We start from the raw sequence: 70,974 nt of genomic DNA on the forward strand, positions 1-70,974 counted from the left end.
GGGTATAAAATGTTTGGATAGTATCCTGGCAGTTTCTTCAGGATATAGGGTTTGATGTGTCTTTATTTCATTTTTGGAAAAATTAAAAAAATGTATTGACTCCATTGGATCTGATGCATTATTGGTGGGCAAATGAGATTGAATAAAAACTGCAATGATTGAGGTGGAGAGATATTTATCTCTGGGCTGAAAATGTGATGTAAGTGAAGAAGTGATACTGGAAGTGTTTTATCTCTGGCTTGGATGGTATCTCTAAGGAGCCTCATCTGATTCTAAATTCACAGATCATTTTCAGTACCGTCTGCTTCAGGATAATAGCTGAGCCCATCGCCTCTGGATTCATCACCATCTAGATCCAGTGGACAGCTGTCTGCATCTCTGGCCCCTCTCTCTTGCATTAGGCACATCCTGCTGAGCTGTCACAGGTCTTGGAGGGTCACTGAGTCTAAAACTATACTCACTCTCTTCACCCTCTAAACACCTGCCTCCTAGTTTCACAACCAAGGCATGGCATCCAGCCTTACCATACTCTTTGGTTCTTCTACCTCCCCATACTTGCGCTTGACATCAACCACTCCTTCCATTTTCTCTGCTCTAAAATTTTCTCTTTGATAAGGCTTATAATTTCTGTTCCCATTGCCTCTACTTTTTTTTTTTTTTCCATTGCCTCTACTTTTGCTAGAACAGATCATCCAACTTTGAGATCCTAAATATTTTCCCTGCCCTCAGTCTGGGTATTTTTCAGTAATTCTCTACAAGGCAAGAGAGTTAAACTATTTTTAAAAATGTATTTATGGTTGTGCTGGGTCTTTGTTGCTGTGTGCAAGCTTTCTCTAGTTGCAGAGGGTGGGGGCTGCTCTCTAGATGCCGTGCACAGACTTCTCATTGTGGAGGCCTCTCCTGTTCCAGAGCACAGGCTGTAGGGCACACAGGCTTCAGGAGTTGCAGCACAGGGGCTCAGTAGTTGTGGCACTTGTTCTTTAGTTGCCTAGGGTATGTGGAGACTTCCCGGACCAGGGATCGAACCAGTGTTCTCGCATTGCAAGGGAGAGTCCTATCCACTGTACCACTAGGGAAGTCTGAGAGTAAACTATTTAAAATAGAAAGATGAACTGGTTACTCCCATACTAGAAACATTTCAGTTGTCCCCTATTGCCCTGAGACTAAAGTTCATAAACTGACACATATATAAATACAACATATTATATATAAATCATTATATACTGTATATGCTTGTTTGCTTGTTTAGTCACTAAGTCATGGGCAACTCTTTTGTGACCTCATGACCTGTAGCCTGCCAGACTCCTCTGTCCATGGGATTTTCAGGCAAAAATACTGGAGTGGGTACCCTCTTCTCCAGAGGATCTTTCCAACCCAGGGACTGAACCCACATCATCTTGCATTGGCTGGGAGATTCTTTACCATTGAGCCATCTGGGAGTCCCATATACCATATATACTTTACAAGCAATTTATTTAACCATTTTAAAATTGAAGTATAGTTGATTTGCGATATTATGTTAGTTTCAGGTGAGCAACAAAGTGGTTCAGATCAGAGAAGAGGCAGCCACTGCTTTTGTGGTCTGGTTGTCAGTCATGGCTTGGTGAATGGTCTTTACTTTGTCTTTAGCCCCTCCAAGACTGTAGGACAAAGAATGCCCTACAGGAGGGTTCTTGCTATTTAAACTATTTGGAGTGGATTCAATTAAAATCGTAAGGGTATAATCAATTTTAGATGTTATACATCTCTTCCCCTAGTGTTTTATCCCTTTTTTGAATTTGTTGTGTCCTTTGTTGAACAGAAGTACTTAATTTTGATATCATCAGATCTGTTTCTCATATGTGGTTTGCAGTATTTTCTTCTAAGAAACCGTTTCTTAGGCCAAGGTCACCAGCATTCTCTCATCCACAGCCTTCCACAGTGTTATCGTTTCATCATGTGCATTAAAACATCTGCTCTGTCCAGAGACCTATTGAGTATGTGGTATGACACACCTAGCAAGACAGTGTTCTCAACATCATCTGCTAAAGAGTTTTTACTCATTGGTTTTTAATGCTGACTTTATATCGTTCTTGTATGTCCATGTCCATGTCTGAGGGTCTGTTCTTTTCCTTTCATGTGTATTTTTACACTGAGGACTATTGTCATTTTAATAATATCCTCCAAGACAGTGGAAGACCTCTGTATTTATTCAGATCATCTTTTATGTCCTTTTAATGGAGTTTTACCCCTTTTTGTAGCTGGTTTGTGTTTTCTTTGCTGAGCTAGTTCCTGGGGTGCTTCCTATATTTCATTGCTAATGGGAATGGTATTTTACTTTTGTATTATTTCTAGTTATTGTTGGGGTAAAAAACATTTTCACTGTCTTTCTGTTGTAAGTTTTATGGGATCGCTCTTGTGAATATTTTTTAAACCTAAAGGTTAGTCAGTAATATCTATGGTTTATAGCTACGATTCTAACACTAACTCATATGTGTGCTTTTTTTCTTCCGCATCACGAAGCAGTCCTGCAGTTCAACTGAATTCTGACAGCATTGTTTACCTGCAGATGGTGTTGGGTCCTGCAGATTAAAGACTCAGTCCTGCAAGGCTGCTCACTCTTCACATGCTAGGCATGGGTCCACTTGGGCTTCTGACTGAGCAGCTTATAGGTTCCAGCAGCCCCCTTCTTGGGTTTCATTCATCTTTAGTGAAGCTCCTAGAACTCAGAGAAGCATTTCACTCAGCAGATTACCAGTGTATTATAAGAGGATATAACTCAGGACCAGTTAGATGGGAGTTGCACAGGGCAGGGTGCAGGGAAAGGGCAGGGAGCACCTGGCTACCGCTCTCCCCAAATCTCCATGTGTTCACCGACCCAGAAGCTCTCTGAACCCTGTCCTTTTGGGCTCGACTGGGCCACTGGTGACTCAATCAGTCTCCAGTTCTGTTTCCCTTTCCTCCCTGGAGGTCAGGGGCGAGACTGAAGGTCCCAACTCTAGTGACACAGTGGGTTCTCCTGACAACCAGCCCCCATCCTGAGGTTCTTCCAAAAGTCACTGCATTAACATAAAGTCAGGTGTAGTTGAAAAAGCTTGTTGTGAATATCAAGACACCTTTTTTTCCAGTCCAGTCACTTAGGAAGTTCCAAGGGTTTTATGAGCTCTGTGCCAGAAATCGGACAAAGACCAAATGCATATTTCTTATTATAAATTACAATAACACAAAAGTCATATGGGTTTTAAATGCAGCCCCCCCCTTTTTTTTTACAGCAAAATAGTTGAAACAGTCACAGAACATAGTATACATTGTTTAGGTTCTTTTGAAATTGTTGACTTTCTCTTTGACCTTATCATCAAATATCATCAATTTTCGCAAATCTATGCTCTTTGGGGGAAGCTATAATCCCAAACTTCAGAAACATTAATATTTTAATTTAGTATGTTGTGTTTTACAGCCAACATTAATGCCATCTCTCATTATTCAAAAATACTTCAAAAACATCATTTAAACAACTGTATATTTTATCCAAACAGAAAACCCTGCCTTTTTTTGGTTTCTGCTGCATGCTTCTCCTTGGTTTGCCTCCTACATTTTGGGCTGGCTTTTGCTCCCTTCTCCTGGTCCTGTTCTTCCCCTGAACCCTTCTTATTAAACGTTGCTTCCCCCAGCCTCAAGCTTAAGTCCACCCTAACACCCATCCTGGGCAGTCCTTTCCCAACATGTGGATGACTCCATATTCCAATTTCTGGCTCAGATCTCTCTATGAAGTCCAGATGTAAATTTCCTCGTCTTAAAAAAATCTCTGCATGACTGTGGGAGGAGATCCAAGCTGACGTTCTCTCTTCTCTAAATCCATTCTGCTCCCTTGTTCACTGCCTGCCTGGTGGGTGGTAATAGCATGTGCACAGCCCTTTACACAGTTTCTGAAGCCAGAGGTCTGGGAGGTGTGCAAGTTAGCAAGTTCCTCACATCCTCTCTTCAGGCCCACCAGTCACTGTCTCCCATTAAAACATACCTCTAAAATTAAACAAACCTCACTGCCTCCTTTCCAGCAGAGCTCTTAATGCTCTTCTCAGAAGTATTCTGTGGCTCTCCATTGACAGGGACAGTTGGTATTGAAGAAGATCGAATGTGTTCAGGATGGAGGAGCTGGGTTTGCTAATACTTTGTGTGGCTCACTCAGCATCAGAGAGACATCCCTCACAGAGGGTCCAGCCTGGCAAGGACTTGTCTTGGGAAGAGTGAGTTCACTGTTTAGAGACTGGTTGGAGATCTACTGATGCAACTACGACCCTGGAAAGGCTGAACTTGACCACTAACTTCCTCTTCTCCATCTTCTGAACAGAACATGAGAAAGGAGTCATGGTCCTGGTTCTGAGCTCAAGGCCCTGCCAGTAGCCCCCTGTCCCCCTCACACGTCCTCAGCCAAGGAGGCCCTGCAGGGCTCCAGGTCCAGGATCCACCTGTGCACACCTGCCTGGGGCCCAGGACCACCCGGCTGAAGGAAGCAGGTGCAGCGTGTACTGACGAGGCTGAGCCCTACCTGGACTGGGGGCTGCCCAGGCTGAAGACCACAGTCTAGGGGGCCTTCCTGCTGCCACAGGAGCAGCGCTGGGGCCCTTGCCGCCCCTAGCGTCCTCTTCCACCACCTCCTCGTGCTCTGGAGAGGCGAACCAGATAGTGAGCAGGCCTGGCACAGGGAGGTGTGGGGCCCAGTGACATCCAAGGTCCCAGTGAATGTTGGGGGACCTGTGTGGCTGACAGGGGCTGCTCTGTTCTTGGTTTAACCAGAAGCTGCAAACTGGGTCCCAATGGCCTGCAGACTGTTTCTAGAATGTTCCTGGAGTGGCAGCTTCAGCAGGACCAGGGGCCACAAAGCTTGGAACGCTCCGTGTTTGCTCCTTCAGGGGAAAGTCTGCTCAGGGTCCTGTCCTTTGAAACTTGCCTCTCTGGGGCTGGAGTCCCCTCTACACCCGGAAGTGCTGCCACGGTGAGGCTGCCTCTGGGCCCTGTGTCTGACTCAGCCTCCCTCCTGAGGTCGTTCTCTGATGTCACGGCGCAGGGTCAGGGTCCTATCCTAGACTCAGGCCCTGGAGCCTCTTCCTCAGTGTCTGGGACCAGAAAGGACCCGAGTGGGTGAGGGGCCGCCCAGCATCCGAGAAGGCCAGGGCCGGGGCTGGGGGCAGGGGGGTTCTATTTTCATCACTTGCTGGCAGGGTGTGGCCCCCAGCCCAGTCAGGTGGTGGAGCAGACACATGGCATGGCCTGGCACAGGACTCTGCCCACAGGAAGCCCGGGCTGGGTGTGTGGGGGGATTGCTCAACTGGGAGCAGGGAGTGGGGACAGGCGAGATGCTTACTGGGTGAACCCCCACCCGGTACCTTCCTCGGCTGCTTCTGCTCTGGGAGGAGGCATGAGCACAAGAGAGGAGAGAAGAGAGTCAGTTTCCAGCAAGGCTGTTCTTGCGCTCTGTGAGAGTTGGGGTGTGCTTGCCTTCCTGCTCCCTGGGGTGTGAGGGGAGACGCTGTCAGGAACACAGCACGGATGTCTACACACGTGTGCACACACCCCACGGCCTTTTCCTGGAGACATTTACCCCCCTGCTGGGTCCTGGAGTCTGCCCGTCCCCTACCCACAGCCCAGCCCAGCCCAGCTCCATTCAGCTGCTTCCCCCTGCAGGAAACCTGGCGAGTGCTGGTCCCTGGGCTCTGCACGCCCCCCTCCCCATCCACCTGGCCCAAGTCCATGGGCACAAGCCCTCCACCCAGCCCCCAGTTCTGCACCCTCGGTGCCCAGGAAGGGGTCTTCGGGGTCCAAACTACGCCTGCGGTCCTGTCTGCCCCGGGCACTGCCTCCTCCAGAGGTGACTGACTGATGGTTTCCAGTGTGCTCCCCCTCCCTGGCCCCTGGGACAGGGCAGAGGGCAGGGTCAGCAGCCCCTAGGGCCATGATGCCAGGTCTGGGGCAGGTTTATGGGCACGGTGGCTCTGTGGCCTCTGGGTCCTCAGGGAAACTCTCTGGTCTTTTCTCAGGAGGCCCAACCCTCAGCCCCCGGCCAGTCCATCCTCTAGCCCTGGGGTCTTCACAGCCAGCCCCCTGCCAGGGGCAGCCCGAGGCAAGGGGCTGGAAGCAAGGGTGTGGCTCTCCCCATACCTTCGACGGGCGCAGCCCCTGCCCAGCACCCCAGCACTCACTCATACTCATCCACCCTCTCTTCCACGTCCGACATGGCCTCCTCTTCCCTCTACAGAGAGAGAGAGAGAGAGAGAGAGAGAGACAGTCCAGGTGGGCAGAGGGCCAGCCGCTCATCTCTGTGGGAAGCCCTGAGCCTGCCATTCCCCAGCTGCACCAGGCCCTGTCATGCAGAGACGCCCTTTCAGCAGGGCCAGGCTGCAGGCTCCTGAGTCTTCTGCAGCCAGGCCTCTTCCCAGGGAGCACCTCAGCGACAGGGAGGAACCCTCAGGGTCAGCCAATGCCTGGGGCCAAACTCGGGGCCCACGGTCACGGGGAGAGGCTGCTGCATGAGGTTCTGCCTGTGAATCACTCAGAGCCACCGTGGGGCAAACACGGAGGACGGAGCATGGCTTCAGGGCCTGTGGAGGCTGGAGGGAAACCCGAGGGACACGCGGCTCCAGAGCCGCCCAGGGCCGCTGTGTTGGTGGCTGCACAGACACACACAGGTAAACGGCCAGGGGCTCACCCTCACATACAGTCACACACCCACAGCACACAGCAGACACACACCAACACACACAATATCAGACACACACCAGATACCAGACCCACAGAGGCTAAATGGAAGGGAGCTCACCCTCACACGTGTGCATACACACGCAGCACACAGCAGACACTGGTTACACCAGACCCCAGACACATGGGGACTTTGAGCTGAGCAGGGAATCAGGCGGATCACAGATGAGGGAATGCCCACGTCCCAGCCTGTGTGGTGGTTCCCGGGGGACCCTGGGCAGGTGTGGGGTCTGTTCATCTTTCACAGCTGCCGTCTCTACGAAAAGCCCAGCTCCGTGGAGCTTCTCCAGGGTGTCTTCCATGCGGCTCTGGGAACAGAAGCTGGGGTCCAAGCCCCACTCCCAAGGCCTGAGGCAGCCCAGGGCCCCACATGGGGAAGCGTCTTGCTGTCCCAGTCGCTGTGAGCACACGGAGAGGCCAGAGGGGTGGCTGGGAGGTGGGCATGGCTCAGGATACGAGCTCCACGCCCTGTGTGTGTGACCGTGGGAAGGCTGTTGGCCCCTGTGCCTCAGTTTCCTCTTCTCCAAGGGGAGGAAGGCTGGGGTGAAGGGAGGCTGTACCCAGTGCTGTGGCCACCAACCTGTGACTCAGGCTGCAGTGACGGCACCCTGGACGGGGTGCTGATGCCCACTCACCTGTCCCCCAGACCCCACCCTCATGGTTGAGACCCACCCAGGCACCTGTCTGCAGACGTGCGGTGAGCCCCAGCTCTGGCAGGTGGCATGGTGTCTGCCACAAGGCAGCCGCTTTGTGGCTCAGAGGTGCTGAAGGAGCCCTGCCCATAGCCCCCAGGGGAGACTGCCTCAGGCAGCAGCCTCAGGCTGGTGACTCTTCTGAACCTGCTCCCAGTCATCCAGTCCTGCTGGGTCGGGGCAAACAGACCTACAGTGGGGCAGGCAGGGTGGGGCTGGCAATAGGGTGCTTTGGATTGAAGCTGGCTCCCCTGGGTGGGGGTACTCATCCCAAAGAGTCTCCAAATGGGGAGTGGGGGAAGAGCGGCAGGGGGACAGCCCCCAGCCCAGGGTGGGTGAGGACTGGCAGGTCAGCACTGCTCCCAAGGGAGCAGTCAGGCCAGGGGCCTGAGCCCCGGGAGAAGTCCGTCACCCTGGGGTGCACGGAGGCCTCCAGGGAGGGGGTTGGCCAGCCTGAGGTGCAGCTCTCACGCTCTCTCTGTGGCCCTGCGAGTCCCCCTACTCCTGTAAGCACAGCTTCTAAAAATAGAGCCGCTCAAGAGGCAGGTCGGGGTGGGGGAGGGCTTCCAGCCCAGAAGAGGCATCTGAGATCACGTCCAGGCACTGGTGGCAGGAAGGAGGGGGGCCAGGGGGACCTCCAGTTGGAAGAGGGGCCAGAAGGCCCACGCCAAGCCCCCATCTGTCCTTTCTAGCAGGTCGCCATCACAGCCAAAAGGCCAGGGTCACCTTTCTTGGGGAATAAAACAGAAACACTGGCCATGCTGTCAAAGACCAAGGTTTAATACCCAGCTTTGCTGTGTGACCTTATCTGAGTCACTTAACCTCTCTGCGCCTCTGTTAACCTATCCATGAAACAGAAGAGCAGAGGCCTCACCCTCAGCCCTGTGCCCAACAGGCAGCTGGACTCGTCCTGACAGCAGCTGTTGGCCCACCTGCAGAGCTGGACCAGGGCAATGAGATCCTCCCAGGTTCCTGCCCGAAGACCCAGGGTAAAGAGGAATTCGGGAGGTCAGGTCTCCCAGCTGCACGAGGACAAGAATGAGCCTCAAACACCCATCTCCAGGTGCCCCCCCCCCAACCCCCAGCCATGTTCCTTCAGGAGGGAGCGGTTCTCCCTGCAGAGCTCCAGCAGGTGCTCTCCCCAGTAGGATGGGGGGCAGGGACCCTGGGGTGGGGGCACTGGACTCAGGGTTAACACCCTGACCCAGAGAGCCGGTCTCCCCACCCAGGAAACGGGTCTCTCCACGCTGCTCAGCCGTGGAGTGCCCTGTACATGTAGCCACGCATTCTGGGAAACAAACTCATTCAGAAGGACAATGCAGATAGTGGAGTGCAGTTTATTACACTGGCGGGCCCAAGGCAGAGTCTCCTCTTAGCCAAGGACCCTGACCAGCATTTGTGAAAATCTTTTATACCCCATGTGTACGTGTCTGAACCCACCACTCCAAATTCCTTGAGACTTACGTAAACCAAGGAAAATACAATCCCAATATCCCCATGATTCAGGTGCTATGTGCTCGAAAAGTCAAACAGTTAGCCAATAATCAATAAACCTGAGGTTACACTCTGATAGATACAGAAAAATTTATGGCCTGTCTGGAGGAAGGGGTGATTCATGTATGTTTTCTCTTAGGCGATGAGTAACCTAGATAGATCTTCAAGGTTCCCTGGTCTAGAGGGGGTCTTGTCCTTCTGTTGTTTTCATAGGCACTAAACACAGAGTTCAGAGTTCACTGGAAAGGTGGCTGAGCATGATCAGCATGAACAGGCCTAAGATGGAGTCCAGGCCCTATGAATTCCTTCATCTGGGGTGTGGCCCAGCCCTGCATCTGCCTGGAAGGGCCTCCAGGGTCCCTGGTCCCCTGGCTGCTTCTGGTGGGCAGGCTTTCTCAGCAGTTCTGACAGCTTCTGAACCCCATGGAGGAGAATGTGGCCACGAGGACTGTTCTGACTGGTGTGGGCACCCACGGCCCGGCTCTGCTCCCCGGTGAGGGGGGGAGGACCTGCCCAGGATGGGGTAGGGGCTCCCCGCCTAGAGGGAGGAGGTGCCAGGAAGGGGAGTCCCCGAGGGTCGGAACATCATTTCATTTAGAGGCCTGGCCTCTCCATCCTACAGAGGAGGAAAGAGACCCAGGGAGGGACAGCTATTCACCCAAGATCTTCCACCCACCCCAGGCCTTCAGTGGGACGTCTGTGATTCACACCGGAGTCTCCAGCCTCAGGCTAAGGGTCCGTTAAACTAGGTTCAGGGAGTTATCTCTGAGACTCCGCCCTCTAAAGCTCCCGAGGGAAGCGGGCCTCTCCCAGCTCTGACACCCAGTCAGAGTGGACACTGCGACTTCGGACAGAGGGCCCAGACTACAGGGCATGCCTCTGCTCTTAGAGCCTGCCCCAGTCTTACCCAGAACAGGAGCTGCCAATGGGTCTTGTGGTGTCTGCTCTGCCCTGTGGGGTCTGGGCGAGGGCAGGGGCTGGACAGGCTTTAAACAGGCCCGCGGCCTGGTGGTGGGAGAAATGTGTGCGGGAGTCAGGCTGAAGGTGGTGGGGGCAGGGGGGGAGGGGGTGTTGGCTGCTATTTTGGCAGGTGCCAGGGACAGGGCTAAGGGAACATGTACCCCAGGCCATATAAGCACATGTGGTCTTCCAGCTGCTCAGATAAACTATTTAAAACCAGGACAGCCATGCAGGGGACAGGAGAGAGCAGGCACATAACACAAGCCAGCTGTCTGTCCTGAAAACCCCAATAAAGCAGATGCCAGCAGTCAGGAAGGCAGGTTGGGGCAGAAGCTCAGCTGTGGTGATATGTGGACAAGGGTGCTTCCAGGCTACTGGCTCCTCTAGCAGGTGAACACCCTTAGTGGGGAGGCAGGCTCTGGCGGCCTCAGTGAGCACACCTACAGAGGGGTCTGCTTGCCCCCTAAGCCACGTGGCAAGCCCTCCCCCACTGGGCAGGGAGTAGACCCACTGCAGGGTATCAAATTCAAGGTCAAACTTCCAGCAAAGAGCAAGGGTTCTCTTCAAAGAGGCAGCTGGTTGAGTAGAGGGGTAGGGAAGATGGTTGAAATTCAAGACACGACAGCTTAAAATTACAATCTGCTAAACCCACTAGAATACAATGTCCACGCGGCCAGCACACGGGCCTTGCATTTGCTTGTACGCCTGTGTCTGCGGCCTCCAGCACAGCACCTGTGTCATGGAAGGGCTCGGGACAGGACAAAGAAGAGGAAGCAAACCTGGGATAGGCCTGCTCTCTGAATTCTCAGGGCCCCTGTCCTGCCCAACTCCTCCTGGGCCCTGAGCCCCGGCCCTGCCAAGGGCCGCCTGTGGTGATGCACGCTCCTCTCTGTGGGCAACGATAGCCTCTCCCCACTTTCCCCCTCGCCTGACCCACGTCCCACCCCTCCTCAACTTTGTTGCCTGGGGAGCCCCAGGCCCCATCCAACACGCGCTCCTCACCTGCTCTTCTATTGACCTGGCCCAGTCTCAGCTGAGGCTGTCCTTCCACGGTCCCCGGGGGCCTCTGAGCCCAGTGGCCCTTCCCGTACCAGTAGATCCGGGGCAAGACCGGCTGAAGCCAGGAGCCAGCAGCTGGCACCGGGGGACAGTGAGCAGCCAGGCTGCCACCCGCTCTCCTGGTCTGGCTCCCGGGAGCCCAGCCAGGCTTTGTGTCCTGCCCCGAAATCTGCAATTTAGGAACCGCTTTTCCTACACCTTCCCTTAACTCAAGCTACTTCAGTGGGTGCCTTGTAAGCTCAAAAGTCCTTCAAATGGGACAGAATTTGCTTCTGTGGATGCTTGGGAGAGGGCTCTGGCACCCGAGGCCCCACAGGAAAAGCCTGGCAGGTTCCAGGCATCCGTGGCCTGACTGTGTGTGGGATCCAGGGGCCATCCTAAGGCAGGATGGACTAACTCAGAGCACAGGCGGCCGTCACTGCAGCCGCCACAGCTGGCCTGCCCTGGACGCCCTGCCCTTGCCCACGAGGGGAAGTCACCTCTCAGAGCTAACAGCAGATGAGGGACAAGAACGCAGAGACCGTGCCCGCGGCCCTGGGGACCCACAGGAGGCCTGGCACAGGAGGCGGGCGTGGTCAGGCGGGTGCCCGGGCTGTGTGCTGTCCTCACACATCGCCCTGAGGTTGCCCTGGGCGTGCGTCCCCCCTCCCCCCCGGAAGGGTGAATGCAGGGCCTTCGTGTGTAGAGTGAGTGCAAGAGGGTGGGCAGTGTGGTGCTGCCCTCTGCACCCTTCCCAGGAAGCCCCAGTGGGCACTGAGGGCTCCCCCCGGGGGCAACAGCACCAGCCACACAGAGCACGCAGAGCTGACGGCACCAGGCTGGCTCTGGCTGCTTGGTCTACACACAGCTCAGCGTCCCCTCTGGCCCAGGAGGGCAGGGGAGAGGAGATCTAGGTGTGGGGGCAAGTGTGCTGGGCTGTGGCCACAGAGGCTGCCGTCAGACAAATACCTGCCCCGCTCGAGCCCCCACAGCCAGAACATCATCCCCACACTGTTTAGCCTCCACTGAAAAGCAAAGCTTCTGGAAAGAATGATTTTTAAGGAATTATTGGTCACACCTGAGAGTGAATGAGTTTATCAGCTCTTTCCTGAGTGTGGGGAGGGGCACAGGATGGGTTAGCCAGGACAGCAGGTGGGGTGTGAAGGGGAGCAAGGCAGGGCCTGGGAGAGGTCAGCATGGCTCCTCCAGCCTGGCAGGCAGCACAAGGACAGTGGGGGCCAGCCTGGGAGAGGTGCACGGAGACACTGGTGCGACCTGACGGACCCGGAGGAGGAGGAAGAGCAGGAGTCCACGTGGACAGGGTGGCGAGGCTCTGTGCAGACGCGCAGTGCCCGCAGCAGGACAGGCATGGGGCACACCTGCCCCAGAGGGGCGGGGAGGAAGCTGGCCAGCATCCTCCCAGGTCCAGTGTGGAAAGTGGGTGGGAGAGGCAGCCAGCGTGGCTGCTGGCCTGAGACTGGCTCCTCACACCTGCGGGACCAAGGGCGGTTAGGACAAGGGGGTTCATGGGACGGGGCAGGGACACCCCCTTTTCCCCAGTCCCCCCACGCTGGGCAGGGCCCAGGCCTGCTGTGGAGGAGTGGGCGCCTGCTGGCCCATATTCTCCAGGGATAGCTGCCCCAGCCCCTGGGACCCGACTCACCTTGGCACCCAGTGGGGGCTCTGGCTTCTTCCTACACTGGGGACTCTTGCCAGCTTCCGACTCCTACTGCGTCTCCTGGTTCTGGGCATCAGGACAGAGACCGGGCTCAGGCTGCTGCAGAGTCCCCTGGCCCGTCCCTTCCTGGGGGAGGACTCCAGGCCCTCCTTCCGCCCTCTGACCCACAGGCTTCCCCACAGCCATCCCGCATGCAGAGCTTATCCACTATGCTTGGGGCTGTCCCTTCCCTGACAGGTCATTCCACTACGAGAGGCCTGCAAGGGAGATGCGCAGTACCTGTGGGCCCTGCTGTGCTGACTCCTGGGCCCTGCTCATCCACAGGTTGAGCTGTGACTTCTCCACCCCTGAGAGCTGCAAGTTCTCCTGAGGAGAGAGCTCCCACCTTGGGGCCGGGCTGGCATCTCTAGAGGGCCCCCCTCCCCACATCTACACAGCCAGGCCATAGGACCCTCCCCCAGAGCTGTGTGAACAGCTGGGCTGGGGGCTCAGCAAGAAGCATGGCCGGGCCCTCGAGTCCGCCAGACAGACGCAGGAAAGCATGGAACTGTCCTGCAGTGCCCAGGCTTCAGCTCTGCAGACCCCAGGCTCAGCGGTCTGCAGACGCCTGGCAGGCCCAAGCCACTCACCTTGTCGCTGGAGGCTGGGCCCTCGGCTCTGGCCCACCAGTGAGGGGGACTTGGCCTCCGCCTCCGTGCTGGGGCTGCTCACCTGGACGGAGCAGGGGGCGAGTCATGCGGGAGGACAGGCAGCCCGGAGCCCCCGCAGGCCAGGCTCACACCATCAGCCATGGAGCAGTGGCAGCAGGCCGGTCCTCTGCCCCCGCCTGCTGCCTCGGCTGTGGGGGTACAGGCCTAGGGCCAGGCCAGTGGACAGGGCTTCCAGGGATGGGGGAGCTTCTAGAAGCATCTGAGGCTTCCCTGGAGTCTGGGCCTGGGGTGAGGGTGTGGTGTGGCTGCCAGGTGAGACCCCATCCCAGTCCCCTGTCCTGTGGGCAGCAGAGCAGGCAGGGAGGGGAGACAGAGCTGGGGCCGGCCTGGAGGGAGGAGGACAGGAGAAAGGGAGGAAGCCAGAGACACCGGGAGGACAGCAGATGGGAGGACAGGAGACAGGGAGGCCGCCAGAGATGCCAGGAGGACAGGGAGGCCACCAGAGATGCCGGGAGGACAGGGAGGTGGGGGGCACCGTGCACCTGCAGAGTGACAGGCGGGAGGCCACCAGCCCGGGGCAGAGGCCCCGCCGAAGATTCAGGCTCCTTCTCAGGCCCAGTGCCCTGCAGCCTCCTGGGGCTGGACGGGTACTCTGCTGAGGCTGAGTGCTCCCAGTCCTGAGGCCACACTGGGGCCATGGCCCTGCCTGGGGCCGGCTGCATCTCGGGGACTGGGGTCTTCTCGAAGACGGTGGCTTTCTCAGACACTGGTCTCTTCTCTGAGTCGCTGGCTTTGTCTGGAACTGCCCTCTTTCCTGAGACAGCTCTCTCCTCCAGCACAGAGATCTTCTGGAACATGGAGCATTTACTGGGGCTGGGAGTCTCAGGGTCCAGGCTTGCTTTTGGCTCAAGTGTCTTCTGTGCAGCAGATGGTTTCTAGGAGTCCGCATGTGCCCTGCCCGCCAGCACCCCCTGCCAGGCCTGCCGTGGAGGAGTGGGTGCCTGCTGGCCCACGATCTCCAGGGAGAGCTGCCCAAACCGCTGGGCCCCCACTCACCTCGGCTCCCAGCAGGGCCTCTGGCGTCTTCCTCCACTGGGGCTTGCTGCCAGCTTCCAACTCCCTCTGTGTCTCCTGGTTCTGGGCATCAGGTCAGAGACTGGGCACAGGCTGCTGCAGAGCCCCCTGGCCCGCCCCTTCTCAGGGGAGGACCCCAGGCCCAACTCCTTCCACCCTCTGACCCGCAGGCTTCCACATGGCCGTCCCGCGTGCAGAGCATCTCCACTGCACTCAGGGCTGTCCCTCCCCTGATGGGTCATCCCACTATAAGAGGCCTGCAGGGAGACCGGGGCCAGAGGGGCATATGTGGTACCTGTGGGCCCTGCTGTGCTGACTCCTGGGCCCTGCTCATCCACAGGTTGAGCCGTGACTTCACCCCTGAGAGCTGCAAGTTCTCCTGAGGAGAGAGCTCCCACCTTGGGGCCGGGCTGGCATCTCCAGAGGGGCCCCCTCACCACATCTACACGGCCAGGCCATAGGACCCTCCCCTGGAGCTGTGTGCACAGCTGGGCTGGGGCTCAGCAACAGGCATGGCCGGGCCCTCGAGTCCTCCAGACAGACGCAGGAAAGCATGGAGCTCTCCCACAGTGCCCAGGCTCCAGTTCTGCAGACCCCAGGCTCAGCGGTCTGCAGAGCCCTGGTGCGCCAGGGCCACTCACCTTGCAGCTAGAGGCTGGGTCCTCTTGGCTCTGGCCCACCTGCTCCTTTTCGAAAAGGTGGCGCTTGCTGGTGACATCCACGGGAGCCACGGGAAACTCAGTGTGGAATGGGTTTGCATACCTGATAGACTCTGATCTCTGGGAGCAGAGAGCACAGGCCGTTGACTCTGGAGGCTGAGGCCCCTGGCATGCCCAGCACACTCCAGGGCCCGGCCCTCTCACCTGTATGGCCGAGAGGTATTGCTCCACCTTCAGGCCTAATTTGACCGAGCTGGCCGGGAGCCTCATGCTGGTGCTGCAGGGCAGGAAGACAGGGCGAGACTAAGCAGGTGAGTCCTTCCCACCCATGGGACACTGGGCCTGCCCCTGTGCCCCACCTCACTCTGGCAAAGAGAATGTGGCCTCTGTACACAGACGGTGGGGGCTCCCTGTCCTCCCAAGACACGGTCCTTTTGGCAGGACCCCCAGGCCAGAAACAGCTGCTATCCCTGTGATGTGGAGTCAGTCCCGCCTCAGACGCTGCTCCCCTCTCTCCACCTTCCACCCTCCCGAACCCCAGGCTCCCCTTTCCAGATCAACCCCATCCTGCCCTCAGGCACAGGCAGCATGAAAGGCCCATGACCTGGGTCTGATGCCCTCCTGAACCTGGTGCCCCAACCCTGCTCCCCGTGCTGCCACGCAGGCTAGCTGGCCTCCATGTGGACTCTGTTCCAAGCCCCTCCACTTGCCGACCCTCCGTCCAGAGCTGCCTGCAGTGCTCTCCCCACTTCACATCCCCTGATGCCCTCCGCCCCCTGCCATCGCCCTGGTGTCTCATAGAATTCTCCCCACCTCATGCTCCCTGACGCTCGCCATATTCTGCCCTCACCCCACTCTCGCAGGCTGAGCTCCCTTGACTGCAAGGGGCTCCAGCCCTCGGTTCCTGTCCTGAACCCCTGGGACCTCTGAGCCCTGTGGTTCCTGCGTGTCTCACTCTGAAGCAAAGGCAGCAACTCCCTCATCCACTGTGTGCCCCACGTCCCCAAGCCTCGCCCAGGACTGCTGGTCTCAGAGACAGTCTTGGGGCAGATGGTGCAGCCTGCGTGCATGAATCCCCAGTGCTTGACTCAAACGACCCCAGCACACCCACTCGCCCCCACCCCGCCCCCGGCAACCCATGGCCCAGGACGTCCCCTCCCACCCGCCTTCTCCAGGCAGCTTGACCCTCCCCTTGCTGCACCTCATGCCTCAGCCCCACATCAGATAGAGCCCCAGGGCCCCCAGGCCCTGACCTGCGGGTTAAGGCCGCCTCTGAGCTATCTCTCCGGGGGCTCATCTGGAAAGAGAAGAAAGGTGCCAGTGAGCCGGGTCCGTGGCAGCCACAGCCTCCACAAGGGAGGACTTGCCTCTCAGAACACAGCCCACCCTGGGTTCTCGCCTGCACTCTTCTCTACACAGACCCCAGCCACACCCCCATGAAAGGCTTGCCTTGGGCCTGGGGCATGGCCCCTCCCATCAAGCCAGGTCAACAGCCCCTCCTTGATGCCCCCAGATCTTCTCAGGGTGCCTCCTGCCTGCCACCCCACTGCCCCGAGCCCTGCAGTGAGGGGCCCACAGCAGCCAGGCTCACCCTGAAGGAGATGGTGTGGGGGCTGGAATGCTGCAGGCTGCTGCTGAAGGTGGGCAAAGCCACTGTTGGCGAGGGGGACTTGGCCTCTGCCTCCGTGCTGGGGCTGCTCACCTGGACGGAGCAGGGAGCAAGTCATGCGGGAGAACAGGCAGCCTGGAGCCCCCACAGGCCCGGCTCACCCTAGCAGCAAGGGGCGGTGGCAGCAGGCTGGTCCTCTGCTCCCGCCTGCTGCCTCGTCTGTGGAGGTGCAGCCGCAGGCTCAGGGCCAGGCCAGTGGACAGGGTTTCCAGGGATGGGGGAGCTCCTAGAAGCATCTGAGGCTTCCCTGGAGTCTGGGCCTGGGATGAGGGTGTGGTGTGGCTGCCAGGTGAGACCCCATCCCAGTCCCCTGTCCTGTGGGCAGCAGAGCAGGCAGGGAGGGGAGACAGAGCTGGGGCCGGCCTGGAGGGAGGAGGACAGGAGAAAGGGAGGAAGCCAGAGACACCGGGAGGACAGCAGATGGGAGGACAGGAGACAGGGAGGCAGCCAGAGATGCCGGGAGGACAGGGAGGTGGGGGGGGCACCGTGCACCAGCAGAGTGACAGGTGGGAGGCTGTCAGCCTGGGGCAGAGGCCCCGCCGAAGATTCAGGCTCCTTCTCAGGCCCAGTGCCCCGCTGCCTCGTGGGGCTGGACGGGTACTCTGCTGAGGCTGAGTGCTCCCAGTCCTGGGGCCACACTGGGGCCATGGCACTGCCTGGGGCCAGCTGCATCTCGGGGACTGGGGTTTTCTCGAAGACGGTGGCTTTCTCAGACACTGGTCTCTTCTGAGTCGCTGGCTTTGCCTGGAACTGCCCTCTTTCCTGAGATAGCTCTCTCCTCCAGCACAGAGATTTTTGGAACATGGAGCATTTACTGGGGCTGGGAGTCTCAGGGTCTAGGCTTCCTTCTGGATCAAGTGTCTTCCGTGCAGCAGACGGCTTCTAGGAGCCTGCATGTGCCCTGCCTGCCAGGCCCCCATGCCAGGCCTGCCGTGGAGGAGTGGGTGCCTGCTGGCCAACGTTCTCCAGGGAGAGCTGCCCAAACCGCTGGGCCCCCACTCACCTCGGCACCCAGCGGGGCCTCTGGCGTCTTCCTCCACTGGGGCTTGCTGCCAGCTTCCAACTCCCTCTGTGTCTCCTGGTTCTGGGCATTGGGACAGAGACCGGGCTCAGGCTGCTGCAGAGCCCCTGGCCCAACTCCTTCCACCCTCTGACCCGCAGGCTTCCACATGGCCGTCCCGCGTGCAGAGCATCTCCACTGCACTCAGGGCTGTCCCTCCCCTGATGGGTCATCCCACTATGAGAGGCCTGCAGGGAGACTGGGGCCAGAGGGGCATATGTGGTACCTGTGGGCCCTGCTGTGCTGACTCCTGGGCCCTGCTCATCCACAGGTTGAGCCGTGACTTCACCCCTGAGAGCTGCAAGTTCTCCTGAGGAGAGAGCTCCCACCTTGGGGCTGGGCTGGCATCTCCAGAGGGGCCCCCTCACCACATCTACACGGCCAGGCCATAGGACCCTCCCCCGGACCTTTGTGCACAGCTGGGCTGGGGCTCAGCACAGGCATGGCCGAGCCCGTGAGTCCACCAGACAGACGCAGGAAAGCATGGAGCTGTCCCACAGTGCCCAGGCTCCAGTTCTGCAGACCCCAGGCTCAGTGGTCTGCAGATGCCTGGCGGGCCAGAGCCACTCACCTTGTGGCTGGAGGCTGGGTCCTCTTGGCTCTGGCCCAGCAGCTCCTTCTTGAAGAGGTGGCGCTTGCTGGTGACATCCACGGGAGCCACGGGAAACTCAGTGTGGAATGGGTTTGCATACATGACGGACTCTGATCTCTGGGAGCAGAGAGCACAGGCCGCTGATCCTGGAGGCTGAGGCCCCTGGCACGCCTAGCACACTCCAGGGCCCGGCCCTCTCACCTGTATGGCCGAGAGGTATTGCTCCACCTTCAGGCCTAATTTGACCGAGCTGGCCGGGAGCCTCATTCTGGTGCTGCAGGGCAGGAAGACAGGGCGAGACAAAGCAGGTGAGTCCTTCCCGCCCACGGGACACTGGGCCTGCCCCTGTGCCCCACCTCACTCTGGCAAAGAGAATGTGGCCTCTGTACACAGACGGTGGGGGCTCCCTGTCCTCCCGAGACATGGTCCATTTGGCAGAAACAGCTGCTGTCCCTGCCCCGTAGAATCAGTCCCGCCTCAGACACTGCTCCCCTCTCTCCACCTTCCACACCCTGGCCCCCAGGAACCCCATCCTGCCTTCAGGCACAGGCAGCGTGAAAGGCTCATGACCTGGGTCTGATGCCCTCCTGAACCTGCTGCTCCCCATGCTGCTCCGCTGGCTGGCTGGCCTCCATGTGGACTCCGCTCCAAGCCCCTCCACTTGCCAACCCTCCGTCCAGTGCTGCCTGCATAGCTCTCCCCACCTCACGCCTGTAGGGTGCAACCACTCCATTTTCAACAAATACCTCTTCTCTGTCAGGCCCTGCCATTTACAGATGAGGAGCAAAGACAGGCAAGGCGCTGGCCTGAGTCACATGGCAATGGGCACAGGAGCCAGGAGTGGTGCCCAGGCCTCCGTGCCCCCATGGCCACGTGGGTGCAGTGCAGGCCAAATGCCCTGTGCCCCCTCTCCAGGAGCCGGGGAGCCGCACAGGAGGCTGCCCCAAACCTGGGCTGCTACAGAAGGGCCCCTCCTGTGCCTCCACCTGCTCGCCCCAGCTCAGGTGAGTTCACTCGCTGGCTGAGCCTCCTGCCAGATCTGCGAACTGAGCTTGTTCAGAAGTGAGAGGAGATGCGTCCCCCGAGTGGGCCCTGTCCCCGCGGTGAGGCGTGTTGGGGAGCTCAGTCTCGGGGCTAGTGATCAGACCAGCAGCACCTCCTTCCCATCAGAATCCACGGGGGTCCACTAGCAGAAGGGGGCCGGGCTGAAGGGGCATGGTTGGCCCAGGGCCCGAAAACCCCCAGGTCGTGCCCCTGGTGCACGAGCTGTGCACCCACCTGAGAGGCGGGTTAGCACTCTCAGGAGCATGGAAGGATGAGCTAAGCTTATAAAATGCCCAGCAAGAGCGGCCCAGCTCACTCACACTGGTCCTGACTGCTGTCCTGACCAGCCTGGGGCCCACAGAAGGTCAGCCCACTCCCCAGGCAGGGGCAGCTGGTCCATCCTCACTGGGGTCCCACCTCCCACCCGCACCTCTCAGGGGCTGGCAGGTCCTCATCATCCGTGGTGAATCTCAGGTTCCAGAGTCGCCGCCGGCGTTCTCGCTCCTGTTCCTCCTTGTCCTCCAGGGCCCACTGCTGGGTCCGGCTGGTGGGAATGGAGGGTCAGCATAGCCTCAGGGTGACGTCCAGAGCGTCCCCGCTGCTGACATCATGGGTGAGGGGAGCGGCGTGCCGGACTTCACCCTGCACCCCCACTGGAATGGCGGTCCACCCTGCCTGGGCGCCCAGGGAAGTGGCAGGGTGGTCACTGCTCAGCCCGAAGGAGGCAGGTGAACCTGGCAGAGCCCGGCTTTGATCTGAGGCTCTCAGATGAACAGTGACTGAGAAACATCCCAGCTCCCCGGCTCCCCTGGGATGTCCCAGCCCCGCAGACAGAGATCCCAGATGAACCAGCCATCCCCAAAGGGGAACCCTGCATTGCTTCCCTCACTGTCTAGGTGCTCCAGCCTCCTTCACCTCCGAAAACCAGCCTTCCCGTGGGCGGGAGTGAGGGGCAGAGCCTGCCTCTGGCCCCTGGTCACTTAGTCACTCACAGTCACTCACACCGGTCACGCTCCCAGCCATAGTCACTCACAGTCATTCATAGTCATTCTCAGAGCCATAGTCACTCTCATACCGGTCCCCCTCATAGCCACCCCCCAGACCCCGCCTTCCACCATCCTGCCTCCAGCCCCATGTCCCTACAGCACCCTGCCCCAGCCTCCCACCAGTCATCCTCACCCACCTGCCCGCGCACCTACCTCCCCCCAGTGCCCCGCTCCCATTTAGCCAAAGAGCAAAGAATTTCTGAGGAACCAAGCTGGGCTAGCCTCCCACTGGGAACTACAGGGTCACAGATCCACCAACCAAATACTGAGAAAGGGAAGTGAGCCCCACTCTGCACCGGGAGGGAAAGGGCTGGACTGCAGATGGGGGGACAGGACGGCCTGGAGGCCAGAGGCTCGGCCTACTGGGAGGGAGGCCAGGGGCGGGGCCCGCGGGGAGGGAGGCCGAGATTCCCCAGGGGCCACAGGGGAAGCTCCAGGCCATGTGGGCCGGTGCTCCTCTCCAGCAGTCTGGGCCCCGATCAGAAGGGTCCGGGGAAGGCCACCCTCTCGCCTCCCAGCATCACTGCAGGGTAGTAAGGCTCCCGCCTGGTTAGCGCCCAAACCTGTTCCCCAGCCTCTCCGCTGCCGTATTCCTACCGTGGCCTCGCCTGCCTCTACAGAGCCTCACATGCAACCACGGAAGAAGTATCATAGGAGCAGCAGACATGTTACCTGGAGGAAACCCACAAGTTTTACCAACTGAATGACATACAAAACCTATCTAAGAAGCTTCCTAAAGGAAAGAGCCCCCGGACCCTGGGGAGACTTCTGTAGGGCCAGGTCAGACAGCCTGCTTAATCCTCCCACCTAAGGGGGGGTCACTTCCCTGCACCTCCCCAGTCCTCCTTCCTAAAAGGGGCAGGAGCCACACCACCACCCTGACCTCTTCGTTCAGGCCCAGCGTCATGTTCGCTGACCTGGTGTTTAGTAAACTCACGTTTTTTGAGCAGGGCTCCCCGCCTCGTGAACAAAAGGACAGGAGGGACAAAAGACAAGGGGCAGCAGCGCTGGAGGGGACAGAGCTCCAAGGAGCGGGTGTGCTGGTGGAGCCGGCATGTGGGGCAGTGGGGGCAGGGGATGCTGAACTCAGCAGAAGGGGCGCCAGAGCAGGTGCTTGGGGACCAAGGGAGACGCGGGTTCACTCCATGTGTGGGGAACCACTAGGAGACTTAAGTGATGGATTTGGGACACAATTTGAAGGCAGAGTCTACTGGGTTTGCTGGGGGGCTGGATGGGGATGGGGGGCCAGCGAGGCAATGAGAAAAATGAAGGAAAGTGGGCTTGAGCAGCTCCTGGTGGTGCTTTTAGAAGGCTGGGGGCCATCAGGGAGGAGGGTTTCAGTTGATGTCTGCAGCAGTGGTGGTTGGGGGGGGGCAGGAGGACGTGAAGGGTAAGGAGACACTCCCTCGATGGAGGACACAGGAGCCAGCCTGGTGGACCACAGGAAGGGGATGTGCTGAGACAGCAGGAAGGGGCCCACCAGGGCAATGCTGGGCAAAGAGGCTCCCAGACCCTTAGAAAAAGCCCGATTGGACAAGAGTCAACCAGGGGGCTCCAGAAGGTGGAGCTTGTAACGCCCAGCAGCTGAGAAGGTTTAACAAGCAGCAGTATCAGAGATTTGCAAACAAAGTGTGGAGAGCTTGTCCCATGGGGAGAGAAAAGGCCATGGGACAGGGTGCATCCACCACGGTGCCCAGAACATGCATGCCACCAAACGTGGTGCCAGGTACAGGGGGCAGGGTGCTCCTCCTCGTGGGGTCACCAGATCTCTGCCTGACATGTGGGAGCACAAAGGGGCAGCAACCCTAGGCCCCACACTGGTACCTGCCCACACCTGGCTGTCAGCCTCACTGGCGGTGCAGACCTCAGCACCCCTGCCTGTCAGGGCTCAACTCCCCCGAGTGGGTGGGAAGGGCTCCAGCCCAGGCACCACGGCCTTGATCATGGGATGGAAACTGGACCATTCCAGGCCTCTGCCATCACTGACTCCACGGGAATCCACGGCCCCTCCAACCAGACCCTGATGCCCTCGTCCAGGTGAGAAAGGACTCCTGTACGTGGCTTCCCCTGGGTCCACAAGGTCAGCCCTCCCCCTGTGGACCCTCCCTCGAGTCCAGAGTTTGGGGTCAGCCATGCACTGCAGAGATGAGAGTCTACCCCCATCAGGGTGACTGGCCCACAGAACTGGGACTCCCCTGCACACCTGTGGCCAGGTAGGGATGGAACGCCTAGGATTCCTTGGGCCTGAGCAAGCCTGTTCCCACTCAGGCCACTCAGCCCTCAGGGGAGCTGCTGGTTTGTAGGTGGAACCTGGGTCAGACAGCATGTGATCTGTCGGAGCCTAGTCTCAGGGAAGTGACTCACCCCAGACAGCTTCTTGCCCAGAGGGTGGCAGCCTAGGCATCCTGGAGTGACCCCTAGCTGTACACCAAGACCCCACCGCTCACCTCGGTGATGTGGTCACCCCTCAACCACACCCCCCAGCCCAACAGAAACGTTATCTCCACCAAACAAAGAGATACCCTCTTAAGACAAGGAAAGGGAGAGGACAGGAGGGGTGGAGGTCAGGCTTCCAGGGGGGCAGGTGAAGCCCCAGGAATGATTATAAGGTACCCAAAGGCCCAGGGCAGTGCCAAAGAATGTTCAAACTTTTGGACAATTGTATTCATTCCACATGCTGCTAAGGTTATGCTCAAAATCCTTCAAGTTAGGCTTCAACAGGACGTGAACTGTGAGCTTCCAGATTGTGAAACTGGGTTTAGAAAAGTCAGAGGAACCAGAGATCAAACTGCTAACATCTGCTGGATCATAGAGAAAGTAAGGGAATTCCAGAAAAACATCTACTTCTGCTTCATTGACAATGCTAAAGCCTTTGACTGTGTGGATCACAACAAACTGTGGAAAATTCTTTAAGAGATGGGAATACCAGGCCACATTACCTGCCTCCCGAGAAATCTGGATGCAGGTCAGGAAGCAACAGTTAGAACTGGACATTGAACAATGGACTGGTTCAAAATTGGGAAAGGAGTATAACAAGGCTGTATATTATCACCCTTATAACTTATATGCAGACTCTATTAACTTATATCTATAACTTATATGCAGACTATATCATGCAAAATGCAGCTGGATGAATCCCAAGCTGGAATCAAGATTGCCAGGAGAAATATCAACAACATCAGATATGCAGATGATACCATCCTTATGGCAGAAAGTGAAGAGGAACTAAAGAGCCTCTTGATGAGGATAAAAGAGGAGAGTGAAAAACTGGCTTAAAACTCACCATTCAAAAAACGAAACTCATGGCATACAGTCCCATCACTTCATGGCAAATAGATGAAGAAAAGTTGGAAGGAGTGACAGATTTTATTTTCTTGGGCTCCAAAATCACTGTGGAAGGTGACTGTAGCCAAGAAATGAAAAGATGCTTCCTCCTTAAAAGGAAGGCTATAACAGCCGTAGATAGTGCATTGAAAAAACAAAGACACTACTTTGCCAACGAAGGTCCACATAGTCAAAGTTATGATTTTTCCAGTAGTCATGTATGGATGTGAGAGTTAGACCCCAAAGAAGGCTGGGCACCCAAAATTGATGCCTTTGAAATATGGTGCTGGAGAAGACTCTTGAGAATCTCTTAGACAGCAAGGAAATCAAACCAGTCTATCCTGAAGGGAATCAACCCTGAATATTGGAAGGACCAATGTTGAAGCTGAAGCTCCAATACTTTGTCCACCTGTTGGGAAGAGCCAACTTATTGAAAAATATTCTGATGCTTGGAAAGATTGAAGGCAGGAGGAGAAGGGAATGAGAGGATGAGATGGTTGGATGGCATCACCGACTCAACGGACATGAGTTTGAGTAAGCTCTGGAGTTGGTGATGGACAGGGAAGCCTGGACTGCTGTGGTCCATGGGGTTGCAAAGACATGACTGAGGGACTGAACAACAACAAAGGGCCCAGAGCAGTGCTCAGCACTCAGAAGCACACGTGTTTGGTGAATACAGTGACCAGTAAACCAATAAACATAGGAAGCAGTGAGGGCTCTGACATGTGCCTAGACAGCACCGGGTGCTCACAAGCGCCACTGACAGGAGGCCCCCACAACCTTGAGGAATGCAGGGGGGGTCACCTCCTGCAGATGAGGCTTCCAAGGCTCACAGGATCAACAAGGTACCCACGGCAGGATGGCCAGTAAAAGAAGGAACCGAGGTTCCTGGCCAGGGCAGCCTGTTAACCACAGGCCCAGTGCCAGGAAGGATGCCCAGGGAGGCTCCACCTTCTCAGGAGCCCAGGAGCTGAGCAGTCAGAGGGAGTGGGGTGCCTGGGATTCCCCAGGTCAGCTTGAGCTCCGGTACAGACTGGGGAAGCGGGTTTGGGGAGACCCAGCGGCCAACAGCTTGTCCTTTAGAGCGCCAGGGTCAGTGCACGCCAACACCCGGGGGTTTCGAGCCATGGCCACCAACTGAAGCCCCAGCAGCCACCCCCGCTGCCCTCACCACCTAGCTGGCACTTGGACACGCAGCCCTCTCCACTCCAGGCAGGCCTGCCAGCACCCATGCTCCATCCTTAGAGAAAGGGATCTCCTGTTCCCTTCTGTGGTTCAGGAAACTCCCTGCCCCCTGTGCTGGGGAGAGTCAGTTTGGCTCCCTCCCCCAGGTCCTTCTTCCTGAGTCTGCCGTGCCCATGGTCAGCAGCTGAGGGCAGGGGTGTCCCTGCAGGCAGGTTGATCGGCAGAACCTTTCCTTCCTAAGGGAATTGGCACACAGAAATCTGCTGTGTGACAGGTCAAGGCTCAGCTGCCTGGGAAGGGTTAGCAGGGGAGGGCACAGAGGCTGCCCCAGGGCATTCCGTGGAGGCCCAGGTTCAAAGGGCAGGTCATGAAACCCTTGGGAGGGGAAGAGCGGGTGCAGGCCTGACACTAGGCCCTCTGACCCAGGGCTAGTGTGCTGCCCGAGTGGAGCCAGCCTCCCCATGCAAGGGGCCATTGTTGATGGTCAGTGAGGTCCCCTCCAGCCCTGATGGTTTAGGGAGAGGTGCCAGGGAGAACCAGGTGTCTTGGGAGGTGGCAGGGCTGCAGGAGGCCAGGTGGGGAAATGATTAACCCCTCGCTCTGTCCTGGGCACCCGACCCACCATCCAGGGCTGGGCATCTGCATTTTGATCTGGCGCCAAGGATAGGGGGCCCACTGCCCCTCGGCTGCCCACGTGGGCCCTGCCTGGAGCCATGCTCCTCACCCTCTCCTCAATGACCCCATCGTCTCCTGGGAATCTCATTTGACAGTGACTCACAGCCCTTCCCTCTGCCAGCTGGGGCTTGTTCCCGGGAGCGGGGCGGAGGGTCCTGGCTCCAGCTGCCTCCTGGGCAAGCATTGGCAACAGCTGCGGCAGCCCAGAGCCCTGGGGAGGCAGGGCAGCTTCCCCAGGGCACTCGAGCCCATCCCTGCAGCCACAGGAGCCCAGGGCCTCTGAGCAGAGGGCCAGCAAAGACCAGCCCTGCACCATCAGCCTCAATGTACATCTGAGAGGACGCGAACGCCCAAGGCCCAAATGGCGACGTCAGAATCTCCCACCCACCCAGAGTTCTCCGCACTACGCATGACCCACACACACCCGAACACAGACAGTCCCCGCTTGGAAACACAGACACTCACGCATCAGTCCCACACAGAGTCCAAGACCTTGACTACCAGCCCCACCCTCTGCACAGACCTTCCCTAGGTGTGACTGGGCTCTGAGATGCTGGGCCCCCATCCAGAGCACCAAGCACCTCCTTTCTCGGGGCATATCCTCCCCTCTCCAGACCCCACAGGCCTCTCCAGACCCCACAGGCCTCTGCTGTAGAGAAGTGAGGACAGAGAGTCCAGGGGGACCCCAGCCCTGGTAGAGGAGGTGCTGCCATGCCGGTTCCCTGGAGCTTGGGGTCCTTGTAGGGTTGGGGGGAGGGGAGGGTCAAGATCCGGATGGGAGGGTCTGCCCACACCTGCAGAGGCAGCCTGGCCTCACCACCCAAACGCCTGCCTGGGGCCAATTTCTATCAGCGAGAGCCTTCGGGTCAAGGAGTAGGGGCCCACGCAGCTGCTGCCCATCCACTACATGGGCCTCAGTCTTCTGGGGGTGGTGTCAGGGGGTCAGGAGATGCTCTTGGGGGGGGCCTCAAGCGGAGTTCAGGAGTCACCAATTACATGAGGGTGCTGCTTCCTGGACACCCACCCCCCAGGCTTCTCTGACCCTGACTAGATGTTCAGCAGACAACGATGAGACACCCAGTCCCTGGACCCTTTGAAGGCCCCACTCGTGAGTGAAGACTGAAGCACAGAGAGGGAGAGCGCCAAGCGTGAAGTTCCCCAGCGCTGACAGCACCCCGAAACACTGTGCCCAGAGCCTGAGCCCATCCCTGGGAGGGCACCTGCCGGCTCGGCCTACTCACTGACCCTGCGAGGCAGTGTGGCCGCCTCTTCCCGGGAGGGGCCTCTCAGACTTTTCAGAGAAAGACAAGCAGTCAGGGGCGGCTCAGAAGCTGAGAATTGACCGTTTACCTCCTGAACGCCTCCCCAGCGCCCAGAGCGGCCTCTCTGGGCTAGACATGCAGCCTGCTCGGGCCAGCGTCCACAAGGAGTAAGGAGAGCCGGGACCCCGGGGGCTGCACGGTGCGACCCCGAGCCTGTGGCCCCCGGAGCAGTCAGGACCCCGGCTCACCTGGACAGAGGGGCCGAGCTCTTCCTTCTATCTGACATGCCGCCAGACCGCCGCGCGTCCGGTCCGCTCCGCGCCGCCCCGCGTCCCGCCGGCGGCGCAGGTAGGCTCACCTGGCCTCTTATCTTGGGCCGCGCGCGCGCGCAGCCGCCCCGCCTGCCGCCTCAGATTGGCCTGCGGGTGCGGGCGTCGCGGACGGAGCCTCCCCGGTCCCCACCCTGGCTTCCCGGGGGTCGCCGCACCGAGGGACAGACGGATGGTTCGACGGGCTGACATGTGCCCAGGCCGCGTGGGGTGGGTCGGCAGCCCAGGGTGGGGACCAAGACTTCCTGCTTGGATCCTGTCTAATCAGCCCGCCGGGCCGCCCCCTCCCGCGTGTGCCCAACCGGGAGTGGCGTGCCCCGGGTCAAGCCTGCTCTCGGCCCGCCGACAGGCTGGATTGGACAACGGGAAATTCAGCTGGGAAACGGGCGGGCAGGCGGGCATCTTGCATGGAGGCTCCTGGGTCCGGAGCCACAGCTCTCCTCAGGAGCTTGCGGGGCGCGGAAAACTGCGGGCACGCCCGGTGCAAAGCCCGCCCCTCCAGAAAGAAGAGCCGGGATCCCTTCTGCACACGCAGCGCTCATTGCTCCGAAGAAACCAAGGCTTCAGAGGCGCGCTTGGACTTAGGGCTGGCGGGGCAGGGGGTTGAACCCGGCCGGCTTCCCCACGGGGAACAGCGAACAGGGGAGTAGCGCGGGAACTCTGGAGCGAGTGAGGTACCACCTGGTTCCCTTTAGGTGCACGTGCGACTGCGAGCGCCTCCCATCCAGCAGGACCTCAGGGGACCAGGGAGGGTCAGTGCCTACCAGAGGAATCTTGTCTTCCCTGCGCACCAGAGCTGTTGCCGCTCCCAGAGGAAGGAGGTGCAACCCCCGACACCAGTAGAAGACAGGTGCAGGAGGGCTGGAAATGACACGGTCTGCTGGGTCTCGCTGGCCAGCCTGGCCGCCTTGGGGCGCTGATCCAGAGCTAGTGGTCTCTACAGTGCCTCCCAGTGAAGGGCTAGCCTGCTGCTGAGCAAAAAGCCTGGGCACACAAGGCAGCCCCTTCCCCAAACACCCCCTCATCCAGGGAGTCCTCCTTCATGGCTAGAGAAGCTGAACGACTTTCAAGGAATGAGAGCTGGAGACCAGGCTTTGGGCGCTGGCATGAATGGGCCATGTGACCTGGGGCCAGTCACCTGTTTCCTCTTTTGGGTAGTAGAAATGACACTTTACCCAGCTTCCTTCCAGGTTGTGGAGGTCAAATGAGTGTGAGCCTGGTGTGAGCAGTGAGAGCTACCCAAGGCCATGCAGAGGCCAAGGCAGGCCGGGCCACTGACTCCTCCAGGGGGAGAGGAAGAGGGGGTAGCAGCAGCCCGGCCCCTGCATGCTGGGACTCGGGGCCACCCCTCCTGGAGTGCCTGCTGTCCCCAGGGACCCAGAAAATGTCCTTTCCTTGGTTTGTCAACTGAGAAAGAAAAATATCCCTTGTCATTGGAAGCCCAGCCCTTCCAGGGACACTCCGTGAAGCCAGCAGTTGGGAGTGTCTCAAAAAGTTCAAACTTCAACACTGGTACTATGGACACAAAACCGAAAGACACAGAAGGCTGGTGTGCAGACCCCTCTGGAGGTGCAGGAAAGTAAGCTTTGTGCGTGTGTGTACAGGTCTATTCCAAATTCCCTAACTATCCCTTCCCCTGACACATCCCCTGTGATAACCTTAAGTTCATTCTCTAAGGCTGTGAGTCTCTTTCTGTTTCATGAATAAGTTCATTTGTTTCAATTCTTTTTAAATTTAGCATATAAATGATATTTCTTTCTCTGTCTGACTTATTTCACGCAGAATGATAATCTCTAGCTCCATCTATGTTGCTGCAAATGGGATAGTATCTTAATGTGAGGACTCAGGCAGAAGGCACCAACCAATAGTCAGGAAGAAGAGGGCTCTCACCAGATAAGGAGCCCATGCTGGCACCTTGATCTTGGACTTTTAGTCTCCAGAACTGAAAAACAGTCTTTGTTTCTAAGACATATTTTGTAAGAACACCAATATAACTACTGATTGCTAAGTCACTTCAGTTGTGTCCAACTCTGTGCGACCCCATAGACGGCAGCCCACCAGGCTCCCCCGTCCCTGGGATTCTCCAGGCAAGAACACTGGAGTGGGTTACCATTTCCTTCTCCAAGGCAGGAAAGTGAAAAGTGAAAGTGAAGTCACTCAGTCATGTCCGACTCTTATCATCCCCATGGGCTGCAGCCTACCAGGCTGCTCCATCCGTGGGATTTTCCAGGCAAGAGTACTGGAGTGGGGTGCCATTGCCTTCTCTGAACTACTCATTACCTCTTCTAATTTATTAATTTTTTATTGAGATATAATTGATATATAATATTTTATTGATTCCAAGTGTACAACATAGTGGTGGATGGTTTTTAAAGGTTATATTCCATTTATAGTTATTATAAAGTATTGGCTATATGCCTTGTGTTGAACATTATACCCTTGTAGCTTATTTATTTAATACATGGATCCTCTTCATTTAGGTCAGGGTCTTGATATATAACTAGGACGTCCATTTGTTTTTTCAGCTTCTCCTTTTTCTCTTCCCCCATCTCTAGTTATCAGGGACACACAGAGTAAAAGAAAGCCTCTATTCTCAACTGACTTGAACTGACTTAAATAAAACATAGAAACAAACTATTAGAGCTTAGTGGTTGAAGTGGCTGCTAATCAGACTGCCCTAGAGTTAAGCCCTGAATTTTCCACTTAACTATGTAGACTTTGTTGTGTAAATGGCTCAATTTCTCACAGTTTGTTCCTTCTGTAAAATGAGGAGTAAAATCGTATTCTGAGCAAGAAGAAAGCATGAAAACAAGTAAACTATTTTGCACAATATGTAAATATTCGATATATGCCATTGTTGTATATGGGATCCCCATGGAGGCATGCACAGTGTGGGGAGCAAGAGGGAGAGTTGACTGAGTCTCCTTGTAGCTCAGGAGATAGTACTCGGGTCTGGACCTGAGGGTCCCCAAGGAGTTGACCACAGGGACTGTCTAAAAGGAGAAGTGTGTGGATGCTCTGCATGGAGATGCAGGTTGACCATGCATCCAGAACAGGTGGTTCTGGACTGTAGCTGGGGGACTGATGGGTAGGAAGGAGTTCAGATGTGTAAACAAGGACATTTGTGTAATCCTGCTGATGCTTTTAAATAATTTTGAGTAGTTAACCCATAAACGGATTGGCATTTATTTAAAAAAAAATATTCTGATGGCAGAATGGAGAATGGATTGAAGAAATTTAAAATCAGTGCCTGTCCAGGTTTGATGCATGATACAGGATGCTTGGGGCTGGTGCACTGGGATGACCCAGAGGGATGGTACAGGGAGGGAGGTGGGAGGGGGGTTCAGGATGGGGAACACGTGTACACCCGTGGCGGATTCATGTTGATGTATCGCAAAACCAATACAATACTGTAATGTAAAGAAAATAAATCCTAAAAATAAATAATTCAATAAATAAATAAAATAATTGCCTGGGTGGTAACAGTCCTGAACTGAAACAGGGCCCATGGGGAAGAAAAAGATAGATGTGGGGAATTTTCAGGATTCACAGTTCTCAGAACTTGAAGTTTGTTTGGATGATTTCCTTGGCTTCTGACTCACATCTGTGGTGGGTGGTGATTCTCTATGAAGTGTCAGAATAAGAAAGCAAGAACAGGTTTCATGCAGGATGACCTCTTTTTTTTTTATGACACCTAGCATTTGTGATTCTTTGGGACATGGTAGAATTGGACAGTTCCTGGAGGACAGAGGAACTGGGGTTACTAGCTTAGGTGATTGGTTATATGCTGAAAAGGTGGGCATATCCATCTCAATCCTAAAGGAAATCAACCCCGAATATTCATTGGAAGGACTGATGCTGAAGCTGAAGCTCCAATACTTTGGTCACCTGATGTGAAGAGCTGACTCTTTGGAAAAGACCCTGATGCTGGGAAGGATCGAGGGCAGGAGGAGAAGCAGGGGGATAGAAGATGAAATGGTTGGATAGGCTCAATGGACATGAGTTTGAGCAAACTCCGGAGGATAGTAAAGGACAGGGAAGCCTGGCATGCAGCAGTCTGTGGGATTGAAAATTGTCAGACACAACTGAGCAGCTGAACAACAACAATCCATCTCATAAGTGAAGACAAAGTGGAGAGTATAGTGAGGAGCAGGTGTAGAAGGAGTTGAGGGAATGGTTCCTTGGAGGCTTGGCTGGAGGATATTGTTTAAGATCTGAGGGGTAGAGCTGGCCTCTTGATCCTGAAGTCCAGTCCATGCAGTGATTGGAACTGAGGGGCTCAGGTGTCAGCTGAGATTGAATGCCCCTAGGATGGAGAAATATGTACTGAGAAGCAGACACAGGGCTGGGGGGCAGAGAGTGGAAGGCTCTGCTGAGGAAGTCAGCAGGGGTCCACAATGAGGTGAGTCAGTGATGACACTGGTGGGTGATGTGGGTTTGAGAGGTGGAGAGAAGTTTGCACAAGGTGCGCTTGGAGCATTCTGTGTGGAAATGGATGCCTAGGTTGTGCAGCCACATTGCATGAGAGAAATCAGGAAGAATCACCTTTCAGCTCAGCTGTCACTCGCTTACTTATCACATCCACCTTGTCGATTATAGTCTTGGGTCCTCAGCCCTGGCTCCTGAACTGTGGTTCTCAGTTCAGTGTATGACTGGCAGTGTCTGAGGACACATTTGGTCACCACATTGTGGGGAGGGGTGCAGCTGGCATCTGGTGAGTGGAGACAGTCAAGCACTTCACGGGGCCCCTCCCCCAACAGAGTATCCAGTACCAGTGCCAGCAGTTGAGAGACCCGTGATGTGCATTTGACTGTATCATTTTCCTACATAAAACTTCTCAGTGATTTTTCTGTCAGAGTGAAAACCAGATTGCTTGGACCTCCCTGACCTGCCTCCTGTTTCAACACGCTCATGCTTCTCCCTTTCTGTTCCTCCATATCCCATTCTTCACATGCAGAAGTGCTTCTCCATTTCTCTGACGGTCCCTGGGGCTGAGTGAGTGCTCCTGCTTCTGCTCCTGAACTGTTACTTCCTAGTTCGTTTACTCTCTTCCGGAATAAGATGTCACTCCTCAGAAACCTTCCTTTACCATCAGTGTCTGCATTTTCTCTCTCAGAGGACTTAATCTGTATCATAATAGGCTGCTCACTTTGCATGCCCCCAATGCACATTAAACCTTCCATGGATGTGCCCTCCTGATGTTGCAGTACTGTGCCCCTGTGTTTATGACGAATGCAGGAATCCTGTCTCCGTGAGTGGTCAGAGCAGACTCTAGTCCTAGACTGTGGATTCCGGTCCATCTCCTCCACTAACTGGAGGTTGGGACTCTTACCCTGGCTCACAGGTTAAGATTTCTCATGTAGGATAGTAGTATCTATCTTTGATGGCTATGCGCATTGGCTCATGAAGGTGAGTCCATCATGCCCACTTGCTGTTGAGTTCATGGCCACTTCATAGTGCCTACATGCATCCCTGGGAAAGTATGCAGATATTGGCACATCTCTTACTTATTTGTAGTGTCAACCTAATAAAGGAAGTAAACTGAGGCAAGCTCAAATGACCAGAAATTGAATTTATTGGGGAATAGCAGAAGACTTGCAATTCAGGAAGTCAGTTGAGGATTTGGGGAGGTTCTATTTATGGACAGAGAGTAGGAAGAGGGGGCATCGAGTCAGCTTCCAGGCAGTGAGTTCATTGGCCATCTGGTAAAGCAGGCATTTAGGGAAGCAGCCTCTCGGCACCTCAGCTTACTTCCTGGGGGCATGTGTGCAAGAGTCTCCATTCCCTCCCCCAGTTCCATTTCAGGCTGAAACTTCTGTGGTCACTTTCCCATGCTCTGTGGCATGTGCGTCCAGCTCACTTTGTAGGTAATATGGCCTGAATGAATGAAAGTGCTGCTATCTATAAGGACCTCTGCTTTACTCAGAATTCCTGAGGCAGAGGAACCCAAGGGCTGGAGTCTGTTTTTACTCTTCTCTCTCAAGGGCTGTACCACATGGATATGCCTAGTTTTCCTGGCTGGATAATCCTTATAGGGTAAAATTTTTGAAGGGAACGGTCAATAAATATTAACAGGAAGAAATCTGCTTACTATTCTTAGTTTTCTTCAAAGGCCTTTTTTGGGGTCCAGTTTCAGTTTTAGTTAAAAAATAGGTATTTCCTAAAAGATGTAATAGGTGGATATATGTCAAGAGGTTCTAATTTGGTTTCTTTCCTTGCTCGCTGTACTCTTGCATATTTTCTTTAATTTATACTCCTTTTTAATTTTTTAATTGTGAAAATATAATACACTTACAGGAGACTCGGAAAATACAGAACAAAGTTATATATAGTTCTACTGTATATTGCAATTATTCTTTTTAAGGGGACTTCCCTGTGGCTCAGATGGCAAGGGTGCAGGCAGATCCAGCTTTGATCCTGGGTCCAGAAGACCCTCTGGAGAAGGAATTTCTTTTTAAGTAGATAAATTAAGATTTTTAGTTGACTTTCAATATCATGCTCTCAAAAATTAATAGAATGAGTATATAGAGAAGAGAAAGATACAGTATACCTGAAAAGCACTATGAACCAATTCAACACAATTAGTGTAAGAGTTACACAATTTTCAAACAACAGTAGGATACACATTCTACTCAAGACCCCATAAGTAGGAGACACTGGAATATGTCCAGGGAGATAGGACAGTCCAGAAACTTCCTGGTGTAAAGGTATTGAAATCGCACAGAGTCTTTGCTCTTATCATTGTGGAATTATGTTAGGGATCAATATCAAAAGATATTTGAAAATAACACACATTATTTTCAAGTGACTGTGACATTTACCAAGAAAGACCTTTGACTTAGCCATTGAAAGCCTTGATAAAGTTAGAAGACTGAAAAAGCACAGAGGGTGTTTGCAGAGAAGAGAGCATTTAAATGAGAAATTAATATAAATGAGAGATTAGTATCAAAGATATTTTAAAAATCCCATGTATTTGGAAATTAAATGTGCACTTTTAAATGATGGGTGTATCTAAGAAGCCATAACAAGGAAATAGAAAATATTTGTAATAGGATAAAAGTGAACAGTTTATCAGAATTTCTTCCATGCAGCTGAAACTTCTCTATGCAATTCAATAAAATGTAGAGGCAAATAAGGTATGAAAAAATATTGAATATAGCATAACACTTTGTAAAATTGGAACAAAATCTGCACCTTTGTTAACAATATTGTATCACATGTTAATACCTTTTTTTTTTTTTAACAGGATGGTATTTATATACTCGGAATTGGATTAGAAGTTTTAAACCTCATGCAATTTTTTTAAATTACTAAGATAATTGATTTTCTAGATTTTAGCAGTAATACTAGATGTCAACATACGTGGAACTATATCAAAGTTTTGACTGAATATAAATTAGAAATCTAGCATCCTATTCATACTAAGTCAAGGAAGTGGAATCAAAACATCATAAATTTTTTAGCTTGGCAAAAATTTATGTATTTTATTATATATATATATATGTATATATATATATATAATACATTCTATATATAAATGTATGCAAAAGCTTTTCTACTATGCCTGATAGTGTAAGAAAGAACAACAACAAGAAAAGAGATGTAGAAATTGGAAAATGTAAACTAAATGAAACGAGGACACTGAATATGAAATAGAAAAGGTGAAACTAACTAGGTAAAGGTGAAAGATGATCATATAGTCCAGTTGTTTTTAAACATGGCTGCTCATTAGAAACATATCTGGAGCTTTGGAGAAAAAAGAGCAATTCCTGGGCATTTGTGTTTTTCAAAAAATTCCAAGATAATTCTGATATGCATCTGGATTTTAAGTAGTGATTACAAATTTTCCTATTAAATGGTAGTTTTCAGTTCAGTTCAGTCACTCAGTCATGTCTGACTCTTTGCGACCCCATGGACTACAGCAAACCAGGCCTCCCTGTCCATCACCAACTCTAGGAGTTTACTCAAACGCGTGGCCATTGAGTCAATGATGCCATCCAACTATCTCATCCTCTGTCTTCCCCTTCTCCTCCTGCCTTCAAATCTTTCCCAGCATCAGAGTCTTTTCAAATGAGTCAGTTCTTTGCATAAAGTGGCCAAAGTAGTGGAGTTTCAGCTTCAAAATCAGTCCTTCCAATGAACACCCAGGACTGATCTCCTTTAGGATGGACTGGTTGGATCTCCTTGCAGCCCAGTGGACTCTCAAGCATTTTCTCCAATGCCACAGTTCAAAAGCATCAATTCTTCGGTGCTCAGCTTTCTTTATAGTCCAAATCTCACATCCATACGTGACCATTGGAAAAACCATGGCTTTGACTAGATGGACTTTTGTTGGTAAAGTAATGTCTCTGCCTCTTAATATGCTGTCTAGGTTGGTCACAGCTTTTCTTCCAAGGAGCAAGCATCTTTTCATTTCATGGCTGCAGTCACCATCTGCAGTGATTTTGGAGCCCAAAAATATAAAATCTGACACTGTTTCCACTTTCTCGCTATCTATTTGCCATGAAGTGATGGGACCAGAAGTTTTCTGAATGTTGAGTTTTAAGTCAACTTTTTCACTCTCCTCTTTCACTTTCATCAAGAAGCTCTTCAGTTCTTCTTCACTTTCTGCCATCAAGGTGGTGTCATCTGCACATCTGTGGTTATTGATATTTCTCCTGGCAATCTTGATTCCAGCTTGTGCTTCGTCCAGCCCAGCGTTTCTCATGCTGCACTCCGCATATAAGTTAAATAAGCAGGGTGACAATATACAGCCTTGACGTGCTCCTTTCCCTATTTGGAACCAGTCTGTTGTTCTATGTCCTGTTCTAACTGTTATTTCCTGACCTGCATACAGATTTCTCAAGAGGCAAGTAAGCTGGTTTGGTATTCCCATCTCTTTAAGAATTGTCCAGAGTTGTTGAGTTCCACTCAGACAGAGGCTTTGGCATAGTCAATAAAGCAGAAGTAGATGTTTTTCTGGAACTCTCTTGCTTTTTTGATGATCCAATGGATCATCCATTGGAACATCTGTTGGATCATTGAAATGGTAGTTTTAGTGATACAGAGTTCGTTTATTTTTTGTTGACCAATCATGATACAATGGTATTAAGCAAATAGTAGCTACATAATCACAATAGTAAAAGATGTTCATCAGTTTTCACAATCAATAGCCAGACAAAAAAATAAATGAGAATTACCACTGCAAGTCATGATGGAAACATGATTAATCTAACAATATAAAATAATTACATACAGTTTGGGTGGTTAAGTAGGGTGATGCGTTAAGTTGAAGTACATACAGGCACATGTTTCCATCTGCCCAGCCAGTCTATGTCTTTTGGTTAATCCATTTACATTTGAGGTAATTTTTCGATATGTATGACCCTATTCCCATTTTGTTAATTGTTTTGGGTTTATTTTTTTTTTTTTGTAGGTCTTTTCCTTCTCTTGTGTTTCCTGCCTAGAGAAGTTATTTTAGCATTTGTTGTAAAACTGGGTTGGTGGTGCCACATTCTCTTAACTTTTGCTTGTCTGAAAAGCTTTTGATTTCTCTGTCAAATCTGAATGAGAGTCTTACTGGGTAGAGTATTCTTGGTTGTAAGTTCCTCCCTTTTATCACTTTGAATTTATTCCCTATTGCCTTGCAGAGTTTCTATTGATATATCAGCTGATAACCTTATGGGAGTTCCTTGTATGTTGTTTTTCCCTTGTTGCTTTTAAGATTTTATCTTTGCCTTTAATTTTAGTCAGTTTGATTACTATGTGTCTCTGTGTGTTCCTCCTTAGGTTTATCCTGCCTGGGACTCTTTTTGCTTCCTGAACTTGACTGACTATTTCCTTTCCCATGCTGGGGAAATTTTCAGCTATTATCTCTTCAAATAATTTTTCGGGTCCTTTCTCTCCCTCTTCTCCTTCTGGGATCCCTATAATGTGAACGTTGGTGTGTTTAATGTTGTCCCAGAGGTGTCTCAGGCTGTCTTCGTTTTTTTCTATATTCTGTTCTGAGGCAGTGATTTCCACCATTCTGTTCTCCAGCTCACTTATCCATTCTTCTGCCTCAGTTATTCTGCTATTAATTCCTTCTAATGTGTTGTTCATCTGTTTGTTTGTTCTTTAATTATTCTAGTGTTTTGGTAAACATTTCTTGCATCTTCTCCATTCATTTTCCGAGATCCTGGATCATCTTCACTATCATTATTCTGAATTCTTTTTCCGGAAAGTTACCTATCTCCACTTCATTTAGTTGTTTTTCTGGGGTTTTGTCTTGTCCCTTCATCTGAGACATAACTTTCTGCTTTTTCATCCTGACTGATTTTCTAGAATGTGATTTTCACTCTAGCTGCTGTGTGATTGTGTTTCTTCTTACTTCGTCTACCTGCCCTCTGGTGGATGAGGCTAGAGGCTCAGGTGTAGGTTTCCTGATGGGAAGGACTAGCTGTGGGGAAAACTGGGTCTTGCTCTGGTGGGCAGGGCTGTGCTCAGTAAAGTTTTAATCCAGTTGCCTGCTAATGGGAGGGGTTGCCCTCCCACCTGTTGGTCTGAGGTGATCCAGCCGTGGAGTCTACTGGCTCTGTGGTAGGGTTAATGGTGACCTCCAAGAGGACTTATACCAAAGGACACCTTCCAGGATTCCTGCCGTCAGTGCCCTCATCCCTGTGGCAGCCACTGCTGACCCACGCCTTCACAGGAGCCCTCCAACATTAGCAGGTAGGTCTGGTTCAGTCTCCAGTGGGGGCACTGCTCCTTTCTGCTGGGTCTTGGTGCACACAAGTTTTGTTTGTGCCCTTGAAGAGTGGATCTCTGTTTCCCTCAGTCTTGTGGAAGTCCTGTCATCAAATCCTGCTGGCCTTCAGGGTCAGGTTTCTTGGGGATTCCCAGTCCCTTTCCTGGATCCTCAGGCTGGAAAGCCTGATGTGGGGCTCAGAATCTTCACAACAGTGGGAGAACTTCGTTGGTATCATTGTTCTTTAGTTTGTGAGTCATCCTCCCAATGGGTATGGGATTTGATTTTATCATGATTGCACCCTTGCAATGATTGCCATATCATTGCAGTTTCTTTTTCTTTGGATGTGTGCTATCATTTCTTGGTGAGTTCCAGTGTCCTTCTGTCGATGGCTGTTCAACAGCTAGTTGTGATTTTGGTGCTCTTGCAGGTGGAGATGGGCACACATCCTTCTTTTCTGCCATATTGAACCAGAATCCCACAAGGTTTTTATTTTTATTTTATTTTTAAATTATTTTCACTACTTGCTTTTTTATTTGATTGAAATAGTTTCAAGTTAGTAACAATTTTACTACTCACCCAGGTTTTATTTTTTAATTTATTTTTAAAATTAACTTATTAACTTTAATTGGAGGCTAATTACTTTACAATATTGTAGTGGTTTTTGCCACACACTGACATGAATCAGCCATGGGTGTACATGTGGCCCACATCCTGAACACCTCTGCCACCTCCCTCCCCATCCCATCCCTCAGGGTTGTCCCAGTGCACTGGCTTTGAGTGCCATGTCTCATGCATCAAACTTGGATTGGTCATCTTTTTCACATATGGTAATATACATGTTTCAATGCTATTCTTTCAAACCATCCCACCCTTGCCTTCTCCCACATAGTCCAAAAGTCTGCTCTTTACATCTGTGTCTCTTTCGCTGTCTGTAATATAGGGTCATGATTACCATCTTTCTAAATTCCATATATATGCGTTAATATACTGTATTGGTGTTTTTCTTTCTGGCTTACTTCACTCTGTATAATGGGCTCGAGTTTCATCCACCTCATTTGAACTGATTCAAATGTGTTCTTTTTAATAGCTTAGTAATGTATCATCGTGTATAGGTACCACAGTTTTCTTATCCATTCGTCTGCTGATGGACATCTAGGTTGCTTCCATGCCCTCTCTATTGTAAACAGTGCTGCGATGAGCATTGGGGTACACATGTCTCTTTCAATTCTGGTTTCCTCAGTGTGTATCCCCAGCAGTGGAATGACTAGGTCATGTTGGAGAAGACTCTTGAGAGTCCCTTGGACTGCAAGGAGATCCAACCAGTCCATTCTGAAGGAGATCAACCCTGGGATTTCTTTGGAAGGAATGATGCTAAAGCTGAAACTCCAGTACTTTGGCCACCTCATGCGAAGAGTTGACTCATTGGAAAAGACTCTGATGCTGGGATGGATTGGGGGCAGGAGGAGAAGGGGATGACCGAGGATGAGATGGCTGGATGGCATCACTGACTCGATGGACGTGAGTCTGAGTGAACTCTGGGAGTTGGTGATGGACAGGGAGGCCTGGCATGCTGCGATTCATGGGGTCGCAAAGAGTCGGACACGACTGAGCAACTGAACTAAACTGAACTGAACTGATGGCAGATCTATATTGTTTTTTTAAGGAATCTCCACACTGTTCTGCATAGTGGCTATGCTAGTTTGCATTCCCATCGACAGTGTAAGAGGGATCCCTTTTCTCCACACCCTCTCCAGCATTTATTGTTTGTAGACTTTTGAATAGCAGCCATTCTGATCGGCATGAGATGTACCTCATTGTGGTTTTGATTTGCATTTCTCTGATAATGAGTGATGTTGAGCATCTTTTCATGTGTTTGTTAGCCATCTATATGTTTTCTTTGGAGAAATGTCTTTCTAGTTCTTTGGCCCATCTTTTAATTTGGTCCTTTAATTTCTGGTATTGGCTTGCATGAACCGTTTGCATATTTTTGAGACTAATTCTTTGTCAGTTGCTTCATTTGCTATTATTGTCTCCCATTCTGAAGGCTATCTTCACCTTGCTTATACTTTCCTTTGTTGTGCAAAAGCTTTTAAGTTTAATTAGGTCCCATTTGTTTATTTTTGCTTTTATTTACATTACTCTTGGAGGTGGGTCATAGAGGATCCTGGTATGATTTATATCAGAGAGTGTTTTGCCTCTGTTTTCCTCTAGGAGTTTTATAGTTTCTGGTCTTACATTTAAATCTTTAATCCATTTTGAGTTTATTTTTGGGTATGGTGTTAGAAAGTGTTCTAGTTTCATTCTTTTACAGTTGGTTGACAAGTTTTCCCAGCATCACTTGTTAAAGAGATTTTCTTTTCTCCATTGTATAGTCTTGCCTCCTTTGTCAAATATAAGGTGTCCACAGGTGTGTGGATTTATCTCTGGGCTTTCTATTTTGTTCTATTGATCTATACTTCTGTCTTTGTGCTGGTACCATACAGTCTTGATGATTGTAGCTTTGTAGTATAGTCTGAAGGCAAGCAGGTCGATTCGTCCAGTTCCATTCTTCTTTCTCAAGATTGCTTTGGCTATTCAAGGGTTTTTGTACTTCCATACAAATTGTGAAATTATTTTTTCTAGTTCTGTGAAAAATACTGTTGGTAGCTTGATAGGGATTGCATTGAATCTATAGATTGCTTTGGGTAGCAGACTCATCTTCACTATATTGATTCTTCTGATCCATGAATATGGTATATTTCTCCATCTATTTGTGTCCTCTTTGATTTCTTTCATCAGTGTTTTATAGTTTTCTATATATAGGTCTTTTGTTTCCTCAGGCAGATTTATTCCTATGTATTTTATTCTTTTCATCACAATGATGAATGGAATTGTTTCCTTAATTTCTCTTTCTGTTTTCTCAATGTTAGTGTGTAGGAAAGCAAGGGATTTCTCTGTGTTAAATCATGCAACTTTACTATATTCAATGATTAGCTCTAGTAATTTTCTGGTGGTGTCTTTAGGGTTTTCTATGTAGAGAATCATGTCATCTGCAAACAGTGAGAGTTTTACTTCTTTTCCAATCTGGATTCCTCTTATTTCTTTCTCTTCTCTGATTGCTGTGGCTAAAATGTGAAAACTATGTTGAATAGTAGTGGTGAGTGTGGGCACCCTTATCTTGTTCCTGAATTTAGGGGAAATGGTTTCAATTTTTGCCATTGAGGATAATGTTTGCTGTGGGTTTATCATATATGGCTTTCATTCTGTTGAGGTATGGTCCTTCTATGCCTGCTTTCTGGAGGTGTTTTTTTTTTTTTTTTTCCCATAAACGGATGTTGAATTTTGTCAAAGGCTTTCTCTGCATCTATTTAGATAATCATATGGTTTTTATCTTTCAATTTGTTAATGTGGTATGTCACATTGATTGATTTGTGGATATTGAAGAATCCTTGAATCCCTGCGATAAAGCCCACTTGATCATGATGTACGATATTTTAAATATGTTGTTGGATTCTGTTTGCTAGAATTTTGCTGAGGATTTTTGTATGTATGTTCGTTAGTGATATTGGCCTGTAGTTCTCTTTTTCTGTGGCATCTTTGTCTGGTTTTGGTATTAGGGTGATCATGGCCTCATAGAATGAGTTTGGCAGTTTACCTTTCTCTGCAATTTTGTGGAGGAGTTTGGGTATGATAGGTATTAGCTCTTCTCTAAATTTTTGGTAGAATTAACCCATGAAGCCATCATGTTCTGGGCTTTTGTTTGTTGGGAGATTTTTGGCTACAGCTTTGATTTCTAAGCTTGTGATGGGTCTGTGGAGATTTTCTATTTTTTTCTGGTTCAGTTTTGAAAGGTTATGCTCTCCTAAGAATTCATCCCTTTCTTCCAAGTTGTCCATTTTATTGGCGTATAGTTGCTGATAGTAGTCCCTTATGATCCTTTGTATTTCTGTGTTGTCTGTTGTGATTTCTTCATTTTCATTTCTAATTTTGTTGATTTGATTCTTCTCTCTCTCTCTCTCTCTCTCTCTCTCTCTTTTTCTTAATGAGTCTGGCTAATGGCTTGTCTATTTTATTTAATCTTCTCAAAGAACTAGCTGTTAGTTTTGTTGAATTTTGCTATAGCCTCCTTTGCTTCTTTTTCATTTATTTCTGCCCTAATTTTTATGATTTCTTTCCTTCTACTAACCCTGGGGTTCTTCATTTCTTCTTTTTTCTAGTTTCTTTAGATGTCAAGTTAGGTTATTTATTTATTTTTTCTCTTGTTTCTTGAGGTAAGCTTATATTTCTGCAAACATTTCCCTTAGCACTGCTTTTACGGAATCCTGTAAGTTTTAGGTTGTCATGTTTTCATTTTCATTTGTTTCTATGCATACTTTGATTTCTATTTTTTTAAATCTCTTCTGTGATTTGTTGGTTATTCAGAGCATGTTGTTTAGCTTCCGTATGTTTGCATTTTTAATTTTTTTTCCAGTACTGACATCTAATCTTACTGCATTGTGATCAGAAAAGATGCTTGAAATGATTTCAATTTTTTTGAATTTACCAAGGCTAGATTTATGACCCAGGATGTGATCCATCCTGAAGAATGTTCCACATGCACTTGAGAAAAAGGTGAAATTCATTGTTTTGGGGTGAAATGTCCTATAGATATCAATTAGGTCTAACTGCCCCATTGTATCATTTAAAGTTTATGTTTCCTTGCTGATTTTCTGTTTGGTTGATCTTTCCATGAGTGTGAGTGGGGTATTAAAGTCTCCCACTATTATTGTGTTACTGTTAATTTCCCCTTCCATACTTGTTAGCATTTGCCTTACATATTACACTGCTCCTATGTTGGGTGCACATATATTCATAATTGTTATATCTTCTTGGATTGATCCTTTGATCAGTATGTACTGTTTTTCTTTGTCAGTTTTCACAGCCTTTATTTCAAAGTCTATTTTATCTGATATGAGTATTGCTACTCCTGCTTTCTTTTCATCTCCATTTGCATAAAATATCTTTTTACAGCCTTTCACTTTCATTCTGTATATGTCTCTCGACTTGAGACGGTCTCTTGTAGACAGCATATACAGGGATCTTGTTTTGGTATCCATTCAGCCAGCCATTGTCTTTTGGTTGTGGTATTCAACCCATTTACATTTAAGGTAATTATTGATAAGTGTGATCCCATTGCCACTTACTTTGCTGTTTTGGGTTCAGGTTTATAAGCCTTTACTGTGTTCCCTGTCTAGAGAAGATCCTTTAGCATTTGTTGAGCTGGTTTGCTGGTGCTGAATTCTCTCAGCTTTTGCTTGTCTGTGAAGCTTTTGATTTCTCCTTCATATTTGAATGAGATCCTTGCTGGGTACAGTAATCTGGGTAGTAGGTTTTCCTCTTTCATCACTTTAAGTATGTCCTGCCATTCCCTTCTGGCTTGAAGAATTTCTATTCAACGATCAGCTATTATGCTTATGTGGATCCCCTTGTGTGTTGTTTGTTGCTTTTCCCTTGCTGCTTTAAAAATTTGTTCTTTGTGTTTGGGCTTCATTAATTTGGTTAATATATGTCTTAGGATGTTTTTGTCTTGGGTTTATCCTGTTTTGGGACTATCTGGGTTTCTTGGACTTTAGTGGCTATTTCCTTCCCTATTTTAGGGAAATTTTCAACTATTATCTCCTCACATATTTTCTCATGCCCTTTCCTTTTGTCTTCTTCTGCTGGGACTCCTATGATTCAAATGTTTGGGCATTTAACATTGTCGCAGAGGTCTCTGAGATTGTCCTCATTTGTTTTAATTCTTTCTTCTTTTTTTCCTCTCTGCTCCATTTATTTCCACCATTCTTTCACCTCACTTATCCTCTCTTCTGCCTCAGCTGTTCTACTGTTGTTTCCCTCCAGAGTGCTTTTGATCTGAGTTATTGCATTATTCATTATTGGTCAACTTTGCTTTACTTCTTCTAGGTACTTGTTAAACACTTCTTGCATCTTCTCAGTCCTTGTCTCAAGACCATTTATCTGTAACTCTATTTGGTTTTCAAGATTTTGGATCATCTTTACTATCATTATTCTGAATTATTTTTCAGGTAGACTCCCTATCTTCTCTTCTTTTGATTGGTTTGGCGGGCATTTATCATGTTCCTTTACCTGCTGAATATTTCTCTGCCTTTGCATTTTGTTTAGATTGCTGTATTTGGGGTGATCTTTCTGTAGGCTGGAAATCTGTAGTTCCTTTTTTTTTGTGGAGGTTGCTCCCTGTGGGTTAGTTTGGACTAGTGGGTTGTCAAGCTTTCCTGGTTAGGGAAGCTTACATCTGTATTCTGGTCAGTGGAGCTGGGTCTCTTCTCTCTGGAGTGCAATGAAGTGTCCAGGAGTGAGTTTTGGGGTGTCTATGGGTTTGACATGACTTTGGTCAGTCTGTATTTTAGTGTTCAGGGCTGTGTTCCTATGTTGGAGAATTAACATGGTATGTCTTGGTCTGGAACTTGTTGGCTCTTGGATGGGGCTTGGTTTCCATGCAGGTAGGGAGGCCTTTGGATGAGCTCTTGTCGGTTAATGTTTCTGGAGTCAGGAGTTTCCTGGTGTTCTCAAGTTTTGGATTTAATCCTCCTGTCGCTGGCTTTCAGTCTTATTCTACAGTAGCCTTAAGACTTCTCCATCCATACAGCACAGATCATAAAAGATCTAGGTTAATGGTGAAACAATTCTCCACAGTAAGGGACAGCCAGAGAGGTTCACAGAGTTACATGGAAATGGGAAGAAGGATGAGGGAGATAGAGGTGACCAGGAGGAGAGGAGGAGCAGTCAAAAGGGTAGACAGCAATCTAGCCAGTAATCACTTCCTTATGTGCTCACCACAGTCTGGAACACCCTTAGAGGTTAACGGAGTTACACAGAGAGGAGAAGAGGGAGGAGGGAGATAGAGGTGACCAGGAGGAGAAGAGGGGCAGTCAAAAGGGGAGAGACTGATCTAGCTGATAATCAGTTCTCTAAGTGTTCTCCACAGCCCAGAACGCCTAGAGAGATTCACCGAGTGAAGTAGAGAAGAGAAGGGGGAGGGAGGATATAGAGGTGACCAGGGGGAGAAAAGGGAGATTCAAAAGTAGAGAGAGCAATCAAGCCAGTAATCACACCCCTAAGAGAAAATGGATACTGAAGATTATATTCGTAAAGGTACAAAATTGATAACAAATAGCAAAATTAAAGATTAAAAATCTACAGTAGAAGTTACACTTTCAAAAATACAGTATTAAAAATAGAAAATAAAATCATCCATAAAACTTACCAAAAAAATGAAATTTGCTTTAAAAATAGGGTCTTTTTTTTTTGGCAAGGCAATAGTAGGTTATAAAAATGAAAATTAAAGGGCTAAGAAATAACTTAAAAATGTAAAAAATTTAAAAGTGATAATAGTAAAAATATATCTAGGAATTTCTCCTGAGCTGTTGCGGGCACTGTGGGGTCAGTTCAGTTTCAGATAGTTCCTTGTTCCACCTTGAGAAGCCTCAAGGTCTATCAGTTCAGTTGAGTTCAGTTGCACAGTCGTGTCCGACTCTTTTTGACCCCATGAATCACAGCACGCCAGGCCTCCCTGTCCATCACCCACTCCCGGAGTTCACTCAGATTCACGTCCATCGAGTCAGTGATGCCATCCAGCCATCTCATCCTCGGTCGTCCCCTTCTCCTCCTGCCCCCAATCCATCCCAGCATCAGAGTCTTTTCCAATGAGTCAACTCTTCGCATGAGGTGGCCAAAGTACTGGAGTTTCAGCTTTAGCATCATTCCTTCCAGAGAAATCCCAGGGTTGATCTCCTTCAGAATGGACTGGTTGGATCTCCTTGCAGTCCAAGGGACTCTCAGGAGTTTTCTCCGACACCACAGTTCAAAAGCATCAATTCTTCGGTGCTCAGCCTTCTTCGCAGTCCAACTCTCACATCCATACATGACTACTGGAAAAACCATAGCCTTGACTAGAGGACCTTAGTTGGCAAAATAATGTCTCTGCTTTTGAATATGCTATCTAGGTTGATCATAGCTTTCCTTCCAAGGATTAAGCGTCTTTTAATTTCATGGCTGCAGTCACCATCTCCAGTGATTTTGGAGCCCCCCAAAATAAGGTCTGACACTATTTCCACTGTTTCCCCATCTATTTCCCATGAAGTGATGAGACCGGATGCCATGATCTTTATTTTCTGAATGTTGAGCTTTAAGCCAACTATAGGCCTCTTCCAATACTTAGTCAGTGTTAACTACAGGGTTTTAATCTGTTGCATCTGTCACTTCCAGAGTGGTTTCCTCTTCTTTATTTATTTTGGCTTCCTCTCTTTCCAAGTCTCTTCAGTGTCTAATTTCCACCCTGACACAAGGGGGCAACGATGGCACTTAGTTAGGTTCACTTGTTAAATTGTGTTGTGGGGAGGGAGGAACACAGCAAACAAATATCGCTGGTGTGTTTGGGGAGTGCTCGCAGTTCATGGACTACACTGGGTCTGCCCCAGCTCAAGGCAGCATGTGCTTTCTTGGTCTACACTGCTCAGGTTTCAGGTTGATCAGCAGCGGCATTTTCCCAAGCGGACACTGTGTTTTGGACACTTCCCAGGTCTGAGTTGCTCAGGTTCAGGTTCTCGGGTACTCCACAGGAGCACAGACTTGGTTGGGTATGACTTTTGTGCCCTTCCCAGGTCCGAGCAGCTCAGGCAAGCAGCTGCTTGGTGAGCACACTGTCCCAGGTGGGCTGTGCATCGTAATCACCTTCCTGGTCCCAGCCGCTTGGTTTCCCGGGTGCGCTGTGAGAGCACTCTCTCCGGTGTGCCATGTGTCCCCTCTGGGTAGTTGATCTCAGGCTGTGACCCTCCTGCAGATGTCAACCGTTCAGGATCCCAGGAAGACTTATATAGCACCTGGGAGCCTGCTCTCAGTTTGTTGGAGGATGCTGGTCTCTGGGGCTGAGAATGGAATAGCCCTTGGTCTTCCAGCTCTGGCCGTCACCTGCCTGCCTCTCTGCCTCCTGTGGTGGGGGAGGGACCTGTGTGCATCTGGCTAGCTCTCCGTTGGTATCACTCAGTCCTTTGTTCTGTGAGAGGGCCAGGCTCTGCATTAGGTTAGAGCCTTTTGCAGGAAGGTTTTTTTTTTTTTTTTTCTCTCCCTGGCTATCTTACAGTTTGGATTGCTATCTCAGGTAAGCTCCCTCAGATTGTTCTCAAGGCATTCAGGCCCGGTCCTTACCCTAAGCATTCAAGCCGTTCCTTCCTGTTCAGCCCCTGCTCACTAGTGGCCAACGCGAGCATCTGGGCTACTTCTCTGCTGGTAGTTGCAGTTAGCTGTGTATTCTGAGGTTATTTTATTTGCTTGTTTGTTTCTTTTTTCCTGCCGGTTATGTTGCCCTCTGAGATTCCAAAACTCTCCACAGACATGCCAGTGAGAGGGTTTCCTACTGATTTGAAACTTCTTCACAACTCCCTCCCCACAGCGGGTCTCTGTCCCTAACTCGTTAAACTCTCTTTTTGTCTTTTATATTTTGTCCTACCTCCTTTCAAAAAGCATGGGCTGCCTTTCTGGGTGCCTGGTGTCTTCCACCAGCGTTCAGAAGTTGTTTTGTGGAAGTTGCTCAGCATTCAAATGATCTTTTGATGAATTTGTAGGGGAGAAAGTGGTCTCCTTGTCCTATTCCTCCACCGTCTTGCTTTTTAAACTTTTGTATTTACCACAGGATTGACTGTGTGGTGGTTTATGTCATAACCTCCATGTTTGTAGTCATATGGTTCACTATGAAGGAGAAGGGTTTTAATACATATTTTGTTAAATACCTTTCTCAAAAATTATTTCTCTGGACTCCATCATTTTAAAGAACACTCTGTCACTTTTATTTTCATTCTTATAATTTTTTGTAATTTGTCCCTGGTTACTTCAGTGAGTGGTTGAACTATGACTAGCTCTTGTAGGGATCAGTATTGTAACTTCCATACTTCTGAATTGAAGCACATATGTTTGGAGGTTATTTTATTTTTTCAACTTGGTGTTTAGTAAATTTCTAATATGTGCTGCTTTTTGTGTATTCTATTTTAGAAGGCAAAACAGTTGATTCCCCCACCCCCTCAACCCTCCAACTATGCTTAATTCAAGAGTATTGTGAAAGTAGCAAAGGCACTGACGTTACTACCCCCTCACAGCATTCTGGGTTTAGAAGAGATGCTGCCAGGACATCTATAGATTTCACAATAATCCCCAGACGTGAAGCTCATTGAGGTCTAGAAAAATCAACTTTTCAAAGCTCATTTGCGCCAGTCACACTTTTGAAGTCAATGACATACTTTATTCTCTGCAGTTTCTTCTTGCTCATTTAAGGATCTTGCTGTATCAGGGCCTGCTTTACTTTGACAACTAGTGCTTCTTCTCACGCCTTTGGAAAACAGGGTGGGTGATGAAGAATTGGTTGAGAATGTTTGTGATGGACTTCTACTAAAATGGATGATTTAGCCCAGCCTTTTTTGTCATGGTTTTCTTCTCTTTCTTGTGGATTTGTCCTGAGTAGTAATCAGTTCTGTGGATATAACTCACATTTTTGTGGCCCCCCTTTTGAATCTTGAGAGCCAGGAGAAGTGTGGAACCTGAGGACCCAGAGGACAGAAGCCAACAGGGACTGAGAGGGATTTTCCTCCAGATTTGTAGTGCACAAAGTTGTTTCATTCTGACTCGTTGTGACCCCATGGACTGTAGTCCACCAGGCTCTTCTGTCCTTGGGATTCTCCAGGCAAGAATACTAGAGTGTGTTGCCATATCCTCCTCCAGGGGATCTTCCTGACCCAGGGATCAAACCAATGCTTTTTCGTCCACATGCATCGGCAGGTGGGTTCTTTACCACTAGCACCTCCTGGGAGGCCCCCAGATTTGCACTAAGTCTTTGGAAATCTGAAAGGGGATTTATTTCCTTTCTATTATCTTTATTGACTAGCTGAGGGATTGTCCAGAGAGAAGGCCTTAGTAAGTGCTTTTCAGCCTCTGTCACTGAACCCAGGTATGCTGCCACATACCTGTTGTCTGTGCACCACAGACAACATTCAGGGGATAGATTTGGCTGTTATTTCTTAACAAGAGTTCATTTACAAACACTGGCTGCAGTTAGGCAGCCCCAGGTCTATACTTAGGTAATACATAACAGGTATTTATTGTGTCAGTTTGACTTTCTTTCCATCTCTAACCATGTGTGGTCATCAGCCAGTCATATAATATAGTACTGATATATGATAAAAACTGAATCACTCTCCTGAAAAATACAGGTCCTCTCCCTATGCTGTGTTGCTCACTGTCCAAGGGGCTGCCAGTTGGGCGGGTACAGTGGCACAGTATTTCATGGGGGACCGATAATTGAGTGGTCTATGTGACTGGAGCATACTGTCCAGTGTGAGGGCTAGGGGTGGGAGAGGCATCTGTAAAGAGTGTGGTTGGTACCCAGAGCCGTTGGTGGAGTCTTCTGGTAGATGGATTTAGGAATTGGAACTCAATCACAGTGGGGAACCGCTGGAGGGTTTTAAGCAGAGGAGAGAGCATTCCAGGTGCTTGTGGAATCTTGACCTAGGGTTGTTCTGTGGGTCTGACTTGGAGGCTGGAAGATTCTGTGGAAGATGGTGTGGGAATCCAAGAGTGTGGAGGTGCTGTTCTTAGCTATGGGAGCAGTGCTGGGGATGATGAAGGGGCAGATGATACTGGTAGACTAGTGGTGCTCAAGTGTGAGCAAGCATTAGAATCACCTGGAGGACTTGGGAGCATACTTGTTGTTCAGTTTAGGTCTTATGAAATTTGAGGATAATATACTGAAAGATATGCAAAAGTAATTGATTAATTGAGCCTAGCGGGAGAGAGATGGAGTCTCTGATTGTGCAGATGATCCCTGAAGCTGTTAAGCATTGAAGAGTGCCCACAGGATGAGAATCCAGCAGGGCCTGACATGCAGATGAACATTTATGCAATGGGCAGGGGAAAGCTGCATGGGACAGGTGAAGAGCAGTTAGAGAGGTGGGGCAGAGATACAGATAAAAGACAGATGGAAGAGTAAGTCATACCAAACCATGCTAAGAGGTCAATGAAGAGTGAGATTGAAAAGTAGTCATTGAATTTGCCAAAGTTATTGTTAGTAACCTTGCAGATGTAGAGAGCAGTCGAGGTTGGATGTATGTGTGTTTTTTGAGGGGATGCTGGCCACGTCTCTGCATGTTGAAGCTGGATGAAGGGTCACGGTGAGCTGGGGAGAAAGGAAAGGGTCAGTGCAGGAGTGTGGCGAGCAACCGAGGCCTTGTGTCAGGGTTGTGATGAGAGTGGAAGGAGAAATACCTTTTTAAATAAAAGCTTGGGCGTGTTTAGAGCATGTGCAGATGCTGACAGGAGGGACCATATAGAGAAGGAGAATTGATGGATAGCATGTTGTCCCCAGAGTGTCAGAGGGATAGGAAGTGTAGCTCAGCTCAGGGTTGGTCTTGGACATGAGTAGCAACACCTGTGTGTGAAAAGAGACCGTGAAAGGGGGATGCAGTGCAGGTGGGCTTTCTTTATCTGTGGCTCAGGGGAAGGTGAGGGGATGCTGGCAGCATCCGTGTTTGTTGTGCGTTAGGAGACTTTGACCTCTGCACTGAGTGAGTAGGTGTGTGTAAGGGCAAATGTTTGAAAATAGTGTGGAAATGTTTCATGTGGATGCACAGAACCATCACTGAAGACTGGCAGGGGGAAAGGGGGTACTTCTGGGGACTGGTGGGGGTACAGGGTGGGGATAATGTTGGTTTCGCCCCAGCACTGGGTGCAGCAAAGGTGAAACAGTGCACACCTCTCTGGCTGGTGCTTTGCTGGATGGGTGATACATCCGAAGGTCAGTGACGATGGGAATTGGGAGTGGAGTTGACAGGTGAGGCCACTCGAGCTCAGAAAGGAGGAGTGACTTACCTGCGGCTGAAGTACTTTGGACAGCCAGAAATCTGTCTCCTGACAGTCAGGTCAGTTGCTTTTCTCCACACTACCCTGCCTTCGTGAGAACAAGAACTTCTGACTGAAACAGATTCTCAATTTCCCTGTGTTCTTGGTGGTTAATAGTCCCAGCACACTCATTAATGAGGTTGGGTATGAGTGTTTCCTTTAACAAAGTAATCCTGTGACTTCTGTGAATTTTCTGTAAAGAATTTTGGACATTTTTAAAGCTGTTTGAGAAAGACGCTGGGGATCCTTGTAGTAAATACTAGGGATTCAAAGATCGAAGACTTTGAATCGAAGCCTAGGAAGAGTGGAGCAAGTATTAGTAGCCTGAGAAATCTGTGTGAAAAATAAGGACCTCAGATGTACTTCAAATACTGCCCTCAGAGGAGGACTTTTAAAATGAGAATTTTTCCATGATGATTCATGTAAAAATGTTGGTGTCACTGGTTCACTTGGAACAATCGCCTGGAAGAAGATCAGTTTTGATCAGAGACTGAAGGGATGGGCTAAGGATGCTGCACAGAAATGTGTTGGCATGTCCAGATACCCATGAGTTTAGAGAGACCACACTTGAGCCTGCAGGTAGGAGTAGGTTGCTTGGGTGTCATCACCATTGTTTTCAAAGGCCAAACTTCTTGAGGCACCTGATGGTCCATAGTGAAGGTCTTACTGATCCTGTGAGAGGCATGAGAATAGGCTAGCCTTGAAAGCAAAGTCAAAATATAACTGAAATTAGGGATTGGTGTGAATGGAATCTGAAAATGGCCTCATTTTGTAGTAAATATTGGTTGTATGTTGTCTGTATATCTATTGAAGGTGGATAGGGAAGAGGACAGTTAGGCACGTGGAGTCCTTGAGTCACAGGACACAGTGGAGAAAACCTTTCTTTCTAGTTTTCTATTACAAATGCAGCCAATATTTACTAAAATGGGAAGGGAGGTTCAGATTACAAATAGATGGCAGCAGAAGCCAAGGCAAGATCCGAGGAGTGATCCTGCATGACGTAGCTTAGACGGCAATCTTGACTTAACGCTTTGCAAAAGGAGCTGTTTGGGAGACAAGCTCTGTGATTCCTGCACCTAGTGGCAGAGGGTCTTTGAGTGACCCTGTTGGTGCATCCACCACCCTTCTGCCCTGGTGTCAGTTACAAAACGGAAATACAGTGGTCTTCGTATACTGACTGATTTCACAGTATTTGGGAAAAATATGTGCTGAAGTTTGCTATCTAATAAGACATAATTTACTCCCACAGAGGATATATTGATTTGATTTAAAAATCTGTCAACTTATTGGTTGCTCATTTGATAGTGTAATTTCAGTTGGCAACTGCAATGGGCACATCGTTTAAAGTGGTATCATGGGACTTCTCTGGTGGTCCGGTGGCTAGGACTCTGTGCTTCCACTGCAGGGGGCCTGGGTTTGATCCCTGGTTAGGGACCTAAGATCTCACATGCAGTGCAGCATGGCCAACAAAGAAGAATTTCATCCTGACAAAGCAGAAGTTTGAGACTCGCTGTGAATACCAGCAGTGAGGGCCTACAGGTGGGTGACGCTTGCCTCAGCGTGAGCAGGAAAGCATGGGAGGGATGATTAGGTCCACGGCAAATGCAGGTTGATTGAGTTCACATTGCCTGGTTGGTTGCCACAGTCCAGGAGTTAGGAATGAAGAGATTCAGGGAACTGGGACTTATTTCTTGCTCTTGATGCCATGAGACACATCCTGTAGATGATCTGGGGCTTGAGGATCGTAGTAACAAAACTAAGTGGTTTTCATACTTCAGCACTTCTCTGCTTTGCAGAATAAGTAAATGAATAAGTGTGCCAGTAGCAGTGAAGGGGGAAGCTGAAAGTGGTCTCAGGTCCCCTATCTTTGTCATCAGGGAGGTTTTTTTTTTTTTTTTTTTCTGTTTTTTAAGTGTTTATTTTCACAGTGCCTCCCCCAAAGTAGACCTTGCCCCAGAAGGGAAAGTGGAAGCATTAGTCACTCAGTTGTGTCTGATTCTTTGTGACCCATGGACTGTAGCCCGCCAAGCTCCTCTGTCCATGGTATTCTCCAGGCAAAAAGACTGGAGTGGGTTGTTACTCCCTTCTCCAGGGGATCTTCCCCAGGAATCAAACCCATGTTTCCTGGATTGCAGGCAGATTCTTTACCATCTGAGCCACCAAGAAGGCCTCAATGAATTCCGTTTTTACAGCTACATCATTAACAGCAAAAACCTATGAAAAGCAGCCAGCATGTTGAAGGGCCAAGCACTCGGCTCAGTGTTTAACAGGGATCACGTAATAGGTTAAGTCACATAGTTTTGTGAGCAGCAGATGGAATCCAAACCCAGGAAAGCTGACTTCACATCTGGTGCCTCATCTTCACCTCCCACAGCGGACCTGTTGCCAAAGCTATTGATTCAGAGACACTACTGCCCTCGCACCGGTGGGGGCAAAGGCCTCCAACCCTTGCCCTCTCCGTAGTAGAGCATCCTCCCATAAGTTATGGGTGGCCATCAGCCTATAGGCATGGTTCTCTGTGGAGCACGTGATTTTGAAGTGTTTACTACTGGACAAAATCCATGTGTAAGTGGACCCGCACCATTCCGACCCGAGTTCAAGGGTCAGCTTTCTCTCTAGAAACTCGGGCCTTGTTTGTCTTCCTTGTCATCACTCTGGTGTAGCTCACTTAAGCCTCTTACTTGGCTTCCATGGTCCCCTTCTGCCCCTCAGCTCCTTCCCCACAGATGAATGATCCAGTCACACCAGCTGAAGCTGCTCACCCTCACCTGAGGTGACACCAGAGCCCTCACTCACACCTGCAGGGTCCCTTCAGTGACCTCCTAGCTGGGGCTGTATCCTCATCTGCTACTCCTCTATGCCACATTAGTATGCTGCCCAGAGAGCTTCCTAAGATTCTAACCTGGCCCCTGCTCTTGGAAAGTTCGATTGGCTTGGCCTGAGGTTGACTTCTGGAAATAGGGGTTTTGATCAGCCAGCGTTGGGAAGGCCTTGCTCTACGAAATATGTTCTGGGAAAATTAGTTGCTGCTTCTCTGTGGAAGCTGTTTTTGCTTTTTTTTTTTTTTTTCCTTTAACGCCCAAGAATTCCTACCTTTGAATTCTCATGAGGTTGAGCTCAGCTGATGAGGGCTGCTCAGCTAACACAAACTTAATGACCCAGGCTCTTTCCCAGATGGCATTAAGGCTTTGGTTCCCTTTCTGTGTGTCATTGAGAAACTGCTCAGCTAAGAGAGATGAAGCTGGTGGTTGATGGAATCTTCAGTGTAGCTAATGCCATATCTCATTCCTTGCAGGAACTTTCTCTGTTCAATTATTTCATTGTTTTTATTTGAAAAAAGTTGAGAGGTAAAATGCAGATATTCAGACCTGGAAGTGTAACTCTGAATAAATCCCTATCTTTAATAAAAAAGATGATTAAATTTAATTTTATTTAATATTTACTGCAGCCCAAGGCCTAATTCCGATTTTCCTTCCTTTATATATTTATAAGCATGTTCTTCTGAATTTTGCTTTTGAAGTATAAGGGTTTGTGGAATATTGAAGTTACAGAATATGAAGATTGAGAACAAAATAATTATTTGTGTGTTTGTCAAAATCTCAAACAATCTTGGTGAGAAAAATTTTAAACCTTTTCAGTAATCTTGTCTACAGGGTATGTATTGTAGATTAAGAAGTTATGTAATGCATGCACAGATATAAAGTTTTATTTACAGATTAATTTTTATAGATATTTTAATCTCTACTATTATCACATACTCAGTATTTCTGGGGGTTTCCCAGGTAGCACAGTGGTACAGAATCCACCTGCCAATGTAGAAAATGCAAGAGACGTGGGTTTAATCTCCTTGTGTCAGGAAGATCCTCTGTAGTAGGAAATGGCAACCTGCTCCAGTATTCTTGCCTGGAAAATCCCATGGACAAAGGAGCCTTGTGGGCTACAGTTCATGCGGTTGCAAAGAGACACAACTGAGTGACTGAGCATGTGCCTACACACACACACACACACACACACACACACACACACAATATTTCTGTTTGATTTGTAAACTATTTAATTGTTCCAAGTAAATGTGTATGCATAGAATTCAGAAAGGTATATTATTGCTGTGAAGTCGTGTCTGACTCTTCGTGACCCCATGGACTGTAGCTGTAGCCCACCAGGCTCCTCCATCCATGGAATTTTTTAGGCAAGAGTACTGGAGTGGGTTGCCATGTCCTTCTCCAGGGGATCTTCTCAACCCAGGTATTGAACCCGGGTCTCCAGCATTTCAGGCAGACGCATTATCATCTGAGCCACCAGGGAATCGCTACAGACACCTTGTACCTCAGAAAAGTATAATGTATTATAAATGTTAGATTCTTCCTCATCTTTTTTCTGTTAAGGCCAAGCATTTCTTTTTTCTTTTATTTTTTTAAATTTATTTATTTTTTTTTTTACTACAAATTTATTTATTTATTTATTTTTAATTTTAAAATCTTTAATTCTTACATGCATACTGCATTTATTCTGTAGCATTCATTCTGTTGTGGTGATGATTTTTATTGCCCTATTTGTGCAGAAGAGTAATTAGGTTGCAAGTCTGCTTGGCAAGTCTCTATGCTGGGTAAGTATAGCAACGGAGGTGCTAAATTCCAGTCAAAAATAGAACTCAGCTTCATTTTGAAAGCTCCTTCCCATTCATGCCCAGCCATCCAAGTATCACATATTTAGCTCTGCCCTCTTCTGGTGATTTTAAATTATGGAAGGAAGTTGCCAGAACAGAATTTCAGTAGGAAATGGCAGCCCAATCCAGCATTCTTGCCTGGAAAATCCCATGGATGGAGGAGCATGGTAGACTACAGTCCATGGGGTCACAGAGAGTCAGACACGACTGAGCGACTTCACTTTCACTTCAGCAACACAAGGGTGAGGGCTACCCTGTGAGCAGTTGAGAAGCTGCCTATAATTTATAGTGAGCTCAGTGTCTGCAGGTCAGCAAGCTGGTCAAGCTGCAGTATTGACTGTTGAGAAAATCCCTGTGTAAGTGCACCCCTGCCGTTCAAACTCTTGTTTCAAGAGTCAGCAGTACTTTACAAACTTGCAGTAGCTGGACATTTTAACATTTTGGCACCACGAAATACATTGACTGGAAAATTAATTGTAATAATTTTATTTTTTAAATGTAAAATAAAAGAGAGAACATCATTTAAATTAGAGAAATGGAAGCTGCTTTCTACATTGCTCAATAAAAGTGTCATTGTAGTATTCTTTCTCTGAGTACTGATGAAAGCAAATACAGAATAGTTCAGGTTGCAGTCATATTAGGGAAAGTAATCTAGTATTTTGAATGATGATGTTGATGAAGTTAAAGGATTTTTTGTGTTCTTCTGACTGAGCACTTTCTCAGTTCACGCTCGGCACAACTCCCTTGAGTGGAATTTTCAGTTAAAAGACACATCCTTTTTAGAGACAAGTTTTTATTACATTGAATTTGCTAAGCAGTATATCTCCTTTAGCTAAAAGATTAAATTGTGTTGCAATATTCTTTCACTTTTAAGGATTTGTACAAAATTTTGTGAAGCAGCTTGTTCAGTTCTGTTGCTCAGTCATATCCGACTCTTTGCGACTCCATGTATCGCAGCACACCAGGCCTCCCTGTCCATCACCATCTCCCGGAGTTCACTCAGACTCATGTCCATCGAGTCAGTGATGCCATCCAGCCATCTCATCCTCGGTCGTCCCCTTCTCCTCCTGCCACCAATCCCTCCAAGCATCAGAGTCTTTTCCAATGAGTCAACTCTTCTCTTGAGGTGACCAAAGTACTGGAGTTTCAGTTTTAGCATCATTCCTTCCAAAGAAATCCCAGGGTTGATCTCCTTCAGAATGGATTAGTTGGTTCTCCTTGCAGTCCAAGGGACTCTCAAGAGTCTTCTCCAACACCACAGTTCAAAAGCATCAATTCTTCAGTGCTCAGCCTTCTTCACAGTCCAACTCTCACATCCATACATGACCACAGGAAAAACCATAGCCTTGACTAGACAGACCTTAGTCGGCAAAATAACGTCTTTGCTTTTGAATGTACTATCTTGGTTGGTCATAACTTTTCTTCCAAGGCGTAAGCGTCTTTTAATTTCATGGCTGAAATCACCATCTGCAGTGATTTTGGAGCCCCCCCCCCAAATAAAGTCTGACCTTGTTTCTACTGTTTCCCCATCTATTTCCCATGAAGTGATGGGACCGGATGCCATGATCTTCGTTTTCTGAATGTTGAGCTTTAAGCCAACTTTTTTGCTCTCCTCTTTCACTTTCATCAAGAGGCTTTTTAGCTCTACTTCACTTTCTGCCATAAAGGTGGTGTCATCTGCATTCTGAGGTTATTGATATTTTTCCCGGCAATCTTGATTCCAGCTTATGTTTCTTCCAGTCCAGCGTTTCTCATGATGTACTCTGCATGTAAGTTAAATAAGCAGGGTGACAACATACAGCCTTGACGTACTCCTTTTCCTATTTGGAACCAGTCTGTTGTTCCATGTCCAGTTCTAACTCTTGCTTCCTGACCTGCATACAGATTTCTCAAGAGGCAGGTTAGGTGGTCTGGTATTCCCTTCTCTTTCAGAATTTTCCACAGTTTATTGTGATCCACACAGTGAAAGGCTTTGGCATAGTCAATAAAGCAGAAATAGATGTTTTTCTGGAACTCTCTTGCTTTTTCCATGACCCAGCAGATGTTGGCAATTTGATCTCTGGTTCCTCTGCCTTTTGTAAAACCAGCTTGAACATCAGGGAATTCACGGTTCACATATTGCTGAAGCCTGGCTTGGATAATTTTGAGCATTACTTTCCTAGCATGTGAAATGAGTGCAATTGTGTGGTAGTTTGAGCATTCTTTTGCATTTCCTTTCTTTGGAATTGGAATGAAAACAGACCTTTTCCAGTCCTTTGGCCACTGCTGAGTTTTCCAAATTTGCTGACATATTGAGTGGAGTATTAAGGTAGAAAGATCATGGATGCTTAAAGATATGCTGCTGCTGCTAAGTCGCTTCAGTCATGTCCGACTCTGTGTGACCCCAGGGACTGTAGCCTACCAGGCTCCCCCATCCCTGGGATTCTCAAGGCAAGAATACTGGAATGAGTTGCCATTTCCTTCTACATGCATGAAAGTGAAAAGTGAAAGTGAAGTTGCTCAGTTGTGCCTGACTGTTAGCGACCTCATGGATTGCAGCCCACCAGGCTCCTCCATCCATGGGACTTTCCAGGCAAGAGTACTGGAGTGGGGTGCCATTACAGATACGGTGGGCTACAAATCAGATGTAGTGAACACCGAGGGTTGGTGGGCACTGGTTAACTTCTTATGTACTCAGCAGTAAATGACCAGTGATCAGACAAGACATCAGACCATCCCATGTTCTCCTCAGATATGAGCAAAAAGTGGTGTCTGAGCATGAGGAGAGTTTCACAAGGTAAGACCAAACAAACACAATTAAGATACCTCCTGTTCAGAATCTTTGGATCATAACTTTAACTGACATCACAATGACGTTTAATAATAATTTGAGATTGAAATCCAGCTAAAGAGCACCGAGCTAGGGGGTGAAAACTGACTTTGTTTCTAAACTCTGTTTCTAGTTGTGTTACCACACTGGTAAAATGAAGGCCTGCAAATAACAGTAATATTTGTGGAATCCTTACTTTGCCAAGGATTTTACATGTCATTTGATCTTATAACACCTTCTAACGTCCTGGGAGCTATTATTATTGTCTGTTTTAGAGAGAAGGGAGCCTGGGCATTGCAATTAGCAGAAGATGGTCCCCATCTAAGTCTGTTGAACTCTGAAATGCCTCCTCTTGACTACTGTATCTGTTGTGCTGAGGCCATTGGGTGTTTTAGAATCTTCACAGTCTATGGACACAAACATGTTAGCATCTCCCAAGTATGAAGTTGAAGTGAAAGTCGCTCAGTTGTGTTCAATTCTTTGTGTCCCCATGGACTATACAGTTCATGGAATTCTGCAGGCCAGGAGTGGGTAGCTTTTCCCTTCTCCAGGGGATCTTCCCACCCTAGGGATTGAACCCAGGTCTCCTGCATTGTGGGTGGATTCTTTACCAGCAGAGCCACAAGGAAACCCCAAGTATAGTGGAGTGAGTAGCCTATTCCTTCCCCAGTGGATCTTCCCGGCCCAGGAATTGAACCAGGGTTTCCTGCATTGCAGACAGATTCTTTACCAACTGAGCTATGAGGGAAGCCCAGACATCTCACAAGTATGGTCTAAGGCAAATGCACAGGTTCTAACAGGACCCTTCCTATGTTAACAACTTGGTCTTTATTGTTATTATTTTTAAAATGTTATTCACTTATTTTTGTTTGTGCTGGGTCTTTGCTTTGTGAGGGCTATTTTTCTATTTGTGGCAAGTGGGGGCTTCTCTCTAGTTGTGGTGTGTGAGCTTCTCATTGTAGTGGCTTCTTTTGTTGCAGATCAGGGGCTTTTGAACTTGCTGGCTTCAGTAGAACTTGGGCTCAGTAGTTGAGGCACATGGACTTAGTTACCCCACAGCATGTGGAGTCCTCTTGGACCACGATTGAACCCATATCCCCTGCAGGCAGATTCTTAACCACCAGAGAAGTCCAAATCCTCGGCCTTTAGAAATGGCTGCTCAGGGCCTCTGTTTTGTGTAACTGTGTTTGCACTCTGGAGAGTAGCTTGTCTCCGAAACGATGACTATAGCTGTGGTCATAGTGGCACCTCTGACGACTAATCAACCCATCAGTCTCCCTAGAAGCACCATCCAGGCACCTTGTCTATAAGAGGTAGAGCTTGTCATGGATTTTTACCTGGCTTCTCAATGGCTGCAGGTGGTTGGTGACACATTTTAAGGCTGAGTCTTTACTTTAGCTTCTGTTTCTGTGAAAGAGACTCAACAGCAGCTGTAAGAAATGTGCGATTGATACTTCTCTTTGGTCTCTATGTCCCTGGAGCAAATTGTCAAAACTCACCTTCTGCTAATACCTTTGAGAAAGCATAGGCTCCAATATGGGAAGCCTGGATTTTGAGGGAGGGGCGTCCTGTCCAGAAAACTCAGGAATGCAGTTTTCCATAGTAACTACTTCTAGTGAAAAATGTTTCATTACAAGCATTTGGAAATTCTCACCTTAGCTTGGCATTGTGTGTGTTAGTCATTCAGTCGTGCCCAACTCTTCTTGACCCCAGGGACTGTAGCCTGCCAGGCTGCTCTGTCCATGGAATTCTCTAGCCAAGAATACTGGAGTGGGTTGCCATTCCCTTCTGCAGAGGATCTTCCTGACCCAAGGATGAAACCCAGGTCTCCTGCATTGCAGGCAGATTCTTTACTGTCTGAGCCATTAGGGAAGCCCCCAGCTTGGCGTTGGTCAGTATCTAATTATGAGACTGGATAGCTAATGAGCAGTGCTCTGCCCCTTCCTGAGTAGGACTCTGTGGTCCCAGCAGTGAGACCTAGGATTCTGTTCCCAGGCAGCCCTGGCTCTCAGCCCTCTTTGCTTGTTCCTCCTCATGGTTGGCTACCTCCAAGGGCACTGATATTGATAGCATATACATCACACTCCCCTCCATCTAATTCAGCCCTTGTCTCTCCCCCAGGCTCTGGCTAAACCAGTGTGTCCTTCTCCGGGTCCTTCTGTTACTCTGAGCTATTTTTCCTCCCACCCCACTGATTTCTTTTATTTCTACCTTTAACTTAAAGTTGGTTTCCTTTTATCAGTTCATAATTGTTTGAAATCCCACCAAAAAAAAAAAAAAATAAGATACACCATGTCCACAGGCAAAGGAGAAGCCCCAACAAGACAGTAGGAGGGGCAAAATCACATTTAGAATCAAACCTCATAACTGCCAGAAATGTTTGGAGGGCTCAAACAAAACCCTGTGTGCACCAGGATCCCGAGACCCCACAACGAGACTGGGTGTCTGAGTGTCTCCTGCAGAAGCACTGGTCAGCAGAGGCCTGCTGCAGGAACAGGGGCTCTGGCTTCAGCACACCTTGGAGGTGTGGTGTGTGAGCCCCACCACAGAGCCACTGAGTAGACAACCTACAAACTGGAGAACAATTTTCCCAAAGAAGTTCTCACACTGTTGTGAAAGTTCTAGGGCCTGCAACAGATTTCCTAACCTGGAGATCCAGAAAAGGGACTGAGAACCCTAGGGAATTTGATTTTGAAGGCCAGTGGGATTTGATTATAGAACTTACAGGGAACTGGGGAAACAGACTCTTGGAGAGCACAAACAGAACCTTATGTGCACTGGGACCCAGGAGAAAGGAGCAGTGACCCTACAAGAGACTGAGCCATACTTGTCTGTTAGTGTCCAGGAGTCTTGGGCAGAGGCATGAGTCAACACTGACCTGCCATGGGGTCAGGAACATTGACTACAACAGTGCCCACATATGTCCTTTTGAAGGAGGTTGCTGCATAAGCCCTACCATTTGGCCTCAGGCCAAACTACAGGGAGGGAACAAAGCCCCACCCATCAACAGAAAATTGGATTAAAGATTTATTGAGCATGTCCCTGCCCATCAGACCAAGACCCAGATTCCCCCGCATCCAGTCCCTCCCATCAGAAAGCTTCTACAAGCCTCTTATCCATCAGAGGGCAGGCAGAATGGAAACCACAGTTACAGAAAACTAACCAAACTGATTACTTGGATCACAGCCTTGTCTAACCCAGTGAAACTATGAGCCGTGTCATGTAGGGCCACCAAGACTGACAAGGCATGGTGGCGAGTTCTGACAAAACTTAGTCCACTGGAGAAGGGAATGGCAAACCACTTCAATATTCTTGCCTTGAGAATCCCATGAGCAGTTTGAAAAGTTGAAAAGATGCGACACTGATAGATGAACACCCCAAGTTGGTAGGTGCCCAATATGCTAAAAGAGTGGAGAAATAACTCCAAAAAGAATGAAAAGGCTGAGCTAAAATTGAAACAATGCCCAGTTGTGGGTGTGACTGGTGATGGAAGTAAAGTTCAATGCTTTAAAGAACACTATTGCATAGGAACCTGGAATGTTAGGTTCATGAATCAAGCTAAATTGGGAGTGGTCAAACAGGAGATGGCAAGTGAGCACCAACATTTTAGGAATCAAACTAAAATGGACTGGAATGGGCTAATTTAATTCAGATGAACATTATATCAACTACAGCAGACAAGAATCCCTTGGAAGAAATAGAGTAGCCCTCATAGTCAACAAAAAGTCCAAAATGCAGTACTTAGGTGCAGTCTCACAAAAGACAGAAAGGTCTCTGTTCATTTCCAAGGCAAATCTTTCAGCATCACATTAATCCATGTCTATGCCCCAAACACTAATGCTGAAGAAGCTAAACAGTTCTATGGTAAGCTACAAGACCTTTTAGAACTAACACACACACACGCAAAAAAACAAACAAAGATGTCTTTTTCATCATAGGGGACTGGAATGCAAATATAGGAACTCAAGACATACCTAGAGTAACAGGTAACTTTGGCCTTGGAGTACAAAATGAAGAGGGCAAAGGCTAACAGTTTTGCCAAGAGAACACACTGGTCATAGCAAACACCCTCTTTCAACAACACGAGGGATGACTCTGCACGTGGATATTACTAGATGGTCAATACTGAAATCAGATTGATTACATTTTTTGCAGCTGAAGATGGAGAAGCTCTATATAGTCAGCGGGGGGTGGGGGTGGGGGTGGGGGGAAAGACCAGTTGACTGTGGCTCACATCATGAACTCCTTATTTCCAAATTCAGACTTAAATTGAAAAAAGTAGGGAAAAACACTACAGCATTCAGATATGACCTACATCAAATCCCTTATGATTACACAGTGGAAGTGGCAAACAGATTCAATGGATTAGATCTGATAGACAGAGTGCCTGAAGAACTATCGATGGAGGTATGTGACTTTGTACAAGAGACAGTGATCAAGACCATCCCCAAGAAAAAGAAATGCAAAAAGGCAAAATAGTTGTTTGAGGAGGCCTTACAAACAGATGAGAAAAGAAGAGTCGTGAAAGGCAAAAGAGAAAAAGATATATCCATCTGAATGCAGAGATCCAAAGAAAAGCAAGGAGAGATAAGAAAGCCTTCCTGGTGATCAATGCAAAGAAATAGAGGAAAACAATAGAATACAAAAGACAAGAGATCTTCAAGAAAATGAAAGATACCAAGGGAACATTTCATGCAAGTCCAGTTCAGTCACTCAGTTGTGTCGACTCTTTGCGATCCCATGGACTGCAGCATGCCAGGCCTCCCTGTCCATCATGAACTCCCGGAGTTTACTCAAACTCATGTCCACTGAGTCAGTGATGCCATCCAATCATCTCATCCTCTGTCGTCTCCTTCTCCTCCCACTTTTAATCTTTCCCAGCATCAGGGTCTTTTCCAGTAAGTCAGTTCTTCACATCAGGTGGCCAAAGTTTTGGAGTTTCAGCTTGAACATCAGTCCTTCCAATGAACATTCAGGACTGATTTCCTTTAGGATGGACTGATTGGATCTCCTTGCAGTCCAAGGGACTCTCAAGAGTCCTCTCCAACACCACAGTTCAAAAGCATCAATTCTTCGGCACTCAGCTTTCTTTATAGTCCAACTCTCACATCCATACATGACTACTGGAAAAACCATAGATGGACCATAGATTGACTAGATGGACCTTTGCTGGCAAAGTAATGTTTCTGCTTTCTGATATGTTGCCTTGGTTGGTCATAGCTTTTCTTCCAAGGAGCAAGCATCTTTTAATTTCATGGCTGCAATCACCATCTGCAGTGATTTTGGAGCCCAAAACAATAAAGTCTGCCACTGTTTTGTTTCGTTTCGTTTTCCTAAGATTTCCCCATCTATTTGCCATGAAGTGATGGGACCAGATGCCATGATCTTCGTTTTCTGAATGTTGAGTTTTAAGCCAGCTTTTTCACTCTGCTCTTTCACGTTCATCAAGAGGCTCTTTAGCTCTTCACTTTCTGCCATAAGAGTGATGTTATCTGCATATCTGAGGTTATAGATATTGCTTCCAGCAAGCTTGATTCCACCTTGTCCTTCATCTAGCCCAGCATTTCTCATGATGTACTCTGCATATAAGTTAAATAAGCACAGTGACAATATACAGCTTTGGCGTACTCCTTTTCCTATTTGGAACCAGTCTGTTGTTCCATGTCCAGTTCTAACTCTTGCTTCCTGACCTGCATACAGATTTCTCAAGAGGCAGGTTAGGTGGTCTGGTATTCCCATCTCTTTCAGAATTTTTCACAGTTTATTGTGATCCACACAGTGAAAGGCTTTGGCATAGTCAATAAAGCAGAAATAGATGTCTTTTTGGAACTCTCTTGCTTTTTCCATGATCCAGTGGACGTTGGCAATTTGATTTCTTGTTCCTCTGCCTTTTCTAAAACCAGCTTGAACATCAGGAATTTCACGGTTCACGTATCGCTGAAGCCTGGCTTGGAGAATTTTGAGCATTACTAGCATGTGAGATGAGTGCAATTGTGCGGTAGTTTGAGCATTCTTTGGCATTGGCTTTCTTTGAAATTGGGATGAAAACTGACCTTTTCCAGTCCTATGGCCACTGCTGAGTTTTCCAAATTTGCTGGCCTATTGAGTGCAGCACTTTCACAGCATCATCTTTCAGGATTTGAAATAGCTCATCTGGAATTCCATCAGCTCCACTAGCTTTGTTTGTAGTAATGCTTTTTCAGGCCCCTTGACTTCACATTTCAGGATGTCTGGCTCTAGATGAGTGATCACATCATCGTGATTATCTGGGTCGTGAAGAGATTTTTTGTACAGTTCTGTGTATTCTTGCCACCTCTTCTTATTATCTTCTGCTTCTGTTAGGTCCAGACCATTTCTGTGCTTTATTGAGCCCATCTTTGCATGAAATATTCCCTTGGTATCTCTAATTTTCTTGAAGAGATCTCTAGTCTTTCCCATTTTGTTCTTTTCCTTTATTTCTTTTCATTGATCACTGAAGAAGGCTTTCTTATCTCTTCTTGCTATTGTTTGGAACTCTGCACTCAGATGCTTATGTCTTTCCTTTTCTCCTTGTTTTTCACCTCTCTTCTTTTCACAGGTATTTGTAAGGCCTTCCTAGACAGCCATTTTGCTTTTTTGCATTTCTTTTCCATGGGGATGGTCTTGATTCCTGTCTCCTGTACAATGTCATGAACCTCATTCCATAGTTCATCAGGCACTCTATCTATCAGATCTAGGCCCTTAAATCTATTTCTCTTTTCCACTGTATAATCATAAGGGATTTGATTTAGGACTGTCCTAAAGAAATTGGAGAAAGAAATGGCAACCCACTCCAGTATTCTTGCCTGGAGAATTCCATGGACGTGGGCTGCAGTCCATGGGTCGCAAAGAGTTGGACATTACTGAGCGACTTTACTTTCACTTTAAACATAAAATCTTTTGTACAGCAAAGGAAACTACAAACAAGGTGAAAAGAGAACCCTCAGAATGGGAGAAAATAATAGCAAATGAAACATTTGACAAAGAATTAATTTCCAAAATATATAAACAGCTCATAGAACTCAATACCAGAAAAGCAAACAACCCGGTCAAAAAGTGGGAAAGGGACCTGAAGAGACATCTCTTCAAAGAAGACATACAGATGGCTAACATGCACATGAGAAGATGCTGAACATCACTCATTATTGAAGAAATGAAAATCAAAACTATAATGAGATACCACATTACACCAGGCGGAATGGCCATCATCAAAAAGTCTACAAACAAGAAATGCTGGAGAGGGTGTGAAAAAAAAAAGGAACACTCTTGCATTTCTGGTGGGAATGTAAACTGATACAGCCACTATGGAATATTGTATGTAGATTCCTTGAAAAGCTAGGCATAAAACCACCATATGACCCAACAACTCCACTCCAAGGCATATGCCCTGAGCAAACCAAAATTGAAAAAGACACATGTACCCCAAGGTTCATTAGAGCACTATTTACAATAGCTAGAAAATGGAAGCAACCTAGATGTCCATCGACAGATGATTGGATAAAGAAGCTGTAGTACATACATATAGTGGAATACTACTCAGCCATAAAGAGGAATGCATTTGAATCCATTCTACTGAGGTGGACAAACCTAGAGTCTATTATACAAAGTGAAGTAAGTCACCAAGAGAAATATAAATATTGTATACTGACACATACATATGGAATCTTAAGAGATGGCATTGATGAATTTATTTTCAGCACAGTGATGGAAAATCAGAGATCAGAGCTATGGGCATGGGGGGAGGAGAGGAGGGAGAAGGGGAGATGTATGGAGAGAATAACATAGAAATGTACAATACCATATGTAAAATGGATAGGCAATGGAAATTTTCTGTATGACTCAGGGAACTGAGATGGGAGTGTGGTCCAGGAGGGAGGGAACATGGGTGTACGTATGGCTGGTTCTTATTGATGTATGACAGAAAACCACAAAATTCTCTAAAGCAATTATTCTTCAATTAAAAAATTAAAAAAATTAAAAGGATCAGGCAGGTGGCAGCCATTGCTGTCTGGAAACACATGAATAACCAGACATCTTCAAGAACATTCTTGAGTTTCAGAATTGTAAAGTGTTCTGTAAAGAATAAATGTGTTTAGTCCTTGCCCTAAAAAACTTGACAGTATCATTTGAAAAATAATATTCAACTACACGAAACAGTATAAATTTCATAGAAGAGTAAAATAAATTAGACTTAAAAAATAGCTATAAGGGTAACAATAATTTCATTCCCAAATACTAACCATTAAAACAAAACAAAATCCTAAACATTATTTTTTTCTTTTGTGATGTAACAGTTTTCAACAATTTCATTGTGCTGAAATAGAATTTATTTAGAATAGTCCTTTGTTTTTTAAAAAAAATGGAAAATTTTGTCTTTTGGCACTTAACTTTTTAATCTGTGTTTGATGATAATAACCACACATTTCCTGTATTTTAAAAAATCTTGTTTAGAGGAAGGAAAAATTGCTGTATATGTACACAACACCACCACAGAATGAACACAAAATCTTTGCTTTACTAAAAGAAGCTAGTTGAGCAAACTGTAGTCAGCAAAGTTCCCTGAGCATTTGTGCCATCTGTCACCATACTAAATTCAATTAAAACTGCCCTGTGGGATTTCTCAACCAGCCATGTTCGTCATTTTCTCTATTTTGTTTCTGTTAAACATTTCAGAAATGTATGTTATCTTCCCAAGCAGGATATGTAAGCTCCTTGCCCCTAGTCACCAACCATACCCTATCACCCCTTGTTTTCCCCCTGATATTTGTATATGTAACAGACACGCAATAAGTATTAAGGAACTTCAAGGGTCAAGCTGAATAAAAATTGTCTTTTAATGACTTAAACCATAGTTCTATATCTGAGTAAGAATAGGAACATGCTTCCCTGACACTACTCCACTTCTTAAATTCTTAAAGTCTGCTTTGGCTTTTGTCGAACTGGATCATTTCTTCCTATTAAAGAAAACAAACAGAAGCTTCCTACCCTAGGAAGATCAGAAGATTAAAAACCACAATGTAAAAGCAACATAAATGGGCCACAAACCCATTTTTCTCAAAAAAAGGAAAGTTTCTTTTAGCAGATTTTCCCTAAATTTTTACTGGCTTACAAATAATATCAGGTTGGTTCTTCTTCCTCAGTTCTTGTCTCCTTGTGGCAAAGAGTTGAAATAACACACCAGTTATATCTCAAGCAGGCAGGATGTATTGGGCAAGCAACAAGCAGTACACTTCGTAGGCCTGAGAGTAGAACAGTCCCCGCAGGAGTGGCCCTCTCTCTTCCCTTGTTCTTTCCCCTGAGCAGGTTCATGGGGCCTGACTGGTTACATTCTATGCAAATGGGGGAAGGTACATACATACACCCAAAACCAATCAGGGGAGACCGTATGTTTTCAGGGAAGGGAGCCTGTTGGGTGCCTTTTCTGCCAGAGGTTCCCATTTAGGGCCATGGCTTCCCCTTTTCATGGGCTTTTCTTTTTTTTTTTTTCCTGCTAGTCACTGCTGCTTCTGACCAAAATCTTGAACCCCCTTTCCCTATTCTAGCTACCTAACCATAATAACCCCCAAATAACTCAGAGTTGTAACTGACAGTTTAGAGCACCCACTACAAAATGATAGTAACTGGAGCAAGGCAGTCTAAGAGTGCTTCGCTGAAATTTTTCTACTTAAAGAGAAGAGCTTGGTTCTGTGGAGGTGCTGTTGTACTGCAAAATCTCATCCCCTTCAGCCTATAGTTAAAGCAGAGTCTCAATTACTCCCTGAGAGGCATGGTCGCCTTCCCACTGATGCTCAGAGGACCGTCAGTGAGTGGACATGTGCTGCCCTACATGTGGCAATAATTTTAGTGTGGGCACTTCCCTCTCTGCTCTCAGCACTGCTCCAGCTCAAGTGTCTGCCAAGGCCAAAAGGCCTATATTTGAGTGTATCTAGACATTCCAGCAAGTGCATTCTCCTGCCAAACATAAAAAGTTTGACTTAGGGCCAAAAAAAAAAAAAAAAAAGTAAAAAAGTGTCACAAAGTATGGCGCACATCCATTTCTTTACACCTGCAGTTCACCTCTGGCTGTCGTTTGATAGTTTTCTTCAGTAGCATGCTTGTATTTCTTTCTCTTTTTAGTGTATCTATTATAGGCTTTTGATTTGTGGTTTTCATGTGTTCATATGCATTTTCCTGTAACTGTAACTATTTGTTTTAAATTGATAATCATGTAAGTTCAAACACACTCTGAAAGATCTACATTTTTTGTTCCCCTCCCTTACTGTTTTTATTTTAGATGTCATCTTGGTGATCTTCACGTTTATCCCATCACTATTTATTGTAGTTACAGTTGATTTTAGCATTCTTTTGTCTTTTATTTTCATACTTGGTTTAAGCACTTAATCCTCAGTTCTTATTATATGTTGGCCTTTTGTAGTTGGATTTTCCCTTTCTATAAATTCTTACTTCTTTTACACTTAGAGAAGACTCTTTTTTGGGTAGGTTTAATATTAATAAATTATTTAGTTTTTGCCTGTCAAAGTAATTCTTTATCTCTGCTTCATGATAATTTTTCTGGGTAGAGTATCCTAGAGTCTAGGTTTTTCCCTTTTAACACTTTGAAAACATCATGCCACTTCCTTCTGGCCTGCAATGTTTCTGCAGACAAATCAGCTGATAGTCTTACAGGGATTCCCTTATATGTGCTTCCTTGTTTTATTCTTGTTGCTGTTAGAATTCTCTCTTTAACTTTTCTTACTTTAATTATGATAAGTCTTATTGTGGGTCTGCTTGGATTCATTGCTTCTGGAACCTTCTGCTGTTCCTCTACCTGGATATGTTTCCTTGTTCAGATTCAGGAGGTTTACAGCATAATTTTCTCAAATACATTTTGATCTCCTTTTCTCTCTCTCCTCCTCTGTAACCCATACAATGTGAATATTAGTATTTTTAATGTTATCCTAGAAATCTCTTAAACTGTTTTCATTTTTAGAATTTCCTTTTCTTTATTGCTATCATGATTGATTTTCATTATTTTACTTTCCAGATAATTTATGCATTCTTCTGTATCATCTAGTCTGCTGTTCCATTTCTTCTACTGTGTTTGCTTTTTTTCCCTTCAATTTTACTTGTTGAATTCTTTGTTTCTGATTAAGTATTTTTTATATTTTCTAGCTCCTTGTTAAAAATCTCACTGCATTCATCTATTCTTTCCCCTAATTCAGTTAAAATGTTCATTGCCAATGCTTTAACTATTTTATCTAGTATATTGTTTATTTCTATTTGCTGAATTTTCCTGGAATCAAGTCAAAGTACCAAAATAAAGCTAAAGCACATTTTTTTTAATCATCACAAAAATAATGGTAGGAGTATATCATTTTTAAACCACCAGGGGGAAAATGAAATAAAAAAAATCTGATGAAGCATTAGTAATAAGAATGCTAACTGAATTAACAGTTTTTAGGTTTTAATACATATATTAAAGTGATAAAAGTTTGAAAAATTAACAAGTTAAACATCCAAGTTAAAAAATTCTCAAGAATTTGGAGGGGACAATTGCCCAGCAAGGTAGTTCAAAGAGAGAAGGAAGGAAATAGATAAAAGTACTAATAAAATGACCTCAAAAGAAGTGTTCTAAAAAGGAAAACTAATAACATCAATAACCTCTGACAAGAATTATCAAGGAAAAATACAATTAACAAATGTTAGAAATGAAGCAGCCATTAAAAACTGGCAAGTAAATGTTAAAAGAACATTATACCAAACATTTAAAAATATCAGATGAAATAAATTATTTTTAAAAGTGAAACTTACTAAAATTCAGTAATACAACAGAACATGAATAGTTCCATAACTGAAATTAAACTAAAAATTTTAAACTGTCTCATAAAAGAACATTTCAGACTCAGGTGGCTAGATGGACAAATTCTGCCTAAATATTAGAGGAAGAAACAGCACTAATCTTATACAAACTCTTCTAAAAGAGAACAGGAAAAAGAGAGAACATTCCTCAACTTATCAATATTTTTTAGACCAACAAAACCCAGGTAGCAAAATCTAAAAAGGACATTATGAGAAAAGAAAAATACAGGCTGAGAACCTTCCTGAACACGGATGAACAAAATCTGCAACGTAGTAATAGCAAACTGAACTCTGTGAAACATTAAAAGAATGATATATCACAATCTGAGTTAATTCTAAGGGAGATGATATAGGCTTAACATTTACAAATTAAGTCCATGTAATATTTCATATTAATCAAATAAAGGAGAAAAAAAATTTCTCAGTAGAGATTATAAGAAAAGCATTTGATAAAAGGTATCACTCATTTATGACAGAAACTCTTAAGAAACTAGGAATACGATTGCCCTGTGTTCCAAGACCCTCACAGATACCAAAATACATGGATGCTTACATCCCTTTTATAAAATGGTGCAGGTTATAAACTATGCACATCCTCCCACATACAATAAATTTCTAGATTACTTGAAATGCCTAATACAATAAGAATGCTATGCAAACAATTGTAAATACAATTTAAATGTTATGTAAATCTTTACTAGCATTCAATAAATTCAAGATTTGCTTCTTGGAAACTTCTGGAATTTGCTTTCTGAAGTTTTTTTTTTCATTTTTTTTTTATTGAAGGATAATTGCTTTACAGAATTTTGTTGTTTTCTGTCAAACCTCAACACGAATCAGACACAGGTATACAT

General features: G+C 48.1%; 1 protein-coding gene across 3 annotated transcripts; it reads right to left on the reverse strand.

Annotated features, from left to right (window-relative positions):
• Positions 1–10,925: 10,925 nt before the first annotated feature.
• On the reverse strand, positions 10,926–27,541 carry LOC138433984 (caldesmon-like). 3 transcript variants are annotated; one of them, XM_069577686.1, is made up of 17 exons: positions 27,083–27,541; positions 19,773–19,886; positions 18,500–18,572; positions 18,278–18,415; positions 17,933–18,016; positions 17,650–17,730; positions 16,569–16,679; positions 16,231–16,274; positions 15,182–15,254; positions 14,960–15,097; positions 14,614–14,697; positions 14,301–14,381; positions 13,787–14,089; positions 13,224–13,305; positions 12,874–12,960; positions 12,580–12,660; positions 10,926–12,407 (listed from the first exon to the last, which is right to left on the reverse strand). In XM_069577686.1, exons 1-16 carry the CDS (start codon positions 27,118–27,120, stop codon positions 12,611–12,613), a joined length of 1,581 nt encoding a protein of 526 aa, XP_069433787.1. In that variant the 5' UTR covers positions 27,121–27,541; the 3' UTR covers positions 10,926–12,407; positions 12,580–12,610. The 3 variants fall into 3 exon arrangements, with proteins under 3 accessions (XP_069433787.1, XP_069433779.1, XP_069433772.1); XM_069577678.1 differs by having other exon boundaries at positions 13,787–14,092; XM_069577671.1 differs by lacking the exons at positions 10,926–12,407; positions 12,580–12,660 and having other exon boundaries at positions 12,892–13,305; positions 13,787–14,092.
• Positions 27,542–70,974: the final 43,433 nt, after the last annotated feature.

This window comes from Ovis canadensis, chromosome 1, assembly GCF_042477335.2.
Source record: "Ovis canadensis isolate MfBH-ARS-UI-01 breed Bighorn chromosome 1, ARS-UI_OviCan_v2, whole genome shotgun sequence".
In the NCBI taxonomy this organism is placed as follows: domain Eukaryota; kingdom Metazoa; phylum Chordata; class Mammalia; order Artiodactyla; family Bovidae; genus Ovis; species Ovis canadensis.

Bases quoted from the DNA above. Each gene is read 5' to 3' on its own strand.
- LOC138433984 (XM_069577671.1), bottom strand. From the start codon at position 27,120: ATGTCAGATAGAAGGAAGAGCTCGGCCCCTCTGTCCAG. The intron at 14,698-14,959 runs GTGAGTGGCCCT...CTCTCTCCTCAG, and splicing joins ACCCAGCCTCTAGCTGCAAG to GAGAACTTGCAGCTCTCAGG. The intron at 13,306-13,786 runs GTGCACGGTGCC...TGCTCCGTCCAG, and splicing joins TCCCGCCTGTCACTCTGCAG to GTGAGCAGCCCCAGCACGGA.